A 59,968-nucleotide genomic window follows, 5' to 3' on the forward strand; every position below is an offset into this window, starting at 1 on the left:
GACCTTATTGCTCTCTACAGCTACCCAAAGGGATATTTTACTGAGGCTGACGTTGGTCTCTTCTCCCAAATTAATGATGATAGGATGAGAGGAAATGGCCTCAAGTTGCATCAGGGGAGGTTTCGATTGGATATTAGGAAGAATTTCTTCCCTGAGGGAGTGGTCAGGCACTGGAAGGGGCTGCCCAGGGAGGTGGTGGAGTCATCATCCCTGGAGGGGTTCAAAAAATGAGCAGATGCAGCACTTGAGGCTATGGTCTACTGGTTAGGGAAAAGCTGGGCGGAAGGTTGGACTTAATGATCCTGGAGGTCCTTTCCAACCATGGTGATTCTATAATTCCCATCAGTGAACCTGCTCTACAAACAGTAATTTCGCCAAGCAATTGCTCCAGCAATGGAGTCTGGGATGCTCAGTGGTACAGCTGCCTATAGCTGTGTGTACTGAAATGACAGCGCTGTAGACAGAGGTCTTAAGACATCAGTTACGTGACACAAAGTTGATGACACAATACCCCACAACGTTACAGTACACCATAGATACTTGTAGAATGGGGCTGAGGTGTGGATAGCTCTCCATAGTAGAGACTCACTGGATCCAAGGAGAACCAATGTGGCAGATTCCCTAGCCTACACATTGTTTTTGCTGTAGTAGCAACCTTGCAGCTGGTTATGGTTGCTCCCTGCCTTGGCTGTATGGTACGAATACCAGCAGTGGGCACCTTCTGGCATGCAAGTCTGTGGGTGTGGTCCGTAACAAACGTGAAATACTTTCTGTGACTGAGGCTAGCTGTGCTAGCAACATGCCCAACAAGACCACTGGCAACTACCTAGTGGAAAAATAACTCCCTCCTCAGCACTCAGAGCCTCTCAAGAGGCGCTCCGAAGCTGCACAGATGACTGACTGCCGGCCCATGACATGGTACTTCTCTAGCACTCAAAAAGCCCATGGAGGCTTGTGACTGGTTTCTGCCAGCCAAATGTCCTGCAGAAGGATGACTAGTTTCCAGAGTGTTAAACAGATGTGTGACGACGGCCAACTGCCAGATGGCTGGAAAGAGTACTGGAGCATCCCTCATGATGAGTGTTGAACCTCGGCTGCCGGCATCACGTACCACATGCATCAGCTCCCAGATAGGAAGGCCTGGCTGCAGGTTGGAAGTGTGACACAGGGGTATTACATAGCACAGTTTTTAGTGATGCTATTATACAATGGGGAAGAAAGAATAATAGTTTTATCTTTCACTCCCTTCACTGTGCAAAGGGAGATGCTTCAAAGGCCCCTTTATTGATAGTGTAGATGAAAAAGTTGTCCAAGGCAGGACAACTAGCTCTGTGCAGGCCTCCTGCTGAGCAGGACACAGCCAATTTTTGCCTTAGGAAATATAATTTTTGTGTAATTCTCACAACAGAAGACTTCAGGGAATGATGCAGCATTGAGGTGTAAGTAGGTACTGTAGTTTGTGCTATTTAATCTACTGTGGGCTAGCAGTAGGGCAGCTGATGCGTGCTGTTGGAAGGGCTGCAAAATTACAGGTCTATCTCAAAGCCTCGTGCAATGGATTTATACTTACTGGTTCCCCAAGAGCACCCACAGAAGCAGAGCCTCTAAGCACCCTGGCTTTTTGTTTTCACGTATAATCACCTACACGCCAGGGGATTTCTGTCTGTGTTTGATTCACAGCACAGCCATTACCCAGGCTGAGGCTTGTAATTAAGACAGAACACAAGTGGAAAGGAAAACAAGGGAATAAGGAAAAAAGCCCCCGCGTGGTATCACTCTATGCAAACCACCAACTCCAGCTGCAGTTTCATGACCTCTTTATGCTGATCCAACCTCGGGCTGCCACTGAAACAATCAGTTCTAACCTTCCTGCCTGCCCCATCATGAACAGGACCAAGGCATCTGAATGGTATTTCACAGCTCTTTAAATCAGTTTCCTTCTAATTTTGATCAGTTACCTGAGTTGTCAAGCACAGGAGGCAGCAGGGGAGCACTGCTCCTAGTGGCAGCATTTCACACCGAGGTTAGTTAAAGGCTGTTGTCTCACGGCAACAGCCTCACAGCACACCAGTCTGAACCTGCCTCAGCACATTCCCACATGCAGGTTGACACAGCACGCCCAGAGAACAGCCAGTTCCAAAGAGATTCAAATGCATATGCTACACTGGCTACACACAGATGTGCCCGGACTGAGCTCATTTCTGCTTCAGTCTGTGAGATCTTTATGTGAGACATAAAATGAAGCTAGGACTTTGCAGATGCCTAGTGAGACAAACAGCTGTCAGACAAGTTATAACAACAAAAACAAAACCCAGAAGATGGTTGCCCATTTCTTTTCTAAAACAATTTTGTCCCTGTTTTTATTTTCATGAAAAAGGTACACTTGGAGATTAAAGCTGAGGCCTTTTTAGCCCAATTGATGTCTAAACAGCAATCTCCAAATGTGAATTTCAATCATGGGACAGCAGTAAATCTGTATCAGCAGAGCACTCTGATCCCTGGATGGGATTTTGGTACTGTAGTCTGTTAACTTATATTTACATTCCAGATGTGAAGGTTGTTTCAGAGGAAGCTTGAGGATGGAAACGAGGCAGCGACATCTATTGCTTTATCACGTGGAATGGTGCTTAGTCCTTCTGAGAAGTCCAAGTCTCTGTGTGGTTAGCAGCTGGGCCAGTCCATTCATCAGCATCATGAATATGGTCAATGACATCACCAGCACATAGTGGCTAATGCTGCAAGGAGGACAGATAAAAAGTGAGAGAAAAATGAAAATTTGCCAAGTAAAAAAACCCAAAACCTTGACACAAGCAATCCTCTGAATATTTTGCTTTTTTCTTTTTAACTAGGTCTAATTATTGGCCTAGTATGTCATTTTATATATGCTGCTCCTAGAAGGCAACTATTATAGCAGCACTATTGTGTAAACACTGAAGTCTGTGACAAAATAAAATGGTGGAGACAACAGAAAACACAACCGAGCACATACCAAGTGAGTAAGAGGTACTGGGTGTATTTTCCACTCAAGTGATTGAAACCCCTGCAAACTTCAGTTTGCTGTGAACTGATAAGACAGAACCTAGGGAGAACTTGCCATTAGGTGGACATTCCTTGGTAGTAAGAAAACCAGAGAGATCAAAATGTACTTATGTCAGCTAAAGTGCAATTTTCTAGAGAAAACACTATTCCAGTGATGGAAAAGCTTTAAGAAAAAAAAAATCCCTACTTTTTCACTCTATATTTCTAAAAATTACAGAGTTCTCTGCTATGGTAATACACGGTTTCAACAAGATTAAACAAGTTCAGGACAGTATGAGGATGCAGCTTCTGGGCTAGGGAGTCCTTAAGTCACTAAGGATTAAAGGGATAACAAGCAGAGAGTTTGTTCTCCACTTGCTCAAATTCTGGCACCGTATGTTCACTAGTGTTACAGATGGACTGTTTAGGGGCAGAGTGAGAGTCTGGCCTAGGATACTCAGCATCCTGTGTTCAATGTCTGAATCAAGCTGCTGTTAATGTGAACCACTAGCCATTAAGAAATGTCTTTTTTTCCAAGCCCAGTGACATTATAGGCTAGAGCTGCAGATGAGACACCTGCACCGGTGTCCATCACACATCCAGGGCAGCTGTTTGCTCTTTTCCTGGGACTTCTGAAGATACTGGCATTCAGACACGAGAGGTAGGCACCCACACCTCCTGATGCACCCAACACCCACAATTTCAAGGCAGATGGCTCTTTAGGACAAGCACGGTAACTTCAGACTCGAAGTCTGAGTTTAGTCACAAAAAAGGATTGCAAGAAGCACTTGCCAGTTTAATGACCTGGAATTTCTGCCAGAGGACTCATTCAGTCCATGGAAGAGCAGTAAAGCTCATAATGCCAACGCTATCAATCCTCACAACCCCAAGACTGTGACAACTCTGGCACCTACTGCAATTGAGCTCTGTGAAGCAGAGAAGCGCCAGCTCTTAACAAAGCTAGATGGCTAAACAGGGGGAGAGAATAAATGTGATCCAAAAAGTTCACTAATGAGTGTGAGCTCTTCCACAGCCAGCAAAGAAAGGAGCTGAGGTCTGACCAAAGTGGATGCAGAACACTGAAAGGGACTTGACTCACGCTACAAGATTTTTCTGTTTCAGCTGAGTTTGACTAAGCCTTCTCACAAACACCTTGCTCAAAATACATCGTTTTAAGAAATCAAAGACAAAAATCCACCAGCATAAATGAGCTCAGATCTCAATAACCATTATCCAGCACAACAGCCTGCAGCTTGTACCTCTATGAACTCCCACATGTATGCAGCACAACTGAAAACATTCACAAATGTGAACAACTCAAGGTTTAAAATATGAGTCAGGAACCATCTTTCCTATGTGCCTTTCCCTCCAGCTTTAGCTATGCAAAGCAGTGTGCCCCAAAGAGCCATACTCCTGCCTTGTTTCTGTATGGAAGGCCTAAGAAGACACAGCAAGTGCATGAAGTCAGCAGGCACAAGGCTCACTTTCATCTGGTCAGTGTGCTCTGGACTTTGCAGAAATTTGTGAGGTTAAGGGACAAGCCACTCTGGTAAATAGCTGGATAGTTTAACATCTCATGCATTGCTGATGACACCTCAGGCTTTCCTTCTTACCTGTCACCAGAGCTGTAGTTTTTCATGTAAGCAGAAATATCACTTTCCTTCTAGTTTTCAAAGAAAGCTTGAATGACAAATCTGAAAATCAGGAGCCAAATGAAGACCCTGCCTTTATTCGTACAGATATCCTGAGACAGTCACCTGAGGATCGGTGACTTGCTGCCTTCAGCATGGTTCTTACACAGACAGGCATCTGAGCTCCTGTCTGTCCCACAAAAGAGCCTGTCCAGATGTCAGTGCTAATCAGTGACTTTGGGATACATGGAGAGGGGGCTGGTCAAGGGAAAATGTCTCTGCAAACTCTGCTTAGCTACCTAGTCAAGGATTTGGATCCTCTGAACTTCTGTAAAGGAAAGAGCACTGAACACACTTCTCCCCTTGTATACTGCAAAAGGCTGACTAGTTATGGTCCTTTATTAATGAATCAGATCTTCAGAGTAAATATGTGTATAATACCATAAAGCACAATTAAAACCAACTTCACTCTACTTGTCACAGAACTACAAACAGCATCTCTGGGGCTATCAGTACCTGGCACTGCAGTGCCCGCAGGCAGCTCTGCCTGGTAAGGAAGTCCTCAGGCTGGGGTAATGCCATGATTAAAAAAAAACAAAGCAAGGCCCTTATGGGTATATGCCACAACAGCAGTACAAGAGAACAGAACAGTGGGCACAGTGGGGCAATGCATAAAGGAAGAAATGTGCAGGGCCTGGTCATGGTAGAGAAGAGGTAGCTGGTGTAGTGGATCACTCGAGGTGAGGCAGCTTTGGTCAACAGAAAACATTGTCATATGTGTCATATGTATGGAACAAGGTCAATAGGTCAAACTGGTGTTAGGAAGTTTTTCTATGAGGGAAGATGCTTGTTTCACTGGCAAGGAACCAAAAGGAGAACATATGAGGAACTACCATCTTCTGGCTTGCTTTGTGACAGTGCAAATCAGTGAGAAGTATTAATCAAAGACAAAAACAATCAAAGATCAGTAAAAAATAAGGGGGAGTGGCAGGGGTTGGGGGGGACAAAAATCAGTCTTGCTCCAAAATGTGGCTTTCTGCCAAGACAGGCTAAATCCTAAAATGGTAAAACCAGATTAGAAGCTGGGAAGACAGAAAGATGGAGGAAGTAACCACAGCAATTAAAAAGTTAGAAGCAAAACAATTAAAACAAAACCATCTTGTGCAAGGACTTGGAACAGCACTCTCCAGAAGAGTTCAGGGACCTTATTTTTACACAACATGCTACTTTGATCTGTGGGATTGTTCCCAAGCACACACTAAGAGCCTAGATTTAGAGTCCGAGTTTTAAGTCTCCTACATTTTCAGCCAAGATCCCACACCCTCTCTCCTCTGTTTCACACAAAATAAATTACAAAGCACATCACTCCTAGCTCCTGTTTTAGAAATTATTGGTAAACTCTGTTGTCCTCCTAGTTTTAAGACCTTTATTTTAATAGTCAGACCTAGAAGCCTCAGCACCCTGAACTTGAAATAGATTGTTAGCCTAAATCCTAAAAACAACTCTACTGTCCTTTATCTATGGTCCCCTGAACTTTGAAACGGCAAAGAAACAGTTGAGATTGCATCTTTATCTTCCAGCAACTGTTAGAAGAAGAAGGGTGTAGTACAGTATGTATCTGTATAAAACTATATCCTATTATCATACAAAGAAGCTTTAGGGTTTATCTTGGCTACCTGAATACACAGCTATTTACAAAGTGCATATACTGTATAGATATAGTAGGCTTTAAAGGCTATACTTCTACATCTGTAGAGATCTATAAACATACCTTAAGCCATAGAGAAATTATTTTAGTGACAAGCTAAAAAGCTAGCTGTTGCATTTGTCTGTTATTACAAAAATAAAACAATCTGCCAGAACAAACTTCTCATGATCATGTACTACACACCAACACAGAAAAAATACTAGGAAACTTGCATTATGATTTTTACGAAATGTAATGGTCTGTTCTTCTGAGGCACGTGATGCAGTTTAAGGTGACCTCATGACACACAGGTAGAGGGTAAGGTTAGCAGACCTCAGAAGGCTGCATAAGCCACTGTTATGAGTTCTGCATTCACTTTTTCACAGATTAATACTCCCTTATTTTATCAAAACAGTGAAGAGCACTCTCTGAAAAACAAGTTCACATGGATTTTGACATGACCATTAAGCAAATGGGCTTTAAAACTTCTTAAGAAGCCATAAATATTTATGGTAACTGATAATTTACTGAGAGCAGCGAATCAGTGGTGCGTAGATAATTTGCTGAATGTGGTAATACAGGACCATATGTTGGATCTGTTGCTGCTCAGCAACTCATTAATAATCTGGAAGAGTAGGAAAAAAAGAAATCTTTTTACAAAGACAATACCTAAATGGCATGGTGAATTCAGCCAGGAGAATAAAGACATCACATGGTTAGGGCAAATATGAGGCATGGTCAGATTACATGTAATGTGGTTAAGGCATGGCAGAATGAGATGTAAAAGTCAGGAGTGAAATTAAAGAAAAAGGAACTATGCCAGTTCTGTAAATAAACCCTACTTCCAAACAGCGAGAGAGATCCACTAGGAAACAGAACATCACTATTAAAAAAAACAGTGCAGGTCATCTTTTTATTGCAAGGGATTTAAAATCAGCTCTTGCATATGAAAATTCTGAGCACTGGTATTGGAAAGAACGAATATTCCCTGGGCAGTGGAATTGCTGCTTTCCCACCCGTGATCTCAATGACGTGGTAACTAGTAATACAGAACCAACACTAATAATTGTGTACACACACACTTCCTATTTGTGGCACAAAAAGAAAAAAAAGAGATGAGAGCAGCTGCCCTCAAGGGTGCTCCTATACTTTGTTCCATGAAATCCTACACAGGTTTTGTTGAGATACAAACAGGTGGAAAAAAACAGAATCACCATTTCCTTAACTGACTCAGCCTTCTCCAGAAAATTTTGGCAACACCTAAAATGTCACCTGAGATGGGATATTTTCAGACCTTGCTGTCAAAGCAACAACAGACAACACTGCAGTGGGAAATGCCACAGAGCTGTCATGGCATTTGCAACAGGACAGGAAAGAACGATGGTAGTATCTCTTTCCCACTGGTTTGGGAATGAATTGCCCAAAACCCCACGTAGCTCACCTTCCCCTTCAGGATTAAATAACAACAGTAACAACTCGTCTGCTGCTGCCTGCTGATTTTGCCCAGCTTGAAGATCACACATTAGTAATCTGATCAGAGAAGAAGATTTGGGTGCCAAACTATTGCTCATGCTAGGTAAAAGAAAGACCACTTCAGCTCTGTCTACGGTTTCACCTCTTTTCTTATGTAGCCAAATCATTTTTATCTTATGCATATATACACACAACACATATAAAAGAGGCTACAATAAAATAGTGTAGGTGTCAAAGTCAAGCACTCAAAAGTGAAGTAATGACAAATTAAAGGCTGCCTGAGCACTATGTATTTCCACTTTAATTACAAATAACGCTTTAGAAAGGTCTTTTTCAGTGCTTTCTTCAGTGCTCAAAACTCAGGGAGACAGAATTATGGTTGTGCATAATGATCTCCCCTAACTCTCTGGGATAAGGCAAACTTCCAGCTGAAATGTATTCAACAATCTATCACCACTGTAAAACTCTATGCTAGAAAGATGGTATATAAAGAGGAAGTTTTGGGGTACTTGTAACAATTTGTATTTTTGATTGCTGACTCCAATTAGACGGCTTCTTGCCCAGCAGGACAGAGCTTTTCTGAGGTCTTTAATATCCTCTATTAATCTGCATAGGAATTCAAACCAAAGGATGAGGCCATTTGATTTACCACAAACTGCAACGAAGTGATGTTGAAGTCTCATTTCCACTATCTGATCTAACTGCATTTCCTCCCACTGGGAACCTTCAAAAGGCAGCTAAAAAACAGGAATTTGAACCCCCAAAGAAGCCAGGCAGAATACATGTGCTCACTGGAAGGGATGCTGGGGCTCAGCAAAGCACCGAGTAAATGCAGACTAAACAGAATATTAACAATGGGTTGCTATTCAACTTCTGTTTAATTAACAGTGTCAAGTGACCAGACTGGCTGGATTATTTACAAGTTCCCTACTAAGCTTGTTACAGCATTTTCCCATTTTCACAACTCAGGGAAGGTAAATCTGAAATACATATTCCTTGTATTTGTTTTCTGGACTACTCACAAATAAGATTGCACAGCTGAAAACCTACCCCACGATGTATGCTGTGGAGGCTAGTCCCACTCAAAAATCAAAACAAGTTCTCTCATTTTAGCTCTAACTTCTGTTTTTAGATGCTACAGATTTACTCTTCCCAGCTAGGGGGAGGATAAATGCATGGGGCTGGGTAGCCACCAACATATTTGCACAAGGTTCATTAATTCACAGGAAATTGTGTATAGAGGTTTAGCTAGATTCAAGAAAACTAACAATTTTGATAAATTATTTTAAAAGCGATTGCAACTAATTAAAATGCAAAATGAATAAAAATACTTTTTGTGTAGTTCTGTTCTGTAGAAATCAGATAAAACCTACTACATGTCTTCCTTGCCATGCTAGATGCATTACTTTGTGTTGCTCTGGCACATATTTTAAGACACAAGTTTTAGCTTGGGATACATATACATGTAGAAATAGATGTGTGCACACATGCATGCACATGAGTTTTAAGTAGAGGGAACATCACTGAAGCATTAGATTAAGGAGAGTAACTGAAAAACAGTACAAGAGCTCCGAGTAGATAAATGACAATATTGACCTATGAGCCTTTTAAAAATGCAATGGATGAAAAAACCATACTGTACCTTGTTCCAATATCCAGCCAGCTTCCATAATCTTTAACCAAAAAGAAAAAATGCTAGGAAATAAAACAACTTTGATTAGTATATCAACACTGCACAATTTGAAAGACAAAATTGAACACCGTGTTTTCAGGCTGTTTTCTCCAAGTTTCTAATTCTTAAAGTAGGAGAAAGGCAACACCTTTCCACAAATGACCATTTAGACCAAAGCAAATAATAGCCTAGGAGCCAGAAATAGATTTAAGATGGTACCAAACACAAACAGCTAAAGATGTGCTGTCAGTCTGGCCTTGCAAGAAACAGAAGATTACCAGCAGAGAATTTTTTCAAGAAGAAAAGCCAAGCCACCTTATTGATTGAAATAATGAGATCACAAATAGCACCTAGTTGCAAAGAGAAGGCTGCGTATTACTTTAATGGAATTCTACCACAAATTTCTTTGGGCAACTCTGGCAGTTCTCCACCTGTAAAATGGGAATACTGTTGGGAGAAGACAGTACTTGTCTATTAGTGAACCCCTTGAATTTTAGCTGCTGATCTGCCTGAAGGTAGGGAGGCTCTACAGAGGGATCTGCACAGGATGGACTGATGGGCTGAGGCCAGTGGGACCAGGTTCAACAAGGGCAAGTGCCAGGTCCTGCATATGGGTCACAACAGCCCCAGGCAACACTCCAGGCTTGGGGAGGAGTGGCTGGAAAATGGAAAACTCCATTTCTCACCTACAGAAAAATTAAGTGGTTTTTTTTGGTTTTGTTTTTTTTTTTTTTTTCCTCCCTCATTGTTTTTCCTATCAGGTGAGATCCATAGAACACACTGTACAAGGAAATCACATCAGGAACACGTACTCCAAAGGGATGAAACTAAACCAGCACGTATGAAGTGAGAACCCCAGTTTTACCTGCTGCATTGAAGAGGTTTCCATTTACCCTGTGATACCCAGTGGCACTGCTTGCTGGGTTGAAGACACTTTTGAGAGAGCAATGAAAATGTACTAGTGATCTGTAAAAATGATGTTGGGGTACTGTTCAGCTTTGGGTCATTTTAGCTAGCTTGTTTGTGGACACAAGCTTTCTGAAGATAACATTTTCTAACAGCTTATTATAAAGGGCTCAAAGTGTCTTTTCAGATGTTGCCGATTTCCTGGATTCTGACAACTCTAGCAGGGCTGGTGGGTAACATATTTCTCCTTTTCCTCTCTTTTTCAAGGGAATGTGGGGTGAGTAAAAGGTTCAAAATCCCTGAAAAATTAACTACAACCTGCACACAGCAAAAACTGTTATTCTTACTTAAATTCTTCCTAGGAATCTCATTGGAAAGCACATAAAAAATTCAGAACGATAACTTATTATTTCATTTTTGTCTCATTATGAGAATATTGCTTCTTCAGAAGCATTCATTACATGAAATTGAAAGAGTGGTGATTGGAGGAGTTTTATCTCTAAATTATGCTAGGATTTCAATTCAATTCACTGCCCTAGTTACAAAAAATTTGAAGTCTGAAGCAATCTCAGATCTCTCTAGATCAAACCAGGAGAATCCTCTGCTTTTTGATCTTATTTAAAGAGAATGTGCAACAACAACTTACCAAAGCCATAATGTCTGAAATCACAAGAACAATGAGGAAAAGGCTGAAAAGAAAAAAAAAAAGAATCAGACCACAAACCTTTATTTATGACCACAGATGGTACAAAGCTTATTAAAATCCCCAGGAAAAAAAAATTAAAATAAGCTATGATTTCTTCACTTCAACCAGACAGATACATTTCAATGTATTATAGAACAGTTAAAATATACACCTGGGACATCTGGCATTTGTAATCCCACCCTGCTTGAAAAAGACATTTCACATTAATTGAGTTACAATTTTGCAAGAGAGAAACCTAACACGAGTCATTTACCAGAGGAGAAGAGCATCCCACAACAGCGCCTGCCCTCTCCTGATGCAGCGAGCTCACGTGTGGGTTACACCAAATAAAGCCCATTGGGAAGCTTCACGATGGACTCTAGAGTGAGCGAAGCCATTTGGCACAGGCAGACAGATACCTGAGCTGATCAGTCCTGCCCTGACAACCACCCTGCTAGGTGGGAGGCTGCTAAAGCAGAGGCTCACCACCCTTCCAGATCTCCCAGTGCCCCTCAGCTGCTTTGGGAATGACCAGCTTTTGGTGACACGCTCCCAAACTCAGGGACCTCTCTGTCAGGCAGCAAGCTACTTCTGGAAAGTAAGCTGCAACCAGTAAAAGGAACCAGAAGGAAGCACTCCAAGCTATTTTTTCCTCAATTAACCTAATCTTTTCATTAAACTATGTAAATCCTAATTTACATGAAAGCAATTGCTATAACTGGTTATAACTAGTTTCTGAGTTAATGACACTGAAGCAATGTTGCAAACAGTTGACCCATTAACAGAAAAGTCTCTAACTAGAATACAGTTACTTTGTCAGTATTAACATCATAAATCCACAAAGCTGTTTTTGGGAAAATGTCCTGCTGCAGTGTTGCACGAGCATGTACTGGGGGGACACCCACACCAATGCCTCCTGATGAGAGAATTTCTGATATTGCCTCCATCAGCTATGCTTCAGTAGTAAATAAGGATTAAACAAACTAACTCTATCTATATCAAATGCACTGAAAGGCTTCTCTCCATTTGCCTATGGCTCAGACAGAATGTTGCAATCTTGTAGGGCCTAGGAGGCACTCAACTAGAGGGCTGTTTTCACAGGCAAGTTCCAAGAACATATTCTGACAGAACATTTCCCCTTAACAGAAAAAAAACAAAACAAAACAAAACAAACAAACAAACAAAAAAAAAAAACCAAAAAAAAACCCAAACAAACACCAACCCAAACCTTTAATCTGTAAATAGGGAGTTTAGGAGCAATCTGTCCAAATCAGAGAAAAAAAAAAAAAATCTACTTTTTGCCCTTCTGAACTGCAGGAAGCCTTTCACAACAGAAGGACGACACTAATTTCAGAGCATGTTTACACACTGCAAAGACAAGATTGTCCCCTGTGAGGGCTTAATTTATCTAGTGGGGGCAGCAAGAGCAATAAAGAGTGCAGCACAGACCTCAGGATGTGCTGACAATCAGAGCACAACCTCTCCAGGCATCCTGGGCACGTCTTGTGGTTTTTGCCTTGTTCCCAGGGCTGCCACTGTGGCAATATCACTGCTATTGTTATCTGAGCACAGCTAAATGAAGCTGGCACAAATACCAGCCAGAGTTACAAGCACAGCCTCGTAAAACAGCACAGATATACCCATGTACCCTGGTTTAAGACACTGATTTCCTCTCCCCCCTCACACACTCTGATGATGCACATTCCCTAAGAGCTTGCAGTATCACCAGAGCTGCCAATGCAAGCATTCACAAGTTAGGAAACACTGACCTTTATGAGGCCTGAACCCCAGAAATGGAAATCACTATCTAGTCTCCTGAGCAACCCCATTCTTGTGTGAGCCTTAGTTTGGAGGATGAATACCCTTCTTGGGGGTCCAAGGACAGTCCAAGTGTGCTGTGTACACAGCTAAGGCAAAGAAGGTAAAAGGGATGGTGAGCCTTGTGCTGCCTTTCAAACAAGAAGTCAGATTTTTGGGCTGCATTGTCACTTGTGAATACCAGGTGGTGTTGTATAAGGAGACAACATGCAGGGCACAGACAGGATGAAACTAAACAGGAACTAAACAGAGAGGGCATCACAGTGCTGTTGCTCACTATTCAGTTAAGCAATACGCAGGACAGAGTCCCTTGCAGTCCCCCCGCCACTGACAGCACAACTTTTGGTCAACCCCACACAACAGCCCACAGTGACTAACTCAAAATCACATGGCTGACAGGGACCTCCTGCATCTCTGAACCATCTGTAATCTTATATGATGAGCAGAGGATTTAATGACGTGCACTGGGTCCACTGTAAGGGGTAGAGAGTGCTAACAGTTAAAAAAAAACCCTAAACCTCAAGACAGTGAAACTTGTGAGTGTCTCAAGCCTGGATACAGCACTCTGCAAGGCTGGGAACCCATCTCACATTCTGAGATAGAAGAAGGACTGGCAGCCATCTACTCCTACTGCAAAAAAGCAGTGCTCTTCCATTGGAAGAGCATTCAAGCCTTTTTTCTTTTTTTTAATGCTATTTGTGGTGAGGTCAGTGCTACAAAGCTATAAATTATAAATAGGTTATTTAAAAAATATACTATAGGCAGAGTTGTAATATAAACAAAAAATTGGACTACAAATTCTACCAGTTGTTCTACATCAGGGGGAAGTACTCCTGTGTATTGTCAACTAGGAATATTAAGTATGATTGTTTCAGACAGGGCAAACACTTCCATTTATCACTAAGAATTCCTGAGTTTGCAAAAATCCCTGAATAAAACCCTAAATTATAATAACAAAAGTAACAATGTGATTTATGGGGTTTTAACATTTTACACTGAGATCTGACAATTCTGAATTCTTGCAAAACATGTTTGAAACCCTTACTAATGCAAAAATATAGCAGTTACTGTACCTTTTAGAAGACAGTTGTGTTGTGACTTGGACAGCTTCGAAAGCACACGATACCAGCACAAACGGGATTACAACCTGTTTAAAACACAAGCTACGTTTTGGTTTACAGCCATATTTACAAAACAGCCTCGCAGGTTGTGGAAACATTGTCCTGGTTTCCAAATGATCACAGAATATGTATGTTACAAAAATAAAATATTGGCAAGAAATGGTAGAAACTCATTTTGCGGAAAGTATGATTAATAAATGAATAAAACAAACCCCACGCTTCCATGGTCACAGCTGAACTGCAGTGAAATAAGCCATGAGGCAATATGGAAAACTATAATTAAAACACTTTAATGATTCTAACTTCATTTATCCATTTTAGCACTAGTGACAAATACTTAAAACTAGGCTAGAAGACAGAACAATTCAGATATAATATCTCATGTGACAGCCTGCAGAGCTCCAAGCGTAATAGGACAATCTCAACTCAACCACAAAAAATCTGAATATAGAAGGTATTCAGTAAGGCAAGGATCACGCCGCCCCTCCAAAAGCCAAGTCTAGCACATGTAAAAGTTCAGTAAATTAAGAACAAAACGAACAAGTTAGACACTTGTTGTTGGCTTTCACACTTTTCAAGGTTGACTTGTAATCTTGAGGTTCGCAGAGTAAATGCACTGCTGAAACCTGCTCTCTCACAGCCATTGCTGACTTAAGTCCTGCAGTATAACATGAAGTATACCTGTAACTTGGCTGTTCTCTCTGGGACAGAAGCAGCAAAAAGGCAGAGGCAGGAAATGCTGCTATTTCAGCAATAACTCGTAAATCCCATGTCTCCTTTCCTGTTTGCCCCTTTACCCCTCTGGCAGATCCTTTAATCAAATACTACAAAAGAGCTCCCAGAACTTCTGTGCAAACAAGAAGTGTAATCCAATCTTTGAAAGACTACTAAAAAATAAAAAAAATTATATTCATTGTAAACCAACAACTTAACTCTGTAGAGCATTCAAAGCTTGTACTTAGGGTAGATAGAGCTAATAAAATGCATACATTCTCAATGTTTCTGTAGATATATTAGAGGGGAAGCTTAGAATTTTTAAAATTATTTGCCTTTTCAACATTTAAAATTTCCATTTTAATATAATAAACAGTATAAGAAGGACATTGAGGTGCTGGAGCAGGTCCAGAGAAGGACAAAACAAAGCTTGTGAAGGGTCTGGGGAACATGTCTTATAAGGAGCAGCTGAGGGAACTGAGATTGTTTAGTCTGGAAAAGAGGAGGCTGAGGGGAGACCTTACTGCTCTCTACAAGTACCTGAAAGGAGGCTGTAGTGAGGTGGGTGTTGGTCTCTTCTCCCAGCTTACTAGCAATAGGACAAGAGGAAATGGGCTCAAGTTGCTCCAGGGGAGGTTTCGATAGGATGTGCAGAAGAATTGCTTTCCTGAGAGAGTGGTCAGGCACTGGAACAGGCTGCCCAGGGAGGTGGTGGAGTCACCATCCCTGGAGGTGTTCAAAAAACGTGTAGATGTGGCACCGGGGGACATGGGTTAGTGGTCGTAGTAGTCTTGGGTGATGGCTGGACTTGAAGATCTTTAGAGGTCTTTTCCAACCTTAATAACTCAGTGATTCTAATGCAGTTAAATTGCACTTCTATGTAATTTAGCTTCTCTCTTTGGTGAAACAGAAGGACCTGTCTCTAGAAACCCTACAAAGGCTGAGAACTTCACATACGGTTAAGGAGGCTAACACAACTGAAATACAGATATATATTTTTGTAAACCACAAAGTAACAACTGTGTGTGTGATTACGTTAAGTATTAAACAGTTCTTTAAGAGAATTTCACTAAGGTAAGATCACTAACCTTCAGAAGAAGCAAACCTCCCATCACAAAGGGACTGAACACAGTCAAGAAACAATAGACAGAAGCAGGATCAAAACTAGAGAAACAGAAGACAACACAATGTATCTTAGAAATGGCACTTCCCAATAAAAAAACCAGAGCATTTAGTTAATCCTGTAACACACTGTGCGTATATACATTTATATCAAAGCTCCTTTTCTCTTGCTCAAGTAATGAATTAGCAGGGACTGCCTGCCTCACTCTTTTTTCCCTTCAGTGTTTCTCTGCTCATGCCTTTTGAGATGCCATGCTGCTGGAGAGCAGCCGAGCTCTCTGCACATGCTGCCAGCAGCTTCTAATGGAAACTGAGACAACCTCCATAACCAACAAGCTCAGGCTCTTAGGAGACATGTCAGAGAGCAGAAACAAAATAAATTATCATTATTCCATTCACTACGGCTTTAATTCTGCTGATTTTGTTAACCAAATTTATAATGCCAGTGGCAGGGAGAATTTTTTTATACCCTGTGTTTCAAATCAATGAATAAAACTTACCTGTTAACAGAAGCTATGTTTCCAGTGCCAAAAAAGGCTGTCACTATGAAGAAAACCTAGATATATTTCAGGAAAATATACCACAGAAATGGCTGCAGCAAAAAAACCAAAGCATTTTGCCCCCTTCATTCTACTTTACTTTCAAAATTCTGTCATGAAACTACAAGAAGCTGACCCACTATTACAGTTTTATACTACACTAAGAAATCCAAAGTATTGTCTAGCTCTACCCAAGATTTCACACACAACTATGTCAATTTTAAAGAACAGGGACTGCCTGGGTAAGATTTTAGAGCCTGTCTGAAGGCACCTGCAGGAAAGCTGCAGCTTGTTTTTTCTGGGTCCCTACCTAGCAATGTATAAACATCCCTGGACCACAATCCCAGCTATGCATTCAAACACACGTGCTTTGGCAGAAAGTAAGGACATATGCACGTGTACTGCACACCAAAAGAGATGGATTAACTGAGAAACTGACTGTGGAAGAGGGGATAAGATAGGATAAGATAGGGAATAAGACTAAAGGTTCCTGTGCTATGCTTCTGACAGGTTTGATGTCCAAAGGTTATGCTGAGTCTATCCCAGTGCAACATGGGACTCCAAGGTTTTTTTCCTTACTTAAGGGAGGGAGGATGACTCTGGCAGGATCTATATAGCTGGAAGGTTTTTTATAAACCTTATTCATTTTATCTAGGTATAACACTTCCTGCTCTATGAGCCCACAAAAGGTATTTTTCTATCTCCTGAGCATATTGGGCCCATTATAGCTCACATTTCATCAGTCAGACAATGGATTTCAATTTTTTTTTTTTTCTTTTTTCTTTTCATCAGGTAGAGGGTTAGCCAGTGATGACGGCTACTGTTGCCAGAGCAGCATCTCTGCATGTTCCCTCTGGTCCTCTCATTCCTGTTAAAGCTCCTGCACTGGATCATTTAAGTTTCTGCATAAAAAATTTGCTACCAACTGTTCAGCAGAATCACTGGGATTTTGCATGCAATATTTTGGAAGGATTAGGTCAGCATAACTAAAGAAATTACTCTTCCCAGGAGTATCACATCATTTGACATTTAGAAACACAGCAGTTTAACAGCATTGCACAGCTCTGCCAGTTAAGATTTGTAAGACAAACAATTCTGCAATCAAACAAAAAAATACCAGTAGCACATAGGTCTAATCAAAATGCCAAGCATTAGCAATCTGAAACTTCTGGAAGATCAGTCTATAAGGTCGCTCAGCATATTCTTTTGGGCCCTATTCAGGAACCTTGAGACTATCCTGAGACAGCTTGCATGCCCATAGTTGAAATGTGACCGCTCTAGTAGAAAAGGTTTCCCTTCTAATACCACTATTTCAAAACATTAGTATTCAAATTAAAAAAGCCACATTTTTTGAGCAGGTGTGTGTCATATCTGGTCTCTTCAAAGAAGACCTGTAAATTGTACATTTTTTCCAGAAGCCGAACAAAATACATTCAAGTTCTTTAAATTAAGAGGAGATTCAATTAGTGCTATATTCAAGTGTTAGATTGAAGTAATACTATGCTACAACTTTAAAAAATATGACTGGATTAATTTATTTTTGTTTTGGCTAATTTTTAGCATCTGAAAGGCAGCAGCACTGTTACTAAAAGTTAGCTTATTTTTTGCTAAAATAGCAAATGAAACAGATTGAAACACAAACATTCAACACCTAGCGAATTGTTTTACCTCCTTCCTTAGCACTGAGCTGCCTTCTTAACGAGGTATCTGTCACACTTCCTCTGCTGAAGGCTCCCAGTGCCCAACAGTGTTGTTCCAACAGTGTAGACTCTGACTGGAATCCACCTTCTCAGATCTGGTTATTCTACCAACTCTAAAGCCTGCTTTTGCAGGAACCAGTATTGAGACAATTCTCCACCCAGCACCTGTTATGGTAACTCACCTGCACTAGAAATCCCTGTGTTCTAGATTGGCTCATAATTTCTTTCACACTTGTACCCCTATCACCCTTGGTGCAAAATACCTTTAACTACAGTCCCATGATAGAAGAGAAAAATGATGTTATCAAGTCTGTACAGTGTAAAAAAAAAAAATCACCTGTAGTTTCAGTTACAGTAATGCAAAACAACTGCTATGTTCATGAACAAGCAGCTCTTCCCTCTTAATCCCTTACTTCTAACAGTAGGAAATCATCCCTGATATAAATAATTCTAGGCCAGATTCTGGGAATACATTTCATGAAGATTCTGCATGAACTTCTCCTTCTCACCTAACTGGCCATGGCCAATGCCTGCCCCCTAACATTTTCTTCATAACACACTGCCATAACTCTAAATGTGAGAAAATGTGAATACCTTTAATATCACCTTTCCCAATAGGTTTGTGAAGGCTAAATGAGCTCCCTCCAGCCAAAATGTGCCAAAACATAACCAAACTGAAAACAGAACTCCTTAAAAGAAAGTTTACCTCAACTGTTACGGTCATAAGAGACCAAACTTGGCCAAGTGGCCAAAGAGCCAGATTCCAAAACAGTGCAGTGTGTACTTTTTATTACTTTATCAAAAAGCATTATCTATAAGACCATTGTCCTTTGTGCAACACAGGTCAAATCATCTTCACCAGCTTCTGTTTCCAGTGCCTACCAGGCTACAAATTTTGATTGCGGGGCCCTTTGAAACAAACCCACCTTTTCCCTGGAATGTAGCAACTGGCAAAAGGATACAAAGAAGAAAGCCCTTCGGATGTCATCCAGGTGCAGCTGCCGAAACTGAGTTATATCAGTAGCATACGCAAAGTTGAAACCAGCAAGCTGGAAAGACAGTACAGCAAATCAATACCAAATACCAGTCGATGTACTTCCACAGAACTACACATTTTCACTGAAATGAATGAGAAATAAACCTACATCCCTATCAGCTGTTATTAGAGTAGTGTTATGATGAGGACTGTAAACCTTTCCCATAATTTCATTATACTTTAATGAATCTGCCAGAAAGATTGTACAAGTGAGATGATCAAACGAACAGTGGAGCTCCTGCTGTTATATACACTAAAAATAAACTTGTATGCCTTAGACTTAACATCTTTTTTCATCATAAATATTCCTCCTACACGCATGCATGTACTGCTCACATAAGCATGTGGATAAAGAGCCACGGAAATAAAAGACTGTAATTATCCTCAATTGACTTATGGTGCAAGTGAGAAGACTAAAATATTCTCTTTCACTCAGTTGTCAGCACAGTATCACTTGACCTGACGAGAAATTGCCTTTGTGGAGCCTAAGAGGCCAACAAATGCCTTTTTACCATGGAAAAGATTCAGGTAATAAACATTCAACACTGACAACATTTTAAGTAAAAATAATCTTACATCAGAAAAACTGAGCTGGATTTTTTTAATACAAGATTTACTTTGTTGCACATATTAACAGGCATTCCAGAGATGATTTTTCTAACCTAAATGTGGGGTAAGCATTATTCTCCTTTCACTCAAAATCAAAAGTCAAACAGCATACAGGGATTGACAATAGAAAACTTAATTATAGCTTATCTACGTTCTTTTCATTTGTATTTCATTAATTGTGTTTATCACCATTTAATACTGCTTTAATAGAATTTTATTTTAAAGCAAACAGAACATCAGACCACCAGCAGAAAGACAAGTGTCACAGATGCCTTGTTACAAAATGTAGAGTGGGTTCTAGAGTAGAAGTGAAAATCCATCCCTGATGATACTGCTGAGCTAGAAATCTCCAGCTGCAATCATGGCCTCACACTAGGTGTACATTTTTACATTCAGATTCTTTATCACTTAAGAGGTTACAAAGGATGCTCACACAAAATATCTTAACGACATATAGCACAAATAAAAAGTGATTCTCCTTTTCATTTCTGATATTCAGCCTTGAATTCATAAATCCTGTTCTCTCTCAAGTTTTAAAACTGTATCCCTTGCAGGAAAACCATGAAACCAGTGTGTCAGGTCTGCTCTGGTGACTGCCTTGACCCAGATTTCACCTCACCGCACTTCTCCCTAACTATTATGAGCTACAAAAGGAAGAAGAGATGTGTTCTGCCACTTCTCCTGCAAGTGAATCTGGCCATTCCCATGGATGCATACTTAGGTTCTCTCTGGCTTGCACCAAGGACAGCCTGTCTGGGAGCAGGAGAGAGCTGTGCTGCATACCTGCCTGGCTTGGAGCACCCAGGTGACTCTGCACTTCAGATCTAAACAAATCAGTGACGTAGCCACAGTTTGTTAAACCCTTGACCTAATCCAAAAGCTACACCACAGTACAAGCAGCATGGCCTTTGAAAACTGTTTGCAGTATACTAAAGTTTAAGGTGAGAGAAGTTGCACTGATCACAAATCTTCCTTGCTAGGCAAATCCGAGATGCTAGTTCCAAGTTAGTCTTCAGCTCCTTGTCTGTCCAATTAGAAATAAAACTCCATTCTTGAAGAAAGTGCAGAAGGACAAAATCAAACTAAGTTTTCTAGTATTTCCTGTGGGTCATTTGAGAAATAAAATTATTTCTTTTCAGTCTCTCACTCATGACTCTACCATCAAAAAAAAAAAAAAAAGAGCAGTGACATTGTATTTACTCTAAAAAGTTACTGTATCTTACACCAAATTAGCACTACACTTGACAAACAGAGCTTTGTAGCCCACAGAACATACCACCAAGTCAAACTGATTTCCTGCATTCCTAGAAAGGGCTTTGATGTGGAGTACCTTCAATAACAAATTATAAAGCTCTCTTACAAGGTCACAGTCCTATTTCATAAAACAGTTGATACTGACTTCCCAAACTTAAAGGAATGCAACATGTTGCTTTATGAAAACCACTCAGAATATTTATTATCTCCTCATGAATCAAAAAAGATAATGCTGCTCATTAACCTGATGCAGCTTCCCGGACCTGTTACCTTGGGTTTGACTGAAAGACCATAGTGCTGCAGTGCTTCTTGCTCCATAGCTATCCACACAAACATCAAACCAGACAGCACCAGTGGAAACAGAGCTTCGTACCTGAAGAGTAACATAAGTATAGTAAGTGCAGTCACTAAACAACTACTTAACATCAAATACTGACATCTTTGTTTTCTTTTTTCTTCACACAAATGGTATAGCAAAGACCTAGAGGCATTCTTTCCCTTCTCTGCACATTTCTGAGGAGTATCCACAGCTGGCTGGCTGAAGCCTAAAGCTATAGAGTAATTTAACTGAAGGGCAATATCCTTTTCTTTACTACATACCAATCTATTATAATAATAGCACCAAGTCACACTCCAACCAAGACTGCTAAGCTGTTCCAGCTACATCACCAGTCTCAGAGGGTTACTTCTGGCTCCTACAGCAGTCAAACAAGAGTGTACTTACCTGAGAGAGTAATACCCCCAGATAACTTAGGGATGTAGACAGTCATTGAATAGTATTAGTTTCTCCTTCACCTTGGCATCTCAGGTGCACTTCACGGTGCCTCTCAGAAATTTCTTCTTTCATGATAACAGTTTAATACTGACAATGACTGTGACACTAACACTGACAAGATTGAAAATTTCCTTTGTCTTTTTTCATTTTCTTTTCCTCCCCACTCCTTGGAAATACACTTACTTGTCTAAGAAAACCATTGCAATTTATCTTGGTATTCTTTCTTCCATGCCTTCACCCTAGTCTAGCTACACAGTAGATTTAAACTGGAACAAAAAATACTGGATAGGCATTTCTGCTTTAAGAATGACAAGCAGTTAAAACCTGAAGACAACATTTCAGTTGTCAGTAACAGAAGTACCTACAACCCTCACAGTGGTCTACACTTGCCTTCAAATCAAATGTCTTCAGCTGAGCCAGGGACAACTAGAATCATAGAATCCTTTACGTTGGGAGGGACCTTCCAAGATCATCAAGTCCAACCATTGAGCCATTAGGGCTCTAAAGTCCTCTGCTAAAATAGATCAGAATCTGTCAGGGTTGGAAGGGACCACAAGGATCACCCAGTTCCAACCCCTCTGCCATGAGCAGGGACACCTCCCACTAGATCAGGCTGCCCGGAGCCTCATCCAGCCTGGCCTTAAAGACCCCCAGGGATGGGGCTTCAACCACCTCCCTGGGCAACCCATTCCAGGGTCTCACCGCTCTCATGGGGAAGAACTTCTTCCTCACATCCAGCCTGAATCTGCCCACTTCCAGCTTTGCCCCAGTCCCTCTAGTTCTGTCGTTACCCGATATCCTAAAAAGTCCCTCCCCAGCTTTCTTGTAGGCCCCACTAAGATACTGGAAGGCCACAATAAGGTCACCTCGGAGCCTTCTCTTCTCCAGACTGAACAGCCCCAACTCTCTCAGTCTGTCCTCGTAGGAGAGCTGCTCCAGCCCTCGGATCATTCTGGTGGCCCTTCTCTGGACACGCTCCAGCAGGTCCACGTCCGTCTTGTAATGGGGGCTCCAGAACTAGCTGCATGCAACCACACTCTTCAGCTGGCTCCCATGTAACGGCACCTAGAGAGGTGCTGTAGTTACCCTGGACAATGCCCTGGGTTACAAATACATGGGATAACAGCAACGAGAAGAGAAACCCTGGGTACTATTGGCACTAAGTGCTTTGGTTCTGCTGTGACTGGTTGCTTGTTTGGTTCTGTTTTTTTAAGAAAGAATTGCTCCAAGATGTGTTGGTCTGTTTGAACACTGTAGAAAGACAACAGAGGGCTGTCAGTGTTTATGTGATCTGGTGCAGGGCCAAAACACAAAGAGAAAGGTTACCAGCCTCAGAGAAAACAACACTCATGCTTTATCCAGTAGCCAGGATATTCATAGAGAGCTGAGTGTAAGAGCAGGTGCACAGACAGGACTAAGATTAGGATCGAAATCTTAATGGGGAAATGAAATGAAACGGAGGCAGGAGATTTATAAAAAGAGAGATGCTTTATCTAAAATGAGAGCATCCACAAGAGACAGCTATTACAAAATGTCTGCTGCAAGATATTTTATTCCACTTAATTTTCCAATGTAATTAAATCCAAGGATAAGTGCAAGGGGAAGTGGAAAGAATGATTCCTATACTCCCCCATTAATTATTCTAGTAAGAGCTATGGGGCCAGGGGGAAAAAAAAAAAGGGTTGGTTGTTTTCTTCATTTACAAACTTTGAGTTGACTTTTATCCAAAAAGAAGCAAGCCCTACTCTTTATGGAGATTGGCATCCCTTTGAAAAAAACTACTTCCATTAAAGTCCCTCTGAATAAAATTTTCCCTCATTTTAGTGAAGGAGGGAATGTCACATGTCACTTAAGCCATAACCAGACACCAGTGCTGAGCAGCTGGGAGACAGGTTATCTCCTTTTGTTTTCAGTCAGAAAAGAACATGCCAAAACAACAAAAGCCTAATTAAACCATACTTTCTTATTTTGGTGCAAGAGTCTTTAAATACGTAACCTTCCAGCCACTGCCTGGTCTAGCTGAAAGGAATGTCAACAAACCAGTGTTTATAATACAAGGAGGAATATGGAAGTACACGTGAGATTTTATTTAGGAAACTAAACAAGGAGATAAATGGTGAGACTACAGCTGGAAGCACAAGTTACACCTTTAACAGAAACGTTCATGAGATTCAGCAGTTTCACACTTAGCTTTTGATTTTCATATAGAAGACCACCCCAAACAGCATAAGAAAGAATTACCCTGTGCTGAGGAGAAGGTAGATGGACATCAGGGAGAGCAGTATGCTGAACAGTCGCTGAAAGAGAAACGTGGGGCTCAGTAACGGCAACACCGAGGAAGAAACTGCAATAAAGAGAGACCCATCAGTGACCACCTGAAAAACATCTCACCCTCAGTAACAAGACAGCAGTCTTCACATCTTGTCACTTTATGGACAGAAATTCAACACTGGTCATACCTGTCCTCGTATTTTCAAAAATTATTTTTGCTGAAGAAAAATCGGTATTTGGAATGCTTAATTAACCAAAAGTAATTTCAGCTCTCCATCATGTTAATTCCCTGGCTTTCTACCTCATAGCCTTTATAATTTCCCATGAACCGATGTTAATAAGTCCTTAAGATGATGCAGAAGCACTATCCCAAAAGAGTCAAACTTGACAGTTTAACAATACTCTGAGAACCACTTGCCATGGCCCCAAGGACCTCCAGAAGCTCAAAGACTGCAGTTACAGAGCCATGCTCCACTGGATTAGATTAGCAAATTTGCCATAGTTTGAGGTGCAACTGAAAATAGTGGTATCAAAGACGGAGAAACTATCGAATTACTAGTTTCTCTACCTGAAAGTTTTAAGACAGGAATATTTAAGGAACTACAGGGGGACTTATCTACCTCTCTCTCATGATTCATACCTCTTGCCAACAACTTGTAATGAACTTCTCTAATGCAGGTGTTGGATCTTAAGAGTTGTATGTTGCTCCTTTGTGCAGTTCATTACTTAACTGTCTGGTCAGCCCTAGTTGGCAGAGTCCATGCTGCCCCTAAAGAGACTCCTCTAGCTGGGAGATTTCTGAAGGTGAGGACAGGGCCCTACAGCTTCCAGAAGATGAAGCAAATTAAGAAGAGAGAAAATCAGCTCCTGGAAGAGCAAGTAAAGAGGAAGAAAAGCAGAGGAAAAGTGGCCACTGCTTGAAGCAAGGAAAGGGAGAAGGAATAGCACTGGTGTGATTTAATCTTGAAACCTTTTTATTTATTTTTTATATGAACATTTTATGTATTTATAAAGAAGTGTGCTGACAAACAACATTAGTGTAATTCTTCATTGTGGTATAGTGCCCTCACATTACTGAATCATACAAACACTGCATCAACAGTAGGTTGTAATTAATAACTATTCTATTGAGGAACAGAAATAAAACTAATATGTGGAAAGTGCTCACTTGTGCTTATCATCATAGTATACATCAGGATTTATAGTGAACATATAAACAAAAGAGGTAAGGCTGTTTCTAAAATCTGTGGGTCACTATGTTTTGTTTCCTGGCTTTTACCCTTGGATACTATCCAGGGTTCAGCAAGGATAATTTTCACCAGAAGCTGGGAGGGGACCACAGCCAGGAGAGACAACGACGAGTACTGGCCACCATACTAACACCATGCCCACTGTATGAGAGTCGGGGGCTGGCCAGGCCTGGCACACCCAGTCCCTGGCAGCACCACTGCTGTGGAGCTAGTCTGGTTCGTGTGGTTTGTATCACTCACTTTATATCATGTCAACACTACTGATGTTACTACTGTTGCTTCTTCTCCTCTTGTGCTGTTCAGTTAAATTCTCCTTATCTCAACCCATGGGGTTTTATATTTTCCTCCCTCTTCTCCTTCCCATTTGGGGGGGGTTGGGGAGCAGTGAGTGAGCAGCCATGTGGTGCCCAGCACCAGGCGGGGTCTAAAACACGACAGTCCTTTCTGGCACCCAGTGTAGGGCTTGAAGGGTTGAGATAACAAAATCTGACCAAGATGTGTTAAAAATTGTTATATGCACTTTTTATACTAGTTAAATAGTGCATTGTTCACAACGTTGGTCCATTTGTTCACTTGGTGGTGTTAGGTCAATCCTCACATACTCTGTGTATTCCCTGTGGCAATGTTTACATTTCCTGGGAAACTGGTCAGGACTACCATGTTGCTGTACTGGATATTGTTGACATAGGATATGATTGTATCACTTGTCATGAGGTTAAGCAGTTACCTGTATGCAGCATTGTTGGTTTTTAGTGATCTCACCCAATCTATGTGCAAGATAGGGGAGGAGACTTTCTCAGCTTTTCAGAATTTTTACTATCCTTGGGATATCCAGGCCAGCAGGCTCCTGGTGCTGTGTCTTCTGAATGTTTGCCAGGTTTTCTTTGGGGTCACACAGTTCTTTTCCAAGAGTATCACTCAGGGATCTACCTCAAGGTTGAATTGTTGCGAGTGGAAGGGTGTGTGGGAGAGTACGGGCAAGTGCTTAGGCCAATGGTCACCTTCAGTGCTTTGAAATTTCATCCCTGAGTAAGTGCAGAATCCCAACAAACTAGTGAAGTATTTAGAAAAAATATGTTGTCAGCCTGGCAGTTCCCAAGAGACACAAATCACTAGAATGTGCTGGGGCCTTGCTCATGCCTTCTGAGTTCTTTTCAACACCATTCTGGGCTTTCAAGGGGAAGAGAAGGTCTCCAGACCTAAAAACAGACCAGCAGGTGCTAAAGCTGAATCAAAGAACCAACCTGTGCTGGTACCAGTCGCCCCTAGACAGAAAAAGAAACGCACTAAAAAATCAGTTTGCATAGTGAGAGGTAAAAATAAACCAGAACTATCTTGAGAACAGGAGGAAGAGCCAGAGGTGCCTGCCCAGTCCCTGTCCCTGAGTGAGCTGCAAGATTACAGGAGGATTTCAGCTATCTACCTAGTGAGCAGCCTCTCACCTGGCTGCTCCAATACTGGGATAATGGGGCTTGTAGTTTGGAATCTGACCTGGAAGAAGAATGATTTTAAATGGCGCCCTGAGCAGCAACAAGCCTTTGAATCAATTAAATGGGAGATTAAGCACACAGTAGCCCTTGGGCCAGTCTGGGCAGGACAAGACATTAGTAACATTCTCTACACTGCAGTCAGGAAGAATGGTCCTACCTGGAGCCACCATCAGAGAGCACCCGGGGAGACCCGAGGCTGACCTCTGGGGTTCTGCAGTCAGGGATACGAAGGATGTGAGGCCAACTACACTCCAACTGAAAAAGAGATACTGGCAGCATATGAAGGAATCCAAGCACCAGCTTCCAGGAAAATCAAATGATACAATGGACTGTTAAAAACTACACTGGGAGCAAAGGAGGGTGGGACCTTCAAATATTGGAACACATATTTAGCAAAGGCCACCTCATTAGTTAACACAAGATGATCTGCCAATCCAGCTGGCCCTGCTCAATCAAAACTCCCAAATACTGTAGTAAGGGATAAAGTCCCCATAGTGCTCATGAAGAATGTATTAGGGAAGATGGTCTGGGTTAATGCTGCTTCATGCAAAGGAAAGCCCATCCATGGGATTGCTTTTGCTCAAGGACCTGGGTGGACCTGGTAGATGATGTAGGAGGATGGAGAAGTCCAATGTGTATCTCAAGGGAATTTCATTTTGGAGGAGAACAGCCAGTAAATTAAATTGTATGACGTTAATTGTTAAATAACTCTGCTGGGCATGGCATAGATGGTATAGAATAAGGGATGGATAATGTCCTGAGTTCAGTTAGGACAGGGTTAATTTTCATCAGACTTTAGAAAGGGGCCACAGCTGGGATAGGCAACCAAATATTGGCTACCATCCCAACATCTTGCCTGCTGTATAACGGCAGAGGACAGGCAGGGCCAGGCTTGCTCAGTCTCTGGCATGTTGTTGGTGCAGGTCTGGTCGGTCTGTGCAGTTTAGATCACTGGTTTTACACATGGTTTCATTACTAGCACTGTTACTACTGTTGTTTCTTCTCCCCTTGCACCATTCTAATAAACCCTCCTTATCTCAGCCCAAGGTGTTTTGCCTTCTCCCTATTCTCTCTCCCATTCCACAGGAGGCGTGGTGGTGGGTGGGGAGTGAGTGAGTGACCACATGGTGCTTAGCTCCCAGCTGGGTCTAAGCCACAACAGGCACTGCTACAACTACAGAATAAGTGACTTCATTTCAACGGTGCTCCAGCCTTTCAGCACCACTTGTAGCTTTCTATACTACTTAAAGAAGGCCCACCTCAAGGAGGAACTCCAGAGACCACACACAAGCCAGAAGGGCTGGAAAGAAATTCAGGGTGGCAACTGGCCTCTGTGAACAACACTCGACATACCAGATGTGTATCACTCTCTGAGCACAATCAGATGGGAACAGATGAGTGGCTGACAGGTGATAATTAGCCTTTCTCTTCCATCTCTGATGTCACACATCAGATATTAACCACCAAAAGGCCTGCAAGTTTTTGGCTGACCTACACAAACCTCTGTACGTGTGCCCTGCACACAGTTGTAACACCAAATTTCTCAAAATTTGTAAAGTTGCTATGATAGATTTCCATTGATGAAAACTAAAACATAACATACGTTCATCTAGAAGAAACTGTGAACATAAAGATGGTTCTGAAGTGTATATGGGAAGGAGCCGGATTAACTTTATGCCTTCTGGTTTTACCTCTATGTTTGTGGTCAATGTTACATGCACAAACCACTTGTTATAACAGCTGAAGACAGTTGGACACAGACCTGTAGGAACCCACCCATTACTGATTTGCTTGCCTGGTTCTCCAAAAACCAGTCTTTCTTAAAAAAAAATAAATAAATTTTAGGTCTAAATTAAAACTAAAAATAAGTAGGCTTCATATTAATCAGAATGCATATCTGAGGAGGTGGTAACAAGTGGCTAGAAAGAAGCCTCATTCAGAACTGTCATTATCAAACTGACACGATTATAACAGTCATATCAATATTATTATGCATAAATACTGATAACTCTATGTTTCTGGTTAAACAAACACATACAGAGGTGCAAAATCAGAGTTCAGTAAGTTACAATGTCATTTTTTCCCAATTAAGTAAAAAGACGAAGAGGAGTTTGACCACCTATAAAACCTTGGAAAAAGTACAGTAAACCTTGATACCTTAATTCTTATGGTAGACACTAATGACAATGATAGTTGTGGTTATGCTAATGACAAGGCATTTCTCTCCAACAAGACTACTAAGGACATGTTGATTGGATGACTTAATTTTTTATCTATTTAGTTCTGTTTTTAATTATGTAGAACAACCTCACCAAGTAAATAAAGGTCTTGCACTTTGTATATCATATTCACTTGAAATGATGACTTTCAGTCTGAAAGACTTAGGTAAAATATTCAATACTACCATGGCAACAAGTAGACTTGGAGCACATAGTTTACTTCACTGTTATCTTTATTTTTATTGTAGCAACATCATCCACAACAAAGAGAATTTCTAATATACTTTTCCCTCCAAACTCCAGACCTCCCTGACTGCCCAAATCATCTCTTAGATGAAAAACGTTTTTCTCTCACACTTACAGAGGAGAGGAAGATAATCTTTACCCTCAGTTCCTGCTCCAGTAAGCCAAGCAGGACATCATCAATTTCAATGACTTCAAAACTGCGAGGAATTGATCCACAAAGAGACTACCCCCATTAGCTTTGCAGGCTACAAAGAGTTAGGAAAGCATGATGGAAAGGAAAATGCTCCAAAGAAAACCACAGTACAAGTGAGAGCGTTGCTTACATACACATTGATCACAAACAGTTGTATTAATCTTGAATCCATTTGCTCAAACATAAGCAAGGCTGCTATAACTGACATCAGCTTAGGTTAAAACAATGTCACCAGTACAGGAATGTACAAGACATCCAGCAACTGGATAACAAGAGTCATAATTCTTCCATTAAGCTATGTTTAAATTCCTGGTCTTGACTTTTAGAAAAACACTGCTATCAAAATTTGCATGGGATATGTTTTAGCTCTAGCAAAAAAATCCCACATTCCAGATTACTCAGGGATAAAAGAAAAAAAATGCTTAACGTTTGCTAATGGAGCCCTATAGAAATTATTTCATAGCTGAAATAAAAAGGGTATTGCTTTACTGTATTACACAACTGCAGCGATAGTCACATTTGTTCTGTCTAATCATTTTAAGATTTTTATTTCTAGAAAGGTGAAAAATCCATAGACTTGTAAATAATTTGTTTTGTTTAATAATAAGGTTCCAACAGTTATCAAGCATGCATTACTATCATTAGTTCACAGGTATTTTACAAGGCAGCTCCGAAAAGCAATTCCATACCCCAAGAGTCTCCCTCATCACCTGCAACTTCAAGTTCCTTTTGAAATACTGCAATAACCTTTCCTCATTTCCCTATGTTCAAATGGATTGCTTGCAGAACTCAGACCACCCTTATTTGGCTCCCAGTGAACGAAAAAGTAAATTTTAGCATTATATCTCTTATAATATATATACCTTTTTAGTGTCTTTAAGATATTCAGAATATTGAAAGAAAATAGATAAATACTCATAAATCGAAGTTGTTTGATTTTTATTACAAACCCACAAAGGAGTAACATTTTTAGAAGATTTTCCTCATAAAACCCCACTTAGAAAAGAATACTGAACACAGAAAAACTATTAGGAACCAAATAATGGAATATGTGCAAAAATAAGACATTAATAAAACAAACGTCAACATCCCCCTGCCCAACCCCAAACGCCACTATCAGCATACAAGTTTTGGAGGGAAGGTGTTCTTACCTAGAGTAACCCAGCTAATAATTTGATTCAATACAGGCAATCCCTGTTTGCTGTTAAGACTGTCATGGGTACTGCTCACAACGTAGGTCGAAAGTGCAATACTCAACATCTAGAAAGAAGAAATCAATGAAACACAGAATGTATGAACTTCCTCCATCTCATACCGAATACATAAAACATGCTCTGAAGCTGCATAAGCATCTCATCTGGATCAACTTAAGAACAGGACTTCTGATAGGTAGTGTTGAGTGTTTCTAGCTTTTTACAATGTATGCTTTTCAAAACTTCCTTCTAGGTTGGGTTGTTTGTTTGGTTTACATTCTTATTTGTGCTATTTTTAAATGAGTCTCCTGGATGACTGATTTGACAAGGTATGTTTTTTATTGTCAAGAGTAACTACCTTAAACATTCATGTCAACCACAGAAAACATGCCCCCAGTTTTTCAAGGAGCAGTTGTCCGAAATCAGCAACCACAAAGAACTAGCAGAACCTCTGGCTTTGCTGCAGATCAGATACAGGGTGAAGGGGAAGGATAGGTTAAGGCAAGAGCTTTGCATGGGCAGCACAGCTCCTGTAAGAACAAACAGCAGCAGCAGAAAAGATTGGAGGTGGATTTTAAAGAGACAGAAAGAAGCTGAAAACTTAGTAGACTCTTCAAATGAAAATTGCCTGAAATGCTTCAAGCAAAGCTTTCTGCCTTGGAGAAGCAGTGAGGGTGAAGAGGGCTTTTTTCTCCCCCCTTGATTAATTCAGGACTGATCATTCAGTCATCAAGTAGGTGCAAGAAACCTTAGGAAAATTACCCCACGAGTCAGTTACTTTTGAAAGTGACAATTACCCAAGAACATTCTTCAGCCAAGTTTTCAATTACTGCTATTTATTCACAACTCTGCAGTTCTAAAAGGTAAATCAAGCATGCACAGTACTCTACAAACACATGTTTTAAAACTGCATTACAAGACATAATTGCTGTTGTGGCTTTTTTTTTTAGTGCAAAGCAACTACACAGTGCTCACTCACATCCATCACTTTTTACTATATGAATAGCTGCCATTCCCTTGCCAGACGTAGTGATACCTAGTGGAACCTGCCCACATGTAGGAGTCAGCATCCTTCTTTGGCCCAGTTTCTCATGTGCACAGTATCTGCTGTTTGTATTTAATTTCAGGCCACAAGAACATGTAACTTGTATTTCTGTGTGACATCAATAAGCTAGGTCAAAGCATTAAGCCTCCAAAAGCTCAGGGAATTGGCCCCTCTAGACCTCTGATATTTATTTGGGATGCTTTTGCTGTATTCAGGGCAGATCCCTCCCCTTTGATGTATCTTTTAAACTTCTTCCAGTGTCATAAACCCTAGTAATCCCCCAGCCACTGCTGGAGTCAGTTTGCACTCACTTTGTGTCATCTCCCATAATATATCTTGTGCCTTGGAAAAACTTGTGATACCCGTGGCACATTAGTAAACCCAATGTACTGCTGCTAGATTGGTGCCAGTGTCCAGGGAAGGGCTCAGCATCTGCTTTTGAGACTCCTATGTGTGCAGTTTAAGTAATCTTCAAACTGCTCTCAGCTTTCACCAACATCTCCAGAACTGTGGAACAGCACAGAAGAAACTTAAGGGATGCAAACTGAAGTCTCCAGCTCAGAATCTGCCTTCTTTTCCCCTTCACAACCTTCTTTGAAGTCCAGAGACTATTACTGAACACCGTAAGATCTGGCCTCTGAGAAATGCTCATCTGTAGGTCACAGCTAGGAAGAGGAAACCAAGGATGACATCTGCAGTCCTAACACCTTTGCCAACAGCTCTGGCAGACAGTTCTCATAAACATCTAACACGGTAACAACCCATAGAGAGAATGGTAGGAGAACCAGCATCAGCAGCTGCATGCTCTATCAGGCTGGTTTCAAACATTCCTCCTGTCCCCTAGCTCCACCTATAGATTCCTACAGTTTATTTCCCCTCCTCATTTAGAGGAGAAAATTACTAAACTGGCCACCCTGGCCCCATGAAGTTCAAGCTGTCAGCCAGTGGAAAGAGCAGTGGTTTTGGTAGTGCACCAAAGAACAGACTTCATCCATGCAAATGCTGGCAAAAAGAAGCTCATGTTCTCTTGGCAGTTCTCAGATACTGTGAGGGTGTAATTTGTATTTTCTGCCTCAAGCAAACATTGGGATATCTCAAAACCTGAAAATTAGGTCTAAACATAACTGAAGTTTTTGTAACCAAGGTGTAATATATGAAATTACTCAAGCTTGCACTTTCACTTGGAAAAATTTATTTATACCCTTTTGCTGAAAAATCTTTTTGATTATGCTGTTGGTTGTCTGAGACTTTTTTCTTTAAGGCTAATACCCAAGTTGGAAATCTACAGTGTGTAGGTATAAAAATGAGTGACTGGAATAGTGGAGTAGTCTGCAATGGCCTCTCAGATCCATACAGGTATGTAGTTTGTACCCATTTGCTAAGGAGTACCCTCTGTCCCATTCACAGAGACATCAACAAAAAAAATACGTAGTTCAGGACTGGATCAAAGGCAATGCTCTTTTCTCTGGAGGACTACACACTAACTGGCAGGTTTTCTGCCTACTCTGACAGTCTCTGCCAACTCCGGTTTCTGTTTACCCAAAGGAGAGCAATTCATGTAATGGAACAAGCTTTGTTCCTTACCAGGCACAACATCTTCCCTACAGGCTAATTCCCAGATGGAAAACAAAGCTCACTTGCACAAGAAAGAAGAAAAGTTGTCTTCAGAAGAGAAAAAAATATCATAAGTAAAACAAAAAGCCTAGACTATGTTGAACCCCTCTCTCCCTCTGAGTGAAATAGGAAGAGAACCAAAACCAGAAGTGCCTTTATTCAGATGCAATTCCAAAATAACTTACGAAGAACTACTCGGGCATAAGAACTACTTAAGCCTTTGGGACAGATTATCTTATTTCTTGCATGAAAATGCACCTCAACCCAAATGAGCACAAATAAAAATTTGAGGTGAGGTGAAATGAAAAATGTTTTTAAAAAAGAGGGCTCTTGCACACAGACACTACTAAAACAAACAGGAAAAGTATAAGAAAAACAAAAAGAGTTGGGGGATCTTGATCAGAGAACTTTGGCCAGATCAGTAGGCTTTTTGCTAAAACAATAAAAACTAGCATCAACAGCTATTCCTTCTCCATTTTGTAATTTAAAGGCTTTTATTCAGAGCTAAACCCATAAAAGATATTAGCAGAGTGGCTAAGGGAATCCTCAAGACAAATCATGAAGAGTATTAGGAAGAGATTCCATATTTTCCCTTCAGGCAACACTTGCAAGAACGTGGCACACAAAGAAAGATCTGTAGCAAATTAATTTCTCTTCAAGTGAATTCCATTGCCTAGAAATACCAGTCTTCTGACAAACATTCTCCTTCCATATTCCTGTACATTTTAAAGCAATGAAATGCAACCTAACCTCAAAAGAAGTTATTTATTCAGAAAGGGGTAATGCCTCTGTAGAGTTCTTTTCTGACTCTAAGTCTGAATAATGTCTCTTCCAAATTCCTTATCCAGAGCATGAATGGTGGATCCCATGTCTTCCTTTCCCAAGGAAGCTTTTGAAATAAAAATCAAATAATACATTAGTAATTAGATGTCACTATTATAAAATATCATCTGAATAAGGAGCAATTTGAGGCGCTTTATAAATCATCTAAAGATCTTTCTTTGGAGAAAAATGACTCTGTTTGTCCCTGAACAAGCAGGCAGATCATTTTCATCTAATTAAGTATCTCAGGGTTCTGTGAGTGAATTTCCTGATTCTCTAAAGTTGGCTCCAGAACAGTCTGGCATTACTTTTTAACTACAGATGTTTCATCATCTGTGAGCTTCTCCACAATGCTACACTGCATGAGATGGTGCAGCAGTTGTGTGGTGAGCTGACGTTGCACTGTTGAGTGGATTTCAGTATACACTGAAAATACCTATCCCAAATGCTTATGAAAGGAACTGATACACCTCTTTCCACAGTTAAGCTAGAAAAGTTAAAAGAAACCACCAGCATATTATACATGTATGCACAGTCAGGTAAAGGCATTTTAAGCACTTCTTATTCTTTTCCCACCTTTTAACCAATTTGAGTTCCATATCTAAATCACTGACAAAATAAATGCACAGCTTAGCTCAGTAAGAAGCTGCACCATATAAGCCATAACCACTAAACCTAGTCCTGAAATAAAACCATTATTGTGTAACATTGTTATTCAACAGCCAAAAGCTAGAAAGAACCCCCTGAAGCAGCAAGCCTGTCCTCAGTGTGCATGTGCAACACCTGCAAAGGTCATTGGAAGTTACAGACAGACCGAAGGCAGGACAAACTCTCAAAACAGAAATATGCACAGGATGAGCTTTTGGGAACAGCATTATGATATTTTAAAAAGTGTATTACCATGAGCACATAGTCCTCTTGACATAATCAAGGGCAAAACTCTAAGGAATAATAATTTTCTTCTTGAAAATTGCGGCCTGGGTAGGAACACATTACCAAGAAAGTACGTAAAAATTTGCAAGTAAAGCCTTTCTAACATTCAAAATGACTGAGGATTAGCAACTGACCTGATAAAAATGCACTTTCAGATCTTCATTATTTCTGTACTTATTTCCTCTTTTACAAAGAGATGCCAATGAGAAGCATGAGATCAAAAGAGTCAGCAAACCAGCTGCTATTCTGTAAAAATAAACAAAAGAACAGAAAAATCTCAGGAAATATCATCAAAAGGTTCAGGAAATTAAGTGTTCTTTACTAAGGTGAAACAATTCATTACAGTAAGGTTAGGGAAACTGCAACACCCAGCTTTAGAATAAACAGAATACAGTCCACAATCAAGCATGGTCTAGGTTTGTTGTTTAGTGGGGTTTTGGGTGGTTTGGTCTTTTTTTTGGTGGTGTTGGTTTTTGTGATTATGGTTTGCTTTTATTTCTCTTTTAGTGGTTGGTTGGGTTTTAGTTTTGCAGCAGGGGGTGGTCATGTTGTTGTTTTTGTTTGTTTGTTTGTTTTGTTTCTTTTTATAGAAGCTTGCCATCTGCAAATACAGTTATGGTCTTTTCATGGCAGTGGCAAAAAAAAAACAACTCCATTTTGGCCACATCTGATCCATCATCCATTATTTTTAGTTACTTTTAAATACCTCCAAATGATATTTTCAACAAAAGAGTAATAGTGATCAGTGATCTAAAGTTAGTGGTTTCAAGGTTTGTCAGATTTGTCATCTAACAGGGTAATTACACCACCATTACTATCAAATACATAGCTTTGTTTAAATGCAACAGCAAGACTAACAGAAAGATCTTCATGTAAACAACAACAACAAAAAAAGTACTGCTTGGCATTATTGAATAAATCCACTAATTACGATGCTGTTTCAAAATAACAGACGTGAGTCACTAAAAGACCAACACTAATATCACCTCCGAACAGCTCCCTTCAGTCATCAAGCAAGAAGAGAACCAGTAAAGGCAGGAGAAGTTTCTGCATGTATTTCTCTGTCATACCACAACCTTGACATGGAATTAGTCAAACCACAGAGTCCTCACTCCCACTTGTCCCTTGGCATTTCTCCACTGAAACACTGCTGACAAAAATGTCTCTCTGACTGCTCTGCTCATGTTTTCTCAGACATAACAAAACAATGTACACATACATCATATCAAGTAAAATCAGGTTATATAGGCATACCTCAGCTGCCATGTTCATTTAACGATCTAACCAACACAGGAACACAGTAGCAGGCTATTCATGCACTGAATGGAGGTTGGAAGGTATCTCTGGACATCAGCATAGTCAATTCCCCGCTCAAAGCAGTGTCAGCTGCAGCAGGCTGCTCAGGGCCATGTCTAGCTGGTTGTTGAGTACTCCCACTGATGGAGATTCCACAACCTCTCTGTGAACCTGTTTCAGTGCTTCACCTCCCTCAGTGTAAAAAAAAAAAAAAAGCTTGTTTCTCTTGTGTTTAAATGGAATTTCCTGTATCTGAATTTTTGTCCATTTCTTGTGTCTTCACTGGACACCAAGGGCAATCTGTCTTCTTCACTCCTCTGCCCCAGACAGGTATTTATATATTTTGATAAAAACCTCCTGAGCCTTCTCCAGAGCAACCAGTTCCAGCTCCCTCAGTCTCTCCTGAGGAAGCAGTCCCAGTTTTCACTTGCTCTCCTGTGACAGATGCTCTGATCCTTCATTCCTCTCAAGGGCCATTCTCTGGACCTGGTCCAGTATGTCCACATCTCTACAGTGAGCCCAGAACTGGACACAGTGCTTTCAGATGTGTCTCATTAGGATTGAGCAGAGAGGAATAATCACCTTCCTTATCACCCTGGTGACACCAGGGATACCACTGGTCTTTCCTTCAAGAGTTACATTGCTGGCTTGTAGTCAAACTAGTTGGTTGCAGCCTGTTCTGGTGTACCAAAATCACCTCTGCTCAGTGCAGGACTTTGCATTTCCCTTCTTTGAGCTTCATGAGCTTCCTGTCTGCCCACTTCTCTAGCCTCTTGAGGTCCCTTTGAAGGGCAGCACATCCATCTGCTGCATAAACCACTCCTTCTAGTTTTGTATCACCTACAAACTTGTTGAGGGTGATTCTGTACTATCATCTAGGTGATGTTAAAACAGTATTGTCCCCAGTAACAAGACCTTCTGTACGTCACTATTGACTAGCCTCCACCTGGACTTTGTGCCACTGATTAAAAACCTCTGAACTCGACAGTTAAGCTTGTTTCCAGTCCACCTCACTGGCTACTGTCTAGCCTGGACATCATCAATTTCTGTATTGTGTTTGAATTTGTGATGTTATGGGAGACAGCACCAAAATCCTCACTGAAATGAAAATAACATTCATTGCTCTCCCCTGGCTCACTAAGCCAGTCTTCTCATCTTAGAAGACTATTGGGTTGGTCAAGAATAATTTCCCCTTCCTAAATTCATGCTGACTACCCCCAAGGTCCTTCTTGTCCCTTCATATGTTTAGGAAAGGTCTGCTTTCAGGATTGCTCAAGTACCTTTCTCCAGAGGTTGAGGTGAGGCTGAGCAGTCTGCACTCCTCTGGATCCTGTCTTGCCCTTCCTGAAGACAGCAGAGAGAACATCTGTTTTCTTTCAGTCCTCAGCAGCCTCTCCCACCAGCTATTGCTACAACTGTTCAAAGATTATTACACCAATATTGGCCAGCTCCCTGCGTGTATGCCATCAGGGCCCACAGACTCATGTATGTCCTATTTACTTAAGCATTCTCTAACCTGATCCTCTTCCACTGAAGTTATGCCTTCCTTGTTCTGAGATTAGGTCTCAGCAAGCTGAAAGCTGGGGTTCCTGATTGCTAGGTTGAGCAGTAGAAGATGAAAGCAAAAGAAGGCCTCAGAATTTTCCATGTCCTTTATCACGAGGTCCCCAGCCCAAGCAGCAGCAGGGCCACACTATCCCTGGTTTTCCTTTTGTTGCTGGACACCACCTTGTCCCACTTTACATCCCACATCAGATTCAACTCGAGGAGAGCTCTGGCTTTCCTAACATATCCTGCAGATCCAGACAGCATCTCTACATTCCTCCTGGATCACCTGATCCTGCTTTCACCTTCTGTGTGCTTCCTTTTTACGACTGAGTCAGGAGCTTCCTGTTCCTAGCATACAATGTTATTAATGTACTGAAGAAGGCCTGACATGACATATAGTGCCAGTGCTCAAGACCAGATTTAATAAGTGCACCTTTTTCTCACTGGCACTCAAATTTCTGCCTCCTGTATCTTTTTTTCCAGCATCTCCTTATCTTAAATATTCTGAAGTGTCACACAGACATAAATTTTTAATTGTTGCTTCAAGCCTTTTCAGCTTCAGAACTCCCTTGGCAAGATTCAGACAGGTGAAAACTGTTTCACAGGTATAATGTTTCATTAAAAGAATAAATAGGAAGATGTACAGCCTGAGTAAGGTGAATGTAAAGTAGTGTTAGGGAAGATCTGAAGGTAATTTAATTCCGTTTTGATTTCTAAGCTGTGCTCGGATGTTCTAAAGAATAAAACTCTCTCAGTTTGGACCAGAAGAAATAAGTACATGTGTATATACAGCTGAGAGGTTGTGTAATACAGCCAAATAAAATCTGTCCTGAATATTTCTAATGTGCCCAAGTATCAAGACTAAGAAGAGTTTTCAGTAGGTCTAAATCACAGTGAAAATATCAAGGCAGAAAGACAATACTTTTGGAAATATCTGGGCTCATAATTCTAACGGCAATCATATATTATTGCTCAAATCTTGTATTCTGCTGAGGATCAGGCACTTGGGCTCTGATGGGGCACAGTGTATCCTCTGCCAGACAGCAGAAGCTGCCACTGCAGTCTAGGTCAATTCAAGGATCTCTCTGCACTAACTACAATGATACCACAAGCCTAAAACCTTCAGGCCAACCACTTGGATGGCAGTCAGATATGAAAGACTGCTTGTATGATGAAAAAGTACCTCACAAAAGGAGAGGGACAGGTGACAATGACACAGTAGGGGAAAAAAAAAAAAAAGGCAAATCAACAAGATAATCAGACAAGCAACACCAAAAAGGAAAATGCAGAACAGAAAAGCAAAAGTGGAAGAAGAAAGAGACAAAGGAGACACAGAGGAAGAAAAGAGCTCTGCCTATCCTATTTTTTCTACTTCCCTGAACATCTCATTAGGTACAGTGTCCTATTCAAAGACAGATTATTCAAAGACAGATGGAGGAATTCAGAAAGATGCTGTCAAAGTAAATTGCTTCGAATAAATATTCTTATTCACATATCAGTGTTTACCATGTCTGCACCCTAGTGAAGCTCCTCCTTTAATGATGACCTTTATTTTAATGTAAAATCTGCAAATTTTTGTATTGTGATAAATGCTACCCCTGACAAGAGATTACAGAATAATGTGAAGAAGAGCAAATGGATATGACAGAAGAATTAAAAGTCTATTCTCAACCACAGTAGTGAATAACTGAGGTCTCTGTAATCACGTTATTTAAATTCTCAATTTCAATACCGGTCTCAGCTAGCTTTCAATAATACAGTTCCTGACTTATATCAAAAGCCAGCCTAAATTTTGAATATCAAAGAGGGAAATAAAAATTTTGAAGAACAACATTAGATTCTTACACGAGAGGAATGTTTGGTTCTCTTCCTACAACAGGCATTAGGGGAAATACTGCCAGGAGCACACACAGAAGAGTCCACATCAACGCTGTTGTCTAGAAGAAAAACAAATGGGATTTTTTTTTTTAGGTCATGTGGACAGACAATTGTCTAATCAGGAAAAAAAAATATTTCAGCAAATTACTAATGGCTATAAGCATCTCCAGCAGGCAAAAATCCAGTGCATCTATCAAGAGCAAAATTCACTGAAAAAAGGCCACAGGGTCATTGGTATTACAGCACTTTGGTTTAATACCAGAAAGAATCTCATTTACACAGCCCTCAGAATCCTATCAAAGACAATGTGAATTAAAGCTAAGTTTAGACTCAAAAGCACTTTCCCAAACGGTGGTCTTCACACACACTGCAGTCATCAGAAAGCTAATGAGTAACAGTATTGAAGAATGGAATAAAAGTAATCTCATTCTAAGTTCACAGCAGCTAACTAATCACCCGTTCTCTCATGATATGGTAACATTTTCCAGTCTTCAAATATGAATGCCACTTAATTTAACCACCATAATAATTGTTTAAGTAGTTCTCTAAATTCTTTGCTAGGAGGAAAAAAAAAACAACTATCTTATGTATAGATTATTTTACTCTAAACACAGACATTAAGAGCGATATCACTTAAGGTTTGTAAACTCAAGTCAGATTCATGTTCCTGAAAGGAAATTCAGTACTACAAAACATCTGTGTATACCCAGCCTGAAGACAAGTTACTTAATTACTTAAATACAATAAAAAGGTTCTAAATGAACAAATACACGCCTCCACCTTGACAGTTCTTGCAGAGCAAGACTTAGCAATTTAACTCCACTTTTAAATTTATTTTAAATAAAATGGTAATGTTACCCCAGAACACTAGGCTTTAGCTATACTGTGGAAGAAAGATGTTAGAATAAACAAAGGGAAGAAATGCCTCTTATATTAAAGGTCGTGCCACTTCACACCCATATCTACAAAAGTGAAGATTTTTCGTGGGAAAAACACTGCAGAAAGCTGCCTCTCAGGAATGATACAGAGCAGCTGATTGCAGACAAGAATTGACAAGAATTTTTCAGTTATCAAAACTTTTGTTTCAATAAATGATCATATTACTTAACTGGTGTCACTTTCACCAATCATGCATGTCAACACTTACGTCACTGTGACAATTCAATAAATTATGTGTATTTCAAATGATTTTAAGTCAAGCATTAATTAGTTATTATTAACAACAGAAAACTGATAGCTAACTTCTAGCTACCCTGAAGTTCTTATGCTGTCTTATTACTTATTTTGTATGAGATCTATCCAGATACATTAAACTCCCTTGCCTTGCTACATGCTGCCTACGACAGAGATTAGAGTAAAAACACAACCGAATAAGAATCTAAGGCAGTATTCCAAAGAGACCAGTCCCAACATCCTAAGTGCATTTGAAATGGCTAACAGCTGATAGTCATTTTTGAGCAAAGCAATACATACCTTTGCTTGAACCCACAGCTGTGTGATCACTGGCCAGCCAGCAAAGACAAGAAGACCAATAGTAAGCGTAGAGCGGTAGAAAAAGCTGAAGACCTAATTAAAAAAAAAAAAAATTAATCCAACAAAAGAATGAAACCCAAGCACATGAATAAAACTTAACATTCCTTGAAGAGGTAGAACGCTAGCAAAGAGATATCCTGTTGATATATATGGATAAAATACTTACTAGTATTTCAATTCCCAGTACACAGACCAAGAGGAATCCTATAGACTGATTGATATGAAGTGACAAGAGATTTGCAGCAAGGTCTTGAATAATAGGAAGTCTGTTCAAAATGACAGAACAAGACAGTCATTATTTTTAAAAAACAGAAAATATAAGATTTTACCTTTAAAGGGTGGAGAGGAGGTCAGAACACAAGAAATGTGTCAGCTATTGCTGATCCTGGCTCCTGTTTAGAAACAGAATAGGTGAGGGCCTGAATCTCCTTCTGCCCAGTTTTACTTGATATAAAATCTACAATAAACCCCTCCATTTTTTTCCCTTCCCATTTCTGGCACACCTTCACCAATATCTGGACAAGCTTCAGATTATTTATTCAAATCAACACTGAGTTTATAAATACTTTTGGTTATGCAGTGCTTAATGTCCAACATAATTGATGAAATATTGAGAAGCTTTAGAGAGAGAAAAAAAACTCCTGTTAGCTTTTCCAGTGCTTTCCGAGGCAGCTCATTATCTAACTGCAGCTGATATCATTTTCTCCGAGTAATACAGAGTTGATATCTACAGAATTTCCAGTGATCAGGAAAGTAACAGAAATCAGAAGGTGACAAGTAGTTTTGGCATAAAACGAGATGCAAACAAGATAAGTTTATTTCAATATCAGTGCACAATCCTCAGCATGACTAGCACATGTTCTCCAAAAGCAGTTGGAGTTCAGCATACTTGGCACTTTGCAAGATCAGAGTATTTAAAAATTACTTAAGAAAAGGAACAACGTGTCTCATTATACAGTAGAAGTCAGCTGCTGTAAGAATTTGTCCAATATTTTAGCACTCTTTTGCTATAGTTACATGAGTAGTAAAAGCATTTCATTTTGGAAAGACAATTTATTTTTGTTAATAGAAAAGATATTTTTTAGAATTGGCAGCTCTATCAGTCAGCTTGGAAGCTACTCTGTAAGTCAAATGAAATATAAACTGGAGTCTGGAATGTCTCAGGAAGTATCTCAAGAAGTTTAATAAAGTTATAACTAACTTCTTCTCCCAAGCTTATGGGAAAAGTTTAATTGTCAAAAAAAGGAAGCACAGACCTGGTTTTATAAAACATTCTTTGTAAAAAGTACTGTAAAAGAGTACTTACTCTCTCACAACTGCATACCATACTGGTACTGGCAGGAGACAGTAGATGTAGTATGTCCAAGGACATGTTTGAATCAACAGGAAAAAAGCTATTGTCACCCCAGCAATCGCAAAACCAGAGAAGAGAACAGTAGATTCCTGAAAAACACATGGTTGGACAAACGTTCCTGAAACAGCAATAAAATATTTTAAACTACATGCTATTTTCCATCTATTTGTTACACAGTAAAGCAAATGTTATTTTACCACAGCCATTCAAGCTGCCTTGTGTCTACGTACAAAACTCTGGACGCTGCTTCCAGACAGACAAAAAAAAAATCAATAGGGTTTGAAGATCTAATTCTAAATATGCCTCTACATAAGGTCCTGCAGTAAAATCTGCACAGGCAAAGACACTTGTACAATCTGGAAGACCAGTGTATGCAATGCTATATATGTTCAATGGATACTTGAAATCTATCGGAAGTCATTGATGCTAAGGGTCTTGGAAAACAGAACTCTTACATTTAAATTATGAACAGTCTTGAAGAACAACCATTTCAGTTCAAGTTCACGGCATTATGGTCAAAACGCTTAATGAAAATTCCATTAGCACATGTTTCCTCCTGCTTCACACATTTGTAAGAGAACTAATTAAATAAAAATATAAAGCATTAATTTATAGAATCATAGAACGGCTTAGGTTGGAAGGAACCCTAGAGAGCATCTAAACCAACGTCCCTGCCACGCCTCTCAATTCCTACTGGATGAAATTCCAACTCTTCAGAATCTAGGGACAGCTACTGAAAGTGGCTTGCAACCAACTTGACACAAGAGAGACAGACTTATTCAAAGACATTACAATTTCAAAATAAAACTGAGGACTGGAGTTGCATGGCACCAAAAGCATAACTAGAACTGCTATTATTTCATCCTAACCTAAAAGGCCAGCTCTGGGCTTCTCTGAAAAAACAACTCTAATCAAGATATGAGATTATAACATTCTCCCTATCATTTTCCTTATAATGTACTCAAAGAAACACGTTCTTGGACTTAGGAGAGCTGTAAGGATGAACATCAAAGATAAAGAAGAAATTTTAAAAAAATCTTTAATATTGGACAGGAAGGCAAGTCCTTAATCATTGGGTAGCAGCAATCTCTTGTTTGTGCAAAAAGGAGCATTTAAAAAGGAAAAAGAAAAAAATCATGCTGCATCTGCCTTTTACCTGGTCATTGAACTACTCTTCCTTATCTAGGGACATTCAGGTATCAGAAGAATCACTGGTAAGGGAAGATTATGTTCAAGTTTTAAACAAACTGTTTTCTCTTTATGCACTGCAACTTGACGCAGTAAGGGCAGTTCTAACGACTGAGCTCTCTTTAGTGTATTTGTAGGTAATGACTGTGAATACACTGAGAATACATTCACTTAGCAGTTCACACAGATGCATTAAATTTTTTTATCTTTTTGTTTCCCACCCCACCACTGACATACAACTGCCTTGATTTAAGTCTAAACTGACAGCAAGTGCAAGTTCGAAATGATTTTTAAAATAGAATTTCTGCTAAGATGTTTTTTCTTACTTTAATAACATGTCATATAGAAAGCTGACCTAATGTAATTTTACTGGCTTTAAATTTGACATTTGATGACACAGAGACAGAAAGAATATAAATAGATATGATAGGCACACAGTATAAATTATCACTATATAAGTAAACATACAATCAATATTTTATTCTACATAAAGAGACAAATATTATAGAGACCCACATAGTTGGTCATGCATTGAAAATGGAAACCAGATTTGCATTTTCTGGGGATGTTTAGAAATAGATGAAATGGTTAGGCTTCTTACTAAGTGAAACAACACACTACTTTAAAAGGAAAATCTTTTCATATGCAGCATAAGAAGCAAATGAAAAATGAAGGTGATGCAGTTTCATTACTCAGAGGCCCCTTTCAGATTTTACAAGGCTGTGCTTTGCAGAAGACTATTTGTTAATGGTAATTAGTTTCTTGGCAAAATTCCTTAAGTAACTCAAATGTTAACTATAAACCAAATAATTTCTCTATATAAAGCATTAACCTGACTGGGACTCCCTAAGTATTTAGGAAATTTTAAAAAAGCTTCCAGAGAAAAAGGCCTCTAACTAAAACTGAGGAAAAAAACTTTCTATAGACAAAGAACTAAAAAACCCTTTTTTTTTTTTTTTCCTGCTAGTGTCACTAGCATAAAATGTCTTCAACAAGTAAAATCAATATATCAAACGAAAACCTGATGTCAACTAAAAATGTGAAGTTTTTGCTTATGTAGCTACTAATACGCTCAAAACTAATTCTATTTATTGAAATTATTTTGTTCATATCTAATGTAACATGCATCTTAGATTATTTCTTCTCAGTTATTTGATGAAAGGAAACCTAAATCAAGCAGTACAGCTCTTATGAATATTTTCCATTTCAATTTTGTTTGATCATTTTCATTAAAGGCCAAGACTATCTCATTTCAGCCAGTAATAAAATCTTCAATATAGCATGATAGAAATTTTCTCAAGAGTAATATGTTGAAGGCAGTACAGATTCTAAGTGAGTGCGCTCATTCTCATATACATTACTAAATGAAACAATTCCTTTATTCTGAAAGAAATTCTTGAAGTTTGGGAGATTTTTTCTTTTCCTCCCCTCAAGGCTTTAATCTTTCTCTAGTGAAATGCTAGCTTTTAGCCTGTTCATGTTTTTGAGGTATTTCTTTTCCTGATGAATGACCATAAGTAAATTAATTTCCTACAATTTTATACTTTAAGAAAAATCAAACCATAATAATATCAAAAAGAACATCCTTCATCTTTGATATCTTCTGTTGCACCCTTGCAAATCACAAAGAGCAAGAGAGCAAGTGGATCTGTGAAACCACAGTTCATCTTTCTGTTAAAATAGGTTATACATTTTAAAAACACCATGATTGTACAGCTTCTGAAAACCAATTTCACATTACAAAAGAGGACAGGAATAAAACAATTTACATGCTAATCTTTTTTTGGCCTTACAGTAAGGAACAAAAATCTCAATGGAAGCCTTAAGTGTGTATTTTTCCCAGTAAGTATTATTACAGAGTGCTGACTTTACTAAAATTAATGCTGAATATTAACTTCTGGTTAAAGGCAGACCCTCTAAAAGTTTTAAATTGCTATGTTTGCTTACACTTTCGTTAGCATCTAGTAAAATGCAAAGCTGTAGGGAGAAAGCAACTGAGAAGGCACAGTATTGCATACTCATACTTACATGGCTTAGGAATATCAACTCGAATAAACTGACCAAACAGTAACACTGTGCAGGATTACAGTAGCTAAAAACTCTAGAGCTTGCCAGTTTCCACATGTAGTCAAAATAAGTAGAAAGCATGCAGTCTGTCCCCTCCAGAGTGACTGAGTGTACATAAAATGCTGAAAACTGATAAGAAAAAAAAAATAAGCACGCTTCTAACCTACCTTGTTAATAGTCTGGACAGTGTTGGTCAAATTGGTATGGGTCTTGATAATCACCAAAATCACGTAAGTCGTCCAGCCCACAAAACCCATTGCAATACATAGCCCCAGGAACAATCTGTCGTAAGTATGGTAATAAGACAGGCCTTCCAAAGCAAGGTTTATCAGGGTTTTGCACAGAGCTACCTAGAGGCAGACAAAACATATAAGCAACAGTTTAAAATAGCACAAACTCTATTCCACAGAATGACCTAACTGACAGCAACTGGAGCCACTCTTGGCACGGGTCCTCTGTGTGCTCAGGTGTAGTGTTCTGGCCAGCACCAACTGCTGGAGTACACAGTACTTCACAGAGTTTTGTTGGATCCAAAGTCAGTGACCATTTTCCCCCCACTCTGCCCCCAACTGTGATCAGATGGTGAAAGCTACACAAATAGCACACATTGATCATCACCTATTTGATACTTGTTCTTCCTATGATCATAAATATATTTATTCCAGCATAAATGATGTCCAAAAAAATACAGCCATGTGTTTCTGAAGGAACAACATTGATATAGAAGGAGGATTATGGATGCAGATGAAACACAGCCTGAAATACCCTCCCGAGACGTTTGATGTCCTCCACTTCAGCAGTACCTGACATCTGCAGAGCTTTGCCTAAGCACCAGAGGTGAATTCAGAAACTGAACTGGAGTCTCAGTTTCATTCACAAAGCAGCTGGTTGGAGCTCTCAGGTTGCAAATCATTTGAACACAAGAAGGGTTGTACCCAGTGTAACCAGAGGTCCCCTTACTCAGTACCTCCACTGGGGAGACACCATGATAAAGAGAGCAGTTTTTCCCACCACGAGTGTCATTCCTTACACAGAGGTGTGCTGATTCCAGTGATTTACTCAGAGATGAGGTCAGCTGTGTAATATGTGGTCACAAAGGCTTCTCTGGTGATTAAAAGATGTGTGAGGAAGTATAAGAAGAAGATGAGCATATATGATGATGCTTCTTTATATGTTCAGGTATCTAGCTGGGACTTAACAGCAACAATCAACAGAAAAATATATGTCAACTACTGCAGAGGTCACAAGTCTGCAAATGCTGACTGAGCCAAAATCACATCATTCCTGAAGGTACAATTATGAATGCATATTTGCAATGGAAAGAGCTGCAGAGCTGAGGAAGCAAAAAAAAAAAAAAAAACCAAACCAAAACAAACCTGTACCCCAGCAACTGGTAATGCACCAACCTTTCTGCATTGTGATAGGAAGCTGAGGACAAGCAGGGCACAGGCAGAAGCTCAACATATTAGTGATCAAAAGTGAGCCTGTACACATGGGGCACTCACATGAACTCGGGGTAAAGTTAATATATAACTAGCAGTAAAAACTCACAAGTTCTACTGCTGAAATGTATAAAGTGTATCCTAGAAGTATACATGTGACAGCCAAGTAGGAGTATTAGGGAACCCAAACCAAAACCTGCTCCCCACAGCACAATAGATCAATTCAGTTAAAATGAGCTATTTTCAATTTACAATCAGGTATATAAAAAGGCATAAAGTATAAAACAGATTTAACTGTCCTGTGCATAAAATAGTAATACGCTACTCTGAGAAACATATTAGGGAAAAAGAGTTGAACCCTAACACATAATGGAATTACTCTTCCATGCATCTGGCAGGTTAAATGTAATCTTATACTCAACTTTTAAATGTACTTCTTAAACACAAAAGTCAGTGACCAACCTAAACCTGCTAAAAAAAAAGACTTCTTTGTATCCTTTAGCTCTCCAAATGATTTCTGTGAATGTCAGAGTACAAGCACTGGTGAACTGCACCCATCGAGTACTGTGTTGCACAGTGAGTGGCAGCAAACACTTAGGAAAGTAGCACCAGAGCTGGGAAGCACAGAATGATTCCACACACGGTTCCCAGCCTCTGGCAAACTGAAATGTGAAACTAAAAACACGAACAACTGGGTCAGATAAAAGAATGAAACAAAGCAGGACCTATGATGGAGAAGACTTTCATGCAACTAGCAGCCTAAGAAGTGTGAACATGAACTACGTTCCTCAGTGTTTCTCTCAAATTAACTTACTCTTTGCTGCAGTGGAAAATAAAACCATACACTGTGTGTCAGTATACTATGGAATTGTAGCAAATAGTTTAAGAATATATCAAGTCAGTATTATTCATTAGAACTGATGTCAAAATGCAAAATTTTGGAGACTTACAATGGGACTTGGTGTTAACAAGTGAGATGTGCACTATACAGAAGGAGGAAGTTCTATTTCCCAGGTTCAAGTTAAATAAACCTAAATATTTACATATATTAGAAGTTCCTGTAAAAAGTTTCTCGAAGGCATCCATCAAGAACAGACTTACCGCTTCACCATACTTTTGCTGCTGAATATATAGTCTTGCTTTCTTTAAAAAGTTGATCTGTTCAGAATCAGAAAGTGGTCTGTAAAACAATATAAAGAGGTATTTTTTTTCTTCTTTTCACAAGCAGAGGAGGCAGCAGAAAAAAAGAAACTTTGTCATTAAAAAAAAAAATACTCTGGAATGAAACACACCAAAATATTCTGAACCACATTAGAGGTAATTGGAACAAATCCATTCCTCTACATTCATCTTCACACTTGGATCAACACTGCTCTAACTTATCCCATAGATCTTTGCATTAAGAGATATGTCTTATGTAAGAGTTCCCATCTAGTACTGTAAATCTTCTCTCCTGTGTGTTACTATCAACCACTGCTCTGGACCAGAAGCACTGCACATACAAGAATTAATCAGCTTAACTGATTTGATAGATGGCTATAAGCTGTTCATAAGCCTGTAAGTATAGGATGAATTGTTCAGGCTCCACACTAACATGATGTTGCCTAACAACCTTCTCCTTAAAAATAAGAGTATAGAACCATAGAATCATTTAGGTTGGAAAAGACCTTTAAGATCAGAGTCCAATCACTAACTCTACCAAGTCCACTGCTAAACTACGTCTCTAAGCACCATATCTACACGACTCTGCAGAAGGTCATCTCCTGTTACTCAGGGGGCTCTTTGCAGAGTCCCCAAAGCAGGGGATAACACAGTTACCTGCCTACACTGACGTCAGTGAGAGAAACCTGTTTTTTTTATGAATTTAATCATCAACCTAGATCACTGCTACAGTTCTTCTCTTACAGAAAGCAGCAATGGAGAAACAAGCCAGTTAACCACCTTCTAGCCAACAAAATGGGATGGAACCATTTTTTCCTGTACCACTTTTTTTGCAAGTTAAGGACAGAAGCAAGCTAGCAGATCCCATGCTCACTCTGGGCAAGTTATAAGCCACAACACAATCACTGTCACCCTAAGCACCGTGGGTCACAACTTCCTGATAGCCAATGAATGCATACAGCAGTCTTCCTTCACACCTTCCACAACATCACTGTGGTCCAGCATCATCTCCTCAGCATCCCCAGCACATGACTGCTCAGTTGCGTGCCTCCCTTCCTCACATGCACTCCACCATGTCTCATACACAACCACCATCATCATGTTCCAGTCTGTGCAAAATCAGGACCAGCCCTGAGGTCTCATTCCTACCAGTTAAATCAGCAGCAGTCACCTGTGTGCTCACTCAGCTGAACCACAGGGGCAGGTCTTGACCTTATGCCACTTAACCACTGCACGGAAATGCTCATTCCAGCAGCTCCCAGACACTTGGGAACCCTTTCTGCCTACAACCCAGAGGCAGCTGATACATATCAACAATTCATACATATCATCTTTTGAGCCCTGAAATATATTAAAAGGATTCTGCACTTGAACAATCTGAAATTTTATTACTAATAACATCCTGGTATATTTTGATACGTTTCCTTGAACTCACAGCATAGCTGCATTGTGCAGGACTTTTCTAAAACGTTGGATAACAGGAGCAGCAACGGAATAGGAGAAGGCAAAAGGAAGGAAAGGATGATGATAAGGTGATGGTAAATGTTTGAGCACCTTAACTTTGGGTGGGAGAACAGAGGATTTTAGAAAACTAGTCTTGAAAGACTCCTGAATGTTAATTGTTCCTGCACCTTCATGACATGTCTCTATGACAGCCAACTTTACAGCACCACAGGTCTAGGGCTACCAGCATGCAGCCTGCAAGTGTGTACCAAGGCTGCTGATGTCTCAAGTTAGAATAACTTCCTGAAGTAAGGGTACCAGACCCAAGTACTCCCTCAAAGAAACCTGTAACCCTCAAGTTTTGCTAAGGTTTTTGGCAGGGCAAAGGGAGCAAAATGCCAAAGTAAGGCAGCAGTTTTCACCATGTGTGGAGATTAATACGAGGGGAAAACAGGTATGTTAGCTTTCAGGTAAGGATTTTTAAAAATCTGGAATAAATATTAAGCAGCTTTATTTAGGATAAATACATCAAAGAAGTTCCTGTGCTCACTGTCTCACTTCATTGTTTTCTATCTTCTGTGGATTTTACTTGTCATATCCAATGCAAATTTTTAATAAACTAAAATTATCTTTCACTTTATATTGTTAATCATTTAGCTATAAACCCCTTAATTATCTTTTTACTCTCAAAGAATAATTTTATGATTAATGAACAATAATCTTTACCTATTTCTTCTTAGATGATAGCAACTAGGATCTCTGTACATAGATGGTGTAACAGAATAAATGAGGTTTTTAAACAGTGAAGCTTCATTAAGTCAAATGCAGAAGGCAATTATTTTGTCAAATGGGGTTACCATTAGCATGTGCATTGTTAATTTTCAATAGCTAACACCATACCACACATTTTACCTTCTATACGCATGCATTTCAAGATGCTGAGTTTACAATTGTCTACAAATTGGTTTTGTAAAGTTTAGGAATTTCACCAGAAACTAACAACTTCACATGTAACTGCATCAAAATGCAAGTTTCATCCAGGATGCAAGGGCTGATTGTCATCTTAAGATCTCTTTTCCCAGTGTATTATGCAAAACCTCAAAAAAGTGTCTAGAGAACTTTTGCATCTCACATCAGATTAAAAAGAAGAGTTACTAAATATGCTAGTTATCTCTCAGTTAAGGAATAAATATAATTCACCACAAGCAGTTTATCATTCACTGGGGACCCTGACTCACTTTCTAAAAGTGATCAAGCAGACTGGAAATTTAAAAGGAACCTCTTGCTAGATGTAGCAGAAAGCATAAAGAGACAAAGCTGAGCCATGAATAGAAGTAGAAAGAAAGCAGAAATTTTAGCAATAGTGATGCTATACAAACATAAAAGCCTCACCAAACAATAAAGCCACAAGGAAAATTTAAATGTGATAAGTTAAAGATGGAACTATTATTAGCAGCACTTAATTTTATCTTAAACTATTTAAAGGGTATCAAATCTGAAGCAGATAGTCTTAGAAAAGAATAAACTGATCAGTAATTTCCCTGTGTTTTAGTATGCAATGTGCCAGAGGCACCACTAGCATGTCAATATATTCTCAAGATCACCCAACACACACACACACACAATTAATATTAATAGCAATGAAGTGAATTTACTGATTATTAGAAAGATTCTGAACTCTATAAAGAAAACTAGGGCATGTATGCATATGCTCTTCCCACCAAAACACAATTCTACAAATTTAAGATGAATAGTCTTGACTACTAAATTGAAGTCTTTTTCTATAACATAAAAATGCCTGTCCTATTGATTAGCAAACACATAAACAGAATTTAGTCAGCGGACTCAACTCTGTCTTCCTCTTCTTTTCTTGAAAGCATGGCAAATCACATGCACTCTAAAGCGTAGCACTCCGAGGCTTAATTTAAAAGAAAAACCAAGAGTTTGTTTTTTTGTGACTCTCTGGTCACACAGAAGTACACATGCATTCACAGTATCATTGGGACTGTAAAGACTTAAGACTACATTCTCCACAGAAAACAGAGGTGGTTCTACAAGAGGGTGGTGGGGTTTTTTTTCACAATGGCTATCAGACATCAACTTTGCAGTTCCAGACAGAAATCACAGCTTCATCCATGAATAAATGTAATTATAATTATGAAACAAAACAATTGGGGTAACCCTGCAAGTGCTTGTAAACTATCCCTTCTGAGATGTTAGCTACCCTTGTAAGAATACCTGACAAAATTCATCTTTCCAACACACCATTCACACCTCCTATGAGCTAAGCTATCTGACAGCCCTAACAGCCAAGACTGTGAAGTACACTCACCACAGCACTGTCAAGGGGACCTCCCTTTGGCCAATGCGTCTTGTTTATCACCACACAACAGAAATCAGCACCTCCAAAGGCATGGGGAGCATGCTGCAGTCAAACCATGAAGTAAAAATACTAGAGCAGAAGATGTCACTGTGCAAATACGCCTGTATCCATCACTGCCAGCTTGTTATTTTTATTATGCCTGGTTATTTAGGTAATTATTTATAGACATTTTATTGTACAGTGAGTTTTCCTGAATTCTACTATAAAAAGTAACTCCTCAGGATCTGCAGTAGCTTAACACTTGAAATGCTGCAGATTTAATAATGAAAGTCAAGGAAGGATCACAGAGCTGCAGATGCAGCATACAATGAGAAAGGCTCCATCTGTGCCTAGCTCACTGACAGATGAAAAATTTATTCCAGCTTTGTCAGCTCACACACATCTACACCCTTCGATTGCTGCCTGTTCACTCTCATCAGAAGAAAAAATACTGCACATCCTACAACCCTCTGAGAGTGGCAAGAATTGCAGAAGACAGTGATCACATTTCCATGACCCATATTCAGAAAAATGAAGTAAATCAGAAGTAGCTGTTCAGTAGACTTCAATCTTCTAATTTTTTGTATGAGCTGTTTGGGGGATGGGTAGAAAAGGACCAACTCCTGCTGTTGATGCAGCTCTAAAGAAGATAGAAGGATAAGGATATACATCCCTTGAACCTCATGACAGTCCCAAGATGGTCCTGTCTGACCCACCTGATCTCCTTCTATGAGCAGGTGACCCATCTAGTGGATGAGGGAGAGGCGGTGGCTGTTGTCCACCTGGACTTCAGTCAGGCCTTTGACACCGTTCCCCACAGCATCCTGCTGGAGAAGCTGGCGGCTCACGGCCTAGGCAGGTGGACTCTTGGCTGGGTTAGAAACGGGCGGGATGGCCGAGCCCAGAGAGTTGTGGGCAATGGAGTTAAATCCCGCTGGTGACCGGTCCCGAGCGGTGTCCCTCAGGGATCAGTTCTGGGACAGTCTTGTTCAATATCCCCAGGGAACTGGGGTTGTTTAGTCTGAAGAAGAGAAGACTGAGAGGATACCTCATCGCTCTCTACAACTACCTAAAAGGAGGTTGTAGTGAGGCTGGTGTTGGTCTCTTCTCCCAAAATACTAATGATAGGACGAGAGGAAATGGCCTCAAGCTGCCTCAGGGGAGGTTTCAGTTGGATATTAGGAAGAATTTTTTCCCTGAGAGAGTGGTCAGGCACTGGAAGGGGCTGCCCAGGGAGGTGGTGGAGTCGTCATCCCTGGAGATGTTCAAAAAATGAGCAGATGTAGCACTTGAGGCTATGGTCTAGTGGTTAGGGAAATGCTGGGAGGAAGGTTGGACTTGATGATCCTGGAGGTCCTTTCCAACTATAGTGATTCTATGATTCAAGGCCATCGTAATAAAGCCTGCTAGGATTTTGTATGGGCTACCTTCTCCTGAACACCATGTAAGGCAGACCTTCTCACTTGCTTTGCTATGAAATTTCTAATGCAAAACTGTTTGCAGTAAAAGAGGCATCAGACTAACACTGTCCCAACAACTCCAGCAACCTATCCTGCCAAAAGGCTTGAGCAATCACAGGTTCTTGTCCTCTTCCCCAGAAAGCGGATTCTTGGCATCTTAACAACTTTCAACCTGAAAGAAATCACCCAGGTTAACGTTACCACTTGGGTGCTGAGGTGGGCACGCACCAATGCCTCACTTCACCATGGCAGAAAACTGCCAGGAACAGAAGCATCTGTGGATGTTCAAACTGTGTTGCCACCCATTCCTCTGCGAGAGGGCCATACTAAGGAGGAAAGATGGCTCCCAGCCCAGCAATTCTGCAACCAGCTGAAATAACACAGGACCCACCAGTACTGCTTGGATTCACATCGCTGCTGCTAGCAAAATGACATCTTCAAAGTGCAGATGTAAGACTGGCCAGACATTTTGGCAGGGCTGCTCTTCCAGAGTTATACAAGTAATCAAATAATACTTTTTCATAGCAGCAACAGGCTTCAAAACCAAAGTCAGTCTCCCATGAAAGCTGCCTTCAAATATACTCACCATGCAACACAGTACCTCAAAAAGAACCGGGTGTGTAATGGGAAAATAAAGACACAGATACTGCCCTGGACATCATTAATTTAACAGAGACATGACTGCATGCTTACTCCTGCTCCACATCAAATCCACCCGAGTTATCAATCCATGAGTGCAAAGACTTGCTGTTAAGGACAGTGCATTCACAAACTAGCCCAACTCTTTCATTCTATCATTTCTTTTGAAGGTACGGTGCACAGCCTTGCAGGAGCAGAATGAAATGCACAATATAAAACCTTCCCATTTCTCAGTCAACAGCAGAGAATCATCAGAAAGAAAGTAAATGGTAAGTGATGCAAAGTCATGAGTCATTCAGCCAAACATGGACAAAATCAATCAAATAAATATTTCAAAAATCCAAGTCTGGAACCGTGATGTTTACTTTCCATTGAACTTGCTGTGCAGTACAGAGTACATGATGTTACTTGGGGCTATGATCAGGAAAAAAGCAGTATAGTTCTATGGACTCCACAAAGTGACACATTTACATGAATTTTAATAGCCAGAGGCTCATTCTTCCCGTTTCAAAATGTGCTCAATTCCAGTTCTTTATATGTGTCTACTCCTAAGAAAGAATTGGTTTACTCTGTCTGATAAAGACAGGCTGAAAGCACACACTATGAGATACAGAGACAGGCTTTGGCATAGGTCTTAGCTTTGATCAAAAAGTGAAGTTTCAAAGATTAAACAATTTGGTGGGTAACTCAGTGACGCTTAATTTGTCTAGGTGGCCTGAATTTTAATTGTTCAAGTCCTACAAAACTTGATTTTCATAATGCAGATGCAAGATGTATGTAGTTTACAGATCAAATTGCTGTCATGATTTTAGAGTCCTAAAACTCTACTTTTTAAAATAAAAGGTACTCCACATAAGCCTAAGCTAAAGGGTTTATTACAGCTCCTTAATGCCCAGGATCCTCAATATTTCCTCTCCTAATTTCATCTGCTCTTTTCTCTTGCTGTTTCACTGCCAATTCGCTCCAGTTTTTTGGAGCATCTGAATTTCAAGTAGGTTTATATGTTTCTGGATTTTCTGACTTATGTGTTAGAATGTAAATCTGCCAGTTTAGCTGTAGGGTTGTACTCTTTGATCTCTGCAACTTTTTTCTTTTAAGTAGCATAAAAAAGCACCACTGCATGCATCAGGCATTCCAAAACAAAGAAAAGGAATAAGAAAGTCAATAAGAAGTTTTAAGTCCTGAAGTTTTGGTTCTGTAAAGCATAATGAAATGAAGGGAGGGGTCACACACTTCCACAGGACAAAGACAGCAAGAAGCATCTTCACTGACACATTGCAAAAACCTACCAGTGAATGTCTGCTTTTGTATTCAGGTGTACAAACATGCAATAGAAGAAATGGCAGGACATCAGTGAAATCCACAGGAGGTGGTTTGACTGCTCCTAGTCTATCCTGGACTGTCAAGTCCTAGGAATTAAACTAGCCTTTTAATTTCCAGAAATCAGCATCCCTGATGCAGCATATTTGCATATTCAACAGCAAAGTGCCTTAAGATATTTATGTAAATCCTTCAGATAGCAGAGATGGGAGAAAAAGGAGCGGGCAAACTACCTGCCAGCTGTCAATTCACTGAACAGAGAAACAATGAATACAACAGGGTGCATACCACAGACTTTGCATGCAAACTACAACGACAAGAGCTACGGACAACATGAGCTAGAGGCCAAGAGGGAGGAGGCCATGCTCTGAAGCAGGTCCTCTGGTCCCCTCAAAGAAGAACTGAGAAACTAGAAGTAGGGAGCTAGCAGGGGCAGGGGTTTTGCTTGAAGAGGCAGCAGGACATGGTGCAACAGCCTTGGAAAGAGAACTTGCTTAAAAGGGAAGATGAAGAGCCTTGAAGGAAAGGAAACGAAACATCCCCTGCAGTACCAAAATAGAAAGAGACCTTAAAAATTATGCACATGCTGACTCTAAATAACAAGCTCTTAACTCTGCAAAATGTATGACAGATTTCTGTCATACATTCATCTCAATCTAGGTATCTGCTGTGTTCTAGATATGTACTGTTGTGCCACAGGTCCTCTTCTCCACAATCCTATAGTCCTCAAAGTAAAGAATCACAACACAGAAATTGTGGTCCTCAAACTAACACAAGACCAACTTTCATCCAACTGGATGAAACACCTCCTGACCAGGGGTTTGGGAAAAGGGGCAGTAAGATCCCCTGAAGGTAACCCATCAGCATGGTAAAAATCACACCCCTCAGTGGAGACCTAACAGAGTAGAATCACTATGGTTGGAAAGGACCTCTAGGATCATCAAGTCCAACCTTCCTCCCAACATTTCCCTAACCACTAGACCACAGATTCAAGTGCTGCGTCTACTCGTTTTTTGAACACCTCCAGGGATGGTGACTCCACCACCTCCCCAAGTTCTAATGTCATGTAACATGCTAATGTGAGACTGCTTCTATATAATGAACCAGCCACTAATCAGAGTATGCACAGAAGGGCAACAACTACTATTTGTGCAACTTCTCATTGTTGTAAACTGTATAAAATTCTACAACTCCTCTGAAGGTGTGAGCTAGCTTTGTGAATTATCACCTGGCACCCTTTATACAGAACTGGAATGAAATAAAAATCCCGACTCTCTGTGTCGAGTGGTTTTTGCACACTGGGCAAAGAACCCAGATTTGGGACAGCAATCTTAGAGGGCAAACCTAAACCACAGCTACCATTTTCCAACCAGTAGCAGCAGAAGCAGGCAGCACACACTGTGTTTGGGCAGGTAAGTAATAGCTGGGCCCCATGGACACCAAAACATGCGTTTGGGCAGAGCCTCCACACTGATCCTGACCAGGAGACCATCACATCACATCACATCACAGTCAGTGATATGTCACACGACAGCTAACTTGAGCAGGCCCAGGCCTAAGCATCCTGTCCAGTGTAGGTCCAGGCTACAGCTTGAACGACCAAAAAGAGGGAACCTCTCCAAAGACAGGATCTCTGTAGCACCTTGGGAAAACCCATCCAGACTCCACTGGATGCTGCATCAATGTAGGGTACCACTCAGTGCAGGGTACCACTCAGCATCCATATTTATCATCTTTATTTTATTAAACCAGATATTTTATTAAACTATTTGTTATCATACTGTTCTTGTTGGGATCCAGAAAGAGCCCTGCATTATGTCTCTCACCTCATGCCCTGGTGCAGAACATCCTCTGCCCATCCCACCACCTGTCTGCACACCCTCCCTCACCCTCATTGCATGAAGCTTCACAAGTTCCAAGAAAAGGCCAAAGGGATTTATGAAAGGAAATGGGGAAATACACATAAATCTTGTGCTATTTTATCTTACACATTAGCCTCCTAGCTCCTTCTAAAGATCTTACCTATTTCCTACTTTATAGTAAATCCAGTTATGCCTGGTCCTCTGCACAGAAGTCGCTGCCAGTAAACTTTTCATGTACAAACTAAAAGCTCCTGAGTTCACTGCTGAAACCCAAGTTCGGCAGGATGCCTGCTTTCTGTGAGGATTGCATCCTCCCTGAGCAGCATTTAACGGAGTGCTTCAGACACAGGCCATGCAGTGAAAGAGAAGCTGACATTTTTGCCAAAGAACATACATTTTATAGCACAGGCATTGATTTCTCCCTAAAGACACAGTACATCTACTATTCAATCAATTCTTTTAATAATACAAAGCCATTACTTCCATTTGAGCTCTTTCGTCTCTACAGCACTGAATTCCTTTTTTTTGTTCACATATATATAAACAGGTTCCTCAGGCCAAGGGCAGAGTGCAGAGGGCTGCCAGTCTGTCTCCCCAACACCAAGAGGCTACGGGTACCCCCACTGGCCTGCCTGGCCAGAAGCAGGCTGATGTCTAGATTCCCACCTAGCAACACGAGGGGGACAAAGCAGAGAAAGGAAAAAGCTGGCTGCCTTCCCAAGATTCACCTGGACTTGATAGAAGCTGCTGTCCCTCTTGACCACAGGATAAAGGGCCTGAATCTTCTCCCCTGATAAATCAGTTCCTCTGCTAAACTAAGGTTCCCCTGGAAACACAAAGTATTCAGACAAATGGACAGTGAGAGTAATTACTGTTAGAAATACCCTTCCCTACTGTAATGGCTTTACCCCTTCTTCCTGACATTCAATACTTGATGTTTGCCCTTGCAATGCATTATCATACGTATCATAAATACCTCAAATAGTGACATTTACTTAAATAAATGCCATTTCTTCAAACAAAAAAAAGGATGTTTCAAATGATGTACTGTTTACTGCCATCTTAAGGGACCCTGCCCCACTTAATTGTGGAGGAGAAATGATTTATTTCACTGTGCAAAATGTCAATTTTGGGGAAATACCTATTATTTAAGTTTTGAAAGGCCATCAGAGGGAACAATGTAGTGCTGTATCTTCAGGCATCAGAGAAAGGAAGAAGAGCCAGGTACTTGCACGTGTGACATTTCTTTGAAGTTGCTGTACACCTTCAAAGACGTTACATTATGAGAGAACTATTTTCATGATACATAATTATGTGGAAAGACTCAGTCTACATATACACTATATATAGTTTATACTGAGTTGTTATATATATACACTATATACTGAGTTATATCTCAGTTCATACTGGAGGATAGAGGAAAGGTAAAGGATCACATTTTTATTAAATAGCTGTACACTGCACATTAAAACTGCAGTGTCTTCTATAAAACTGTGCAAGTTGTAACTTGACCATACATACAAAAATAAGTATTTGGGATGATTAAAATGTAATGTTCAAACTTATAGTCTTTAAAAATGCAACATCAAGATGGTATAGGGTTTTTTCCACACATGAGAAGATACAAACCTGACTTAAGCTGCTTCCTGTTGAAAAAAAAACCCTTATTGATAAACTGCTCAAGTCATTCAGCAGAAAACGCACTGCTAAAGGAAAGCAAGCACTGATCATAATTCAGCTGCTCATCTCAGACTTCTGTATATGGTTCTTCAACTGCTGCTCCTGTCATCTTAAGGTGAGGCACCAGAACCTGAACAGCTAGAAACAGCCTTCCCTGAAAGCACTGTATACACCAGGTATACATAAAAACCATGCTTGTGCTTGGGTGTAATTTAATAGCTTAAATCTATCATACCTGTTTGGATAATCAAATTGCACTAGTAGGTCAACAGGATTTCAGTGCAAAAACTTATGTCCCGTCTATCCACTTCACTGCAGTGGTCCTCCTGCTACTCCTTGTAGGATTACTTTCACAGTCCAGAGTTGCTAAGTTTGGGAATGCTTTCGTAAGAGTAGCATCTGGCATCTTGGCACACTCTTTGAACTATGCCAGCGCTGCAGCTGCCTTAAGGTACATCACATGGTCAGAAAGGTAGCTCACTATCCTGGATGTAATTTTTCCTCTGACAGCAATCTTCAGAAATGTCCTTCCTCACTCTTCCTTTAAAGCATCTGGCATCTTGGTATGTGCTTTTCTTACACATGAAGGTCAAAGCATTGTGCCTGTATGTCAGAATCCTGATAAGAAAAGCCTCTGATTTTGCTAAGCAAACAATTTTTTAAAACATGTCTTTGTCCTGGTTTGGGGCAGAACAGAAC

The 59,968-nt window shown here is 40.2% G+C and overlaps 1 protein-coding gene across 1 annotated transcript; it reads right to left on the bottom strand.

The window, feature by feature from the left end:
* Positions 1-2,611: 2,611 nt before the first annotated feature.
* Positions 2,612-48,522, bottom strand: LOC103771342 (GPI ethanolamine phosphate transferase 1-like; the record flags this gene model as incomplete). Its single annotated transcript, XM_008938635.1, has 17 exons — positions 2,612-2,735; positions 9,452-9,504; positions 11,034-11,076; positions 13,964-14,037; positions 15,814-15,889; positions 16,348-16,403; positions 19,049-19,135; positions 21,256-21,358; positions 24,002-24,104; positions 30,581-30,689; positions 35,171-35,282; positions 39,726-39,817; positions 41,232-41,324; positions 41,458-41,557; positions 42,598-42,734; positions 46,068-46,250; positions 48,444-48,522. Coding segments are annotated over 17 exons (1,624 nt in total), but the record flags the coding sequence as incomplete, so codon positions are not given.
* Between the last annotated feature and the right edge of the window lie 11,446 nt (positions 48,523-59,968).

The sequence above is a fragment of the Merops nubicus genome, unplaced genomic scaffold, assembly GCF_000691845.1.
Source record: "Merops nubicus isolate BGI_N331 unplaced genomic scaffold, ASM69184v1 scaffold3434, whole genome shotgun sequence".
NCBI classification, from domain to species: domain Eukaryota; kingdom Metazoa; phylum Chordata; class Aves; order Coraciiformes; family Meropidae; genus Merops; species Merops nubicus.